A 72089-nucleotide genomic window follows, 5' to 3' on the forward strand; every position below is an offset into this window, starting at 1 on the left:
TACCATCCGGCCTAGACGCACAGTTCGGGACCCCCTACCCGAGATCCGCCGGTTTTGACACCGACATTGGTGCTTTCATTGAGAGTTCCTCTGTGTCGTCGCCTTTAGGCCCGATGGCTCCTTTGATCATCAACAATGATGCGGTCCAGGGTGAGACTTTTCTCCCCGGACAGATCTTCGTCTTCGGCGGCTTCGCTCTGCGGGCCAATTCGCTCGGCCACCCGGAGCAGATCGAAAGCTACGCCCCTGGCCATCAAGTCAGGTTTGGAAGCTTAAACTACACGGCTGACATCCGCGGAGACTTGATCTTCGACGGGCTCGAGCCACGGCGAAGCGCGCCGCACTATCTCGAGGGGCATGATCTAGCTCTGCCCCCGGACAGTGTCCTGGAGGCCGCACACGCATCGGTTCCGACCCCTAACTCGGAGCCTATTGCGCCAATCGAGGATGAGCGGTTGGACGTCACCTCGGGGGCGGCGATCCAAAAAGCGATCGAGCCAAACGCTAGCCCCGCACTCTGCACGACTCGTGACTCCGAGGATCCGGACTCCTCCCCGGACTCCGAACCCCCCGCGCCCCTGCCAATCGAATCCGATTGGGCGCCGATAATGGAGTTCACCGCCGCAAACATCTTTCAGCATTCGCCTTTTGGCGACATCCTAGATTCTCTTAAGTCTCTCTCTTTATTAGGAGAGCCCTGGCTGGACTACGGTCAGCGAGGGTGGGATACGGACGATGAGGAAATTCAAAGCCCACCCACCACCCACTTTGTAGCCAGTGTCGACGATCTAACCGACATGTTTGACTTCGGCTCCAAAGACATTGACGGCATGGACGACGATGTAGGAGACGAACAGGAACCGGCACCTGTAGGGCGCTGGAAGGCCACCTCGTCATATGACATATATATGGTGGATACTCCAAAAGATGGAGATGGCGATGGAACAGTGGGGGATGACGCCCCCAAGAAACAGCCAAAGCGCCGGCGTCAGCGGCGCCGCTCTAAATCCCGCCAAAGCAAAAACGGTGATTCCGGCACGGGAGATAATACTACCCCGGATAGCGCCGAAGAACACCCACCTCAGCAAGATTCGGCACAGGAAGATGGAGAAGCCAGCCCTCATGAGAGAGCGGCAGACCGAGAGGTCGAGGATGATAACTATACGCCTCCCTCCGAAGACGAGGCAAGCCTCGATGACGACGAATTCGTCATACCATCAGACCCCGCCGAACAAGAGTGTTTTAAACGCAGGCTTTTAGCCACGGCAAGCAGCCTCAAGAAAAAGCAGCAACAGCTTAGAGCTGCCCAAGATTTGCTAGCTGACAGATGGACTGAAGTCCTTGCGGCCAAAGAGTATGAACTCGAACGCCCCTCCAAGAGTTACCCGAAGCGCAGGCCGCTACCCCGATCAGAGGAGGAAGCACCTACATCACCAACGCATGACATGGCAAACCGGCCACCTCGCGGCGACAGAGAGGCCTCTCGGCCCTCCACCCAAGCCATGCCCCGACGCCGCTCAACTAAGACACGAGAAAATGCGCCCGACCTGCGAGACATACTGGAGGATAAGGCAAGACAAACAAGATCGATTTACGGATCGCGCAGGCGCCCTACGGCATGTGACAATGATCTTCACTCCGGATACAACAAATCCGGCCGGGCCGAACACAACAGACATAGCTCTTCCGAGCTGCGTCGTGATATAGCCCAGTACAGAGGCGCCGCACACCCGCTATGCTTCACGAATGAAGTAATGGATCATAAAATCCCAGAGGGTTTCAAACCCGTAAACATCGAATCATACGATGGCACAACAAATCCGGCGGTATGGATCGAGGATTATCTCCTTCACATCCACATGGCACGCGACGATGATCTACACGCCATCAAATACCTCCCGCTCAAACTTAAAGGACCGGCCCGACATTGGCTTAACAGCTTGCCAGCAGACTCAATCGGTTCTTGGGAGGACCTGGAAGCCGCATTCCTCGACAACTTCCAGGGCACTTACGTGCGACCACCGGATGCCGACGACTTAAGCCACATAATTCAACAGCCAGAGGAATCGGCCAGACAACTCTGGACACGGTTCCTAACAAAGAAAAACCAGATAGTCGACTGTCCGGACGTAGAGGCCCTAGCAGCCTTCAAGCATAACATCCGCGGCGAGTGGCTTGCCCGGCACCTGGGACAGGAAAAGCCGAAATCCATGTCAGCCCTCACGACACTCATGACCCGCTTTTGCGCGGGAGAAGACAGCTGGCTAGCTCGCAGTAACAACTTATCAAAGAACCCTGGTAATTCGGATACCAAGGACAAAAGTGGCAGGACACGTCGGAATAAGAAAAAACGCCGCGTTAGCAGCGACAGCAATGAAGACACGGCAGTCAATACCGGATTCAAAGGCTATAAATCCGGTCAGCGGAAAAAGCCTTTCAAAAAGAATACTCAGGGCCCGTCCAGTTTGGACTGAATACTCGATCGCTTGTGCCAGATACATGGCACCCCCGAAAGGTCAGCCAATCACACTAACAGGGAATGTTGGGTGTTCAAGAAGGCAGGCAAGTTAAGGGCCGAAAACAGAGACAAGGGGCTGCATAGCGACGGCGAGGAGCCCAAGCCGCCGAACAACAATGGACAGAAGGGCTTTCCCCCACAAGTGCGGACGGTGAACATGATATACGCAACCCACATTCCCAAGCGGGAGCGGAAGCGTGCGCTACGGGACGTATACGCGATGGAGCCAGTCGCCCCAAAGTTCAACCCATGGTCCTCCTGCCCGATCACCTTTGATCGAAGGGACCATCCCACTAGCATCCATCATGGCGGCTTCGCCGCATTGGTTCTCGACCCAATCATCGACGGATTTCATCTCACAAGAGTCCTCATGGACGGCGGCAGTAGTCTGAACCTGCTTTATCAAGATACAGTGCGGAAAATGGGCATAGATCCCTCAAGGATTAAGCCCACAAGAACGACCTTTAAAGGCGTTATACCAGGTGTAGAAGCCAACTGTACAGGCTCAGTAACACTTGACGTGGTCTTCGGATCCCCGGACAATTTCCGAAGCGAAGAGTTAATCTTTGATATAGTCCCGTTTCACAGTGGCTATCACGCCCTGCTCGGACGAACCGCATTCGCAAAATTCAATGCGGTGCCGCACTACGCATATCTCAAGCTCAAGATGCCAGGCCCTCGAGGAGTAATTACGGTCAACGGAAACACCGAACGCTCCCTCCGTACGGAGGAGCATACGGCGGCTCTCGCAGTGGAGGTACAAAGTAGCCTTCTCAGGCAATTCTCCAGTCCGTCCATTAAAAAGCCAGACACTGCCAAGCGCGCCCGGAGTAACCCACAGCAGGACCGCCTGGCACACTCTGAGCAAGCATAGCAATGCGGCCCCAACGCCAGCTTTCGCGACATAGCGAAACCAGTACCTCGCGTACATAACTACGCCCTTGAAATACCATGGGCACAGGTGAAGGGGCACAATAACGGCACGCCCAAAATACGGCTTAAAACGTACTAGGGGCCGCCGGATTCTTTTTTTTAATTTTTTCTTACTTTCAGGACTCCATACTTCGGACGACCTGTTCGGCAATTCGACTGCCGCACAAACGATGCAAAATCCAGGGAGGCAGACAAGCCATGCCGCATTATGGAACTCCCAGGTGGTCTCTGTTACGAGCGGTATACCTGTTTTAAATACAATTCCGCGGCCTGCCCCTGGTCAGGACATGCTGAATAGTCCAATATCTTTTGCTTACCGCACTATTTGTATCGTTCGGCTTTGATAAATAGCCTCTCTATAAACAATGCTTAACTCCTTGTCTATTTTTTGCATTGTCTTCTTTTCACATTTATGTTTATTAAATGACATGATTGCAACCGTACACCATGGTACGGCAAACACGCCAGGGGCTTCAGTACCCCTCATAATGGTGTGAGAAGTCCGTACACTTCCACAAGTGCGGCACCCCGAACTTATAGCACTATATGCATCGGCTCCGAATCATGATTTGGGTCAATAGTTGGGTTTGCCCGGCTCCTATGTTTTGGTGCCTTACGTTCCGCTCTATCGGCTAAGGTAGCACTAGGAGAACCACTGCGATTGTGCCCCGGTTCAGCTGGGTTAAGCACCTCAGTGGAGAAAGCTAAAACTGACTGTCATGATGTGGCGAGAGACCGGTTGCTGTTCGAGAGGTTTTTCGAGTCCCTAAAGGCTTATGCCGCTTCGAGCAAGGAGCTGGCTTTGTCCGGCCAAGGCGTGGATAGCGCCCCGAACTCGGTCTTTCGAACTAGGGGCTTCGCCGAAATTTAAAATTATAGAGTTCTATGGCTAAGTGAGAGTGTTCAAGCATTATAGTCCGATTGCCTGGTTCGTTGTGCTGAGCGCCTCCCTCGAAGGACCCAACTATGGGAAAAAGAGCGCTCAGGTTTATCCCGAACACCCCAGCACTAGTGGCACGGGGGCAGAAGCCGACGACTGGCCATCTCTCAATTTTTGATAAACGGCCGCACAGAAAGTAATATTTTAAATTCAATAAGCATTGCTTAGCGCATATGAACAAGTTTTCAGCGCACAGGATAAACACGAGCGAGTTCATTCAAATATCACATCCTTGGTACATTCATCCGCCACAAGGCGGGCACCTGCAAGAACATCCTTGTAGTAGTTCTCGGGCTTGCGATGCTCCTTCCCCGGCGGCGGCCCGTCCTTCACAAGCTTCTCACCGTCCAGCTTACCCCAGTGCACCTTTGCACGGGCAAGGGCCCGACGGGCACCTTCGATGCAGACGGAGCGCTTGATGACCTCAAGCCTCGGACAGGCCTCCACCAGCCGCCGCACCAGCCCGAAATAGCTCCCAGGCAGGGCCTCTCCGGGCCACAGCCGAACTATGAAGCCCTTCATGGCCTGCTCAGCCGCCTTGTGGACCTCGACCAGCTGTTTCAGCTGGTCGCTCAAGGGCACAGGGTGTCCGGGACCAGAACACCTTCTCCGTCGAGCTGCCCTCTTCAGCTCGGTAGAATGCGGCGGCATCGGATACGCTGCGGGGAAGATCTGCTAATGCCCCTGGAGAGCTCCGGATTCGGGTAAGTAACAGGTAGTTCACTTTTATATTTCTGCTTTGCATAAAGAATGCCTTACCCGCTGCTATCTTCCTCATCTCCTCCAACTCTTGGAGGGCCTTTTGGGCTTCGGCCTTAGCAGACTTGGCAGCCTCTAGGGCCATTGCAAACTCGGATGCTTGCGCCTTCGACTGCAGCTCCAAACTCTCATGTTTTTTCATGAGAGCCTGAAGCTCTTGCTGCACCTCGCCGACCTGAGCCCCAAGTCTGTCTCGCTCGGTGCGCTCCGCGGCCGTTTTCTTTTCGGCCTCAGACAGCGCCTGCTTAAGGGCCGCCACCTCAGTCGTGGCCCCTACAATAAGCAGTACAATCCTGTTACTCTTTTTGCAATCAAGCCTTTTTATAGGCACTTTTTCTGTAAGGTATTTCTTACCTTCTTCCTCCTCGAGCCGCCGCTTGGCAAGGCCGAGCTCTTGCTCGGTCCACTCGAGGTCCTGCTTCAGGACACCCACCTCCGCCGTCAGTGCGGCGGTGGATAGCAGCGAAGCCTGCATACTCATATTGACTCTTTTTTGTTAGACTCCTGCGATATTTAATAGATCCTCTATTCGGCTTTTCTTTCCGAACGCCAAACAGAGCATCAGGGCCTACTGTCTATGCGGTAATATTTTTACATATTTTTACTTACCTCGAAGCCTGTTAGAAGGCTAGCGCAAGCTTCAGTCAGTCCGCTCTTGGCGGACTGAACCTTCTGGATCATCGTACTCATAATAGTACGGTGCCCCTCGTCGATGGAGGCATCGTCAAGCACCTCCAGCAGATTGTCCGGCACCTCCGGTTGGACGGAGGCCGCTGGCTCAGAAGGCTTGCTCCTCTTGGAAGGAGTTCGCCTACCGCGGTCCGGAACTGTTGAAGATTCCGGCGCGGTGTCCGGCACAAAGCCGGACTGAGAGCCCTGGGGAGCCTTATCCCCTTCACTCCTGGAGTTTGGGAGGTTGCCTTGCGGCTCCTCCGGGACCACCTCCTCCTGCCCCGGAGCTTGTCGCGACGCCACTTTGGCGTCGTCTGTAGTGCGGGGGGAGACAGCGGGCGGAACTGAGTTCACGTCCGATGAGTCCAGGGAGCCACCCGACGATTCGTCGAATTCGGCCCGGGGTGGACTGCATAATTACATTCGACATTAGGGAAAGCTGTGCAACAAAGGAACATCATGAGTTACCCTGATATCCGAACTTACGATTTCGCCGGACGCTTGGCCCTGTTTGGCTACTCCTCTTTGCCCTCTTCGGCGTTGGGGGCGTAGTCCGGCGGAGGGGTCTTCCTTTTCCTAGACCCCTCGGCCTCCCCCGTCGGGGCGGCCTTCCTCTTCTCTCCTCCCTCCGTTGGGGGGAGAGTTTTCTTCTTCCTCCTCCTCGTTTTCGCGGGAGGAGGGCGTCTCGGACTCATCAGATGACAAGTCCGACACCACCATGTTGCGGGCACTCTTTCGAGTCCCCGTAGTCTTCTTCTTGGCCTTCTTCTCCTGCACCACATAAGGCGCCGGAACCAGCAGCTTCGCTAGTAGAGCTGGGGCTGGGTCTTCGGGCAGCGGAGCCGGACAGTTAATCGGTCCGGATATCGCCCGCCAAGCCTGTCAAAGGTAAGGGAGTTTAGATCCCGCATAGAGTCAAACTATGAAAAAAGCTTAACATCCTGTAAAAGGTGTAGATGGCATACCTCGCTAGCGTGACGCTGCGAGCTATATCCGCGGTCCTCGGAAGCGGATGCGGGAGCCTCGGCGCCCTTGAATAGCATCTTCCAGGCGTCTTCGTACGTCGTGTCGAAGAGCCTGCTGAGGGTTTGATGCTGCGCCGGGTCGAACTCCCACAGATTAAAATCCCGTTGTTGGCACGGGAGGATCCGGCGGACGAGCATAACCTGGATTACATTAACAAGCCGGACTGGCTTGTTCACCAGGGACTGGATGCATGTTTGCAATCCGGTCACCTCTTTTTCGTCAACCCGCGACAGGCCCGTCTTTTTCCAGGACATAAGCCGCGTGGGGGGTCCGGATCGGAACTCGGGGGCTGCGGTCCATTTCGGATCGCGCGGCTCGGTGATATAAAACCACCCGGATTGCCATCCCTTTAGGGTCTCCACGAAAGAGCCCTCGAACCATAGGACGTTGGCCATCTTGCCCGCCATGGCGCCTCCGCACTCCGCCTGGCTGCCGCGCACCACCTTGGGCTTGACGTTGAAGGTCTTGAGCCAGAGGCCGAAATGGGGGCGGACGCGGAGAAAAGCCTCGCACACGACAGTAAACGCCGAGATGTTGAGGATGAAGTTCGGAGCCAGATCGTGGAAATCCAGGCCGTAGTAGAACATGAGCCCCCGGACAAATGGGTGGAGTGGAAAACCCAGTCCGCGGAGGAAGTGGGGGAGAAATACTACCCTCTCATGGGGCCTTGGGGTGGGGAGAAGCTGCCCCTCTTCGGGAAGCCGGTGCGCGATGTCCTTGGACAGGTATCCGGCCTTCCTTAGCTTCTTGACTTTACCCTCCGTGACGGAGGAGACCATCCACTTGCCTCCCGCTCCGGACATTTCTGGAGAAGGTTTAGGTGGGAAGTGCGGGCTTGGGCACTGGAGCTCGGGTGCGCAGGAGATGGATAGGCAAAGGAGGAAGAAGGCGTAGGTAAAAAGGTGGATCCTTGTCCCCTTATATGGGCGGATGCGGTTGTGCGTCCCCACCTGCCTAGTAAAACTCGCTTGCCTCCCAAGCGCCGTGATAAGTGGCGCGGTTGGGTTACTCACGTCCGTATTGATGAGAATCCCGTAAAAGGGGGTACACGATCTCTGCTTTGACAAGTCGTGTCAAGGAAACCGCCTCGCAAAACACGCTGAGGCGGAAAAGTGAAAACGATTCGAGTGAAGGACTTGGCTGTAGTGTGATGACGCACTGCGGAATACGTCAGCAGATTTGATTTGTGTTAATATTATTCTCTCTATGGCAATATGTGGAAGCTTATTTCGCAGAGCCGGACACTACTCTTGGTGTTTACAATCTTCTATGAAGGACTTGGAGGAGGAACCCGCCTTGCAATGCCGAAGACAATTTGCGCGCCGGACTCGTCGTCATTGAAGCCTAGTTCAGGGGCTACTGAGGGAGTCCTGGATTAGGGGGTGTTCGGGTAGCCGGACTATACCTTCAGCCGGACTCCTGGACTATGAAGATACAAGATTGAAGACTTCGTCCCGTGTCCGGATGGGACTTTCCTTGGTGTGGAAGGCAAGCTTGGCGATGCAGATATTCAAGATCTCCTACCATTGTAACCGATTCTATATAACCCTAACCCTATCCGGTGTCTATATAAACCGGAGGGTTGTAGTCCGTAGGCAATCAACTCCATATACAACAATCATACTATAGGCTAGCTTCTAGGGTTTAGCCTCCTTGATCTCGTGGTAGATCTACTCTTGTACTACCCATATCATCAATATTAATCAAGCAGGACGTAGGGTTTTACCTCCATCAAGAGGGCCCGAACCTGGGTAAAACATCGTGTTCCCTGCCTCCTGTTACCATCCGGCCTAGACGCACATTTCGGGACCCCCTACCCGAGATCCGCCGGTTTTGACACCGACAGTGAGGTACTGCAGGGTCCCAACGATGCTCCGATAGGCCGAGGGGTCGTTGACGCAGGGCCCATCGGCTGAGGGGAGTTTGCTCTTCGTGTCGATGGGCGTCGGGGAAGGGTGGTAGGTGTCCATGCCGGCGCGTTTCAGGAGTTCGTCAGCATATTGTTGTTGCGACAGGAAGAAGCCAGCTCGGGTGCGGGTGACGCGGATGCCGAGGAAGAAGGCGAGCGAGCCCAGGTCCTTCATGGCGAATTCGCCTGTGAGGCGCTGGATGACATGGTGAAGCATGCGTGACGAGGACGCGGTGAGCACGATGTCGTCGACGTAGAGGAGGAGGAACGCCGTGTCGTTGCCGTGCCGGAAGGTGAACAACGACGAGTCCGAACACGTAGTTGCGAAGCCAATGGAGCAAACAAAGCCGGCGAAGCGGAGGAACCAGGCATGGGGCGCCTGCTTGAGCCCGTACAAGGACTTGAAGAGGCGGCAGACGTGCTCTGGTTTGTCGGGGTCGACGAATCCGACAAGCTGGAGGCAGTAGACTTCCTCCTCCAAGTTGCGAGGAAACCGTTGAAGATGTTGAGATGGTGCACCGGCCAGCCGCGCGACGCGGCCAGAGTGAGCACCATGCGGATCGTTGCTGGCTTGATGATAGGGGAGAACGTCTCGCCATAGTTGACGCCGGCACACTGATGAAAGCCCCGCACGACCCAGCGTGTTTTGTAGCGGGCCAGCGCGTCGTCGGCGTCGTTTTTGTGCTTGAAGATCCGCTTCTCTGTGATCAGGTTGGCGCCGGGGGGCGGGGCACCAGCTCCCACATGCGATTGCGCACGAGCGCGTCGTACTTAGCACGCATGGCACCGAGCCAGTTCGGGTCCCGACCCTCCAGTCCGACAACCGGAGCGCCGACGCCAAGAGCCCCATCGACCTGGCGCTCATACCCGTCCACATCCTCAAGGAGCGCCTTGTCACCGCCGGTGGCAACATCAAGGAAATGCTGCACAACACCAAGAATAGCACGTCGGCAACAGTGCGCCATCTCCGAACCTGTGAGATGGAATACACGGCCAGTGCGAGCCTCCTAAACTTCTGCGACGCCTTGATGGGGGACTACCATGGTGATGATGATGATAGTGTTTTGTCGTTCTACTACGAGCTGTCCGACTGTGTGAACACGGTGGACAAGGTCTCGGGCTACTGTTGGTTTGCTCTTCCTCAAATTCCGGGGGCGGAGGCGCTTGCCAAGGAAAACAAGGAACTGATGAAGCTGATGTATCTCAGCATGGCCTTGCTAGAACCATACGAATAGCACACAAGTGTTGATTCATGATATGTTTTTTCTGCCAGAAAAAAACATATTAATGTTGCAACATTAATTCTACACTAATAGAAAACGAAGCTTTAAAACCGCTTCGTAAGGGCGTTTAGTGCCGGTTCCATAACTGGCACTAAAGGGTGGGCACTAAAGGCCCCTCCCTCCCCCTCTTTAGTACCGGTTCGGCACGAACCGGCGTTAAAGTGCCACCACGTGGCGTGAGCTCGCGCCCTGGAATGGAGGACCTTTAGTATCGGTTGGTGTTACCAACCGGTACTAAAGATATTTTTTTTGAACTTTTTTTTTTGAAAATTTTGTTTGATTTTTGTTTGATTTTTAATTTTTCTAAATTATTTGATGATTTAGTCTCTAATCACCTCTCTTAACTGTTCAAGTGTGGATCACTCATTCCAAATCGCCTAACTTCCCAGCCGGTCACCCATCCTCTCACTCCCTCAGCCTGAGCACGCTTAACTTCGGAGTTCTATTCTCCCTACATTCCAAGTCTGCACTTGTTACTTTCCTGACAAATGTAAGCTGTCAATCCTATTAACTCTCAGCAGTTTAGCTTGAGCATTAAGTCACACGTTTCATCGTTTGAGTTTGAAACTATTATTCTAAAAAACAGTAATTATTTAGTAACACTAATATTTCTTAAATAAGTTTGACCATAGTTTGACCATAATTTGATCATAGTTTGACTAGATTTGACCAAAATCAAAAAATTGAAATAATTATTTAGTACCACTAATATTCTTGAATAATTATGTAGTAACATAATACTTCTTGAATAAGTAGTTTGACCAGATTTAACCAATTTTTTTAAATCTGGAATTTAACCATATCTTTTTTTCCTTTTGGAATTTAAGGATTCTAAAATATTGCAAACAGGCCGTAGGCCATTCCATCGGATGCGGATTTTCGTGCTAAGTTTTTTGATATATTATACGTTTTTTTCCGACATCGTATGCAAAAGTTATAGCCGTTTTACATTTTCTCTACACTTTTTGCAAAACATGTCTAAGTTTAAGTTTTCAAATTTTTCAAACTAGTAGATGTAGTAATATAACTACCTCTCATGGGATTTATTTTTTGAAGTTTTTATTTTTTTTTGATTTTTTCAAAACTGAAATGGCGATACATGGGTAGAGTTTGAAAATTGCCTAGTGTGGGTTTTCGTGGCATGAACCGGTATTATAGGTTAGACCGTTAGTACCGATTTGTGTCACAAACCGGTATTTGACAGCTCTTTGTAGTCGTCTTGTGCGACAAAGCGCAGAGCTTCTGTTCGGCAGCTCCCGCGTGTCATCACGAGGTCTTCAGAACAAGCGCAACAAGTTTAGCTCCCTGCGTGCCAGTACGAGGTCTTTAGAACAAGCGCAACAAGTTCATCTCCCCAGGTTCGGATCGAGGCGACGCCACTGTCAAATACAAGGAGAGCGCTCGAATCACCCACCGCTATCCTCCTGTCTCCCATACGACCACGAGGAAGAGCCACCACCACTGACATGGTGCCCGCCGGGGCCGCCTATGAGCTTTGTTTGTGCATCCATGACGGCGGTCTCCCATACGACCACGAGGGAGAGCCGCCACCACTGACATGGTGCCCGCCGGAGCCGCCTATGAGCTTTGCTTGTGCATCCATGGCGGCAGCTGTGTTGATGATCGGGGAAGAAGAAGGAAAAAAAAAACCTAGTGATGTGTGCGCGAGCTGAATCCAGTGGTTTTTAGTAGAATGGGTTTGGTACCTTAACAGGTCTCCGTTCCGTTTTTTGCTGGAAAGAAGACAAAAGAGCGCTAACAGAAGTTTTTCAGCGATGGTCAGTCAGTTCTGTTGTTGGGCTGATCGACTGACCCTAAAATTATGATCAGTTTTGTACTGTCTTCTTTTCTTTTCTTCTGTTTCAATAATCGACTGACAAGGATCAAACGGCAGGACAAGTGAAGATACGGCTCTTAGATTCAGACACCTCGCGGGACACCGCGCAAAGGGGAAAAGCAACCAACAAGGTCGCACGCATCCATCTATGCACACATACAGAGTTCTCGTCTCAACACCAAGTGCAAAATTAAAAAGCACGCGTTGTAAGTCATTACACAAACAGTACAAAGTAGAGGCTTATTAGCTATCGAGATCACATCACACAGACGCGACGCACGTGCCCATCTAGCCAGCGATCGAGCTGCCTAGCTGATCAGTAGTAGTGGCCACCGGCGGCGGGAGGAGGGTGGTACGCCCCGGCCACCGGCGGGGGCGCGGCCACGATGCCGACCCCGTGCTTGTGGTGGTGGCGGCCGCCGCCGCCGCCGTGCTTGTGGATGCGGTGCTCCATGGCCTCCTCCCGGTGGAGCGCCTTGTCCTGGTGCAGCTCCATCTTTGCCGCGGCAACCTTGGCCTTGCCGCGCTCGTGCGCCAGCTCCCGCTCCGCGTGCGACCTCGCCGTGGCCGCCTCCGCCTTCTCCGACGCCTTGGCCTGCGTGATCTTGGTCTTGGCCTTCACCGCGCTCACCCCGTCCTTCACCTTCTCCTTCGCCGCCTGCATCTTCCCCGAGCCTCTTGATTCTTCCCCGATCGAGCAGCTATTTCTTCCTCCTGCTGATTGATAGCCGATGGTACTCTGGATTGGTTTGCTGTGCTTGTTTGGAGCTTGTGATTGGAATTGGATGTGGACTGCCTGTGGGTGGGTGTATATATATGGGGCGCGACCGCTGCGCGTGGACGAATGGGTGCGGGACGCGTGGGAGGCGACGTGTTCGGCGTGCATGCGCGAGCGCCGGCGCTGCTGGCTGCATGCATGACTCATCCCTTCGGCTAGGGGTGAGGTGCCGGACGGACGAGATGCTTCTAGACGATGGAATACCACACGTACGTGAAGGAATCAATGCACATGCATGCATGGTGGGTCGAGGTAATCAATTGCGACCGCAACACTCCGGCACGAGAGAGGCAGAAGCTGTGATCGAATTAGACAGCGATTGACGGCAGGAAAAAAAAAGCATGTTGTTCGTCCCTAATACTCTCTCCGTTCCAAAATAAACGTCTCAACTTTGTAGTAACTTTAATACAAAAAATTATACTAAGCTCAAGACACTTATTTTGAGACGGAGGAAGTATTTATTTGCCGGATTACTTTCTTGTTTTTTATTTTTTATAAATATTTATAAAATTAAAAAAATCATTAAAAATGCAAAGCGTCTTAAACATAATAAAAATTACTTTATAGTCTTTAGGGCATCCAACAAATAGTGTGTATGATAGTTTGATGTCCAATACAAATTATGAACCGCACACATTAAAAAAACAATCTTAGGATGGTCCGATTGTGTAGTAAAAAAATTAATAGTGAATTATTATACGCATACCATCACTCCTCTAACTCTAATTAAATAATTTTAAGTAATTATTATGTATGCCAACTATACAATTCTCATGAAATGGTGGTATACAATTAAATTATAAAAAGAGTGCGGAAATCCAATTCGGCTCTCGGGTGCACATGCTCCTACACGTGGAAAATGATTTTTTCAAAAGTCAAAAAAATCCTAATTTTTTTATTTGCTCATAGTCACATCCAAATGCTACCTATAAATTTTTAGGTCAAAAAGTAAAGGAGTTTGGCTGGCACACAAATAACAAATTAAACACCAAATGTCACCCTCAAATGTTAGACCCAACTTTATTTATTCCACCGAGGAAACACTACTACTCTGTTTCTCATAAAAATTGTCAAGCATGTTTGCGACACAAGAAGATCTAAAAAATATCAGATTCTTTTTTCTTGCTACTTGTTTGGTTTTCTAATCTTGAGCATAAAACCAATTCAGTTATACTACCTAGAGTGGTACAACGATGAGCTCCCAAAACGTCTAGCGTGAAATTAATATCAAATCAAATATTAACACTAGCTCTAATCATATAATTAATACACAAACAATATCTTACATAATTTTTTGTTATTGATGGTGTTCAGGACCGTGAATGGTATGGGTCAAGGTGCGTGCGTGCAGTGATTACAATATTACATGGGATGAGGGATAATGTTTATGAGACTGGCATCATCAGATGATCAGAATATGACGAGGGATAATGTTTATGAGATTGACATCATCTAGATGAGTAGTGTGTGCGATTGAAAAGGTTTCACCAAGCACGTTATAAACTTCCATGGTCGGTATATATTGAAGGACGAAATTTATCCTCCACAATGCATTGTTCAAATGGTTCTTCTGGCTGGATTCTTCATGATGCAGTTCTGGTGGCGTGAGGATTTGACTTGGAGAAACTTTGGTGAGGATTTGACTATGAAAAGTTCAATTGTATAGAGGAGGTGCACATGCATGACTTTATGTTTTATTGTAACGCCACGGCTACAGCCACCGTTTCCTGGCTGTTACTCCTGGTGGGATCTAGACTGTCCCTACAAACGATCACTAGTCTTTTCTGCACAATTTGTCCTCACTCGTGCACACCCGAGACCAACTTCCCGATCAATCACCCCGTCAAATCGCTCTAAGCCAAGCACGCCTAATTTTGGAGTTGTTTTTCGATAGGGCTCCCAGATTTTTTTTCCTTATTGACATGAGTAGTCTATCATTTTTATTTATTCAGCCTCTTACATGTAGAGGATGTTCACATGTCTACAGGAGCGAAGAATAGCGCTTCAAAAATCTCTTCGGCTCATTTGCGGACAAGAAGTGTCTCTTCGATTGACGTGGAAACATAGTCTCTCCTCAACCCAAATGAAAACGATGGGGTTATAATTTTATGATTTCTAATCTGATAGTATAGATATATAATTTAGAAAAGTAATTCAAAAAATCCCGCCAGTGAGGGATTGGACTGAACGCCATGAAGATGGTGACTGGAGGAGATGATGTTTGTGTTAATTGGATGGTACAGTGACCGAAGGAGAGGAGGTTTGTGTTGGGAGGTAGGGTGGTCTACATTGCAGGGAGATTGGCTAGAGGAAAAAAAACAAACGGGAGTAAGGTTGCCTATCGTGGATAGTGTCTTTTTTTTGCGGATAGTGGATAGTGTCATAAGTTAGTATCATGCAGATTACCTCCGTAATGCATCGTATTATAGATTAGTATCTTAGATAGCCTTACTTATGCCAAGACATATGGTAGTACTTTATTTATTTCCATTATGATACTCCCATATGGTAGTACATTATTTATTTCCATTATGATACTCCCATATGGTAGTACATTATTTATTTCCATTATGATACTCCCATTAGTATCTTAGATGGCCTCAACCCCCTTTTTCTTTATTTAATTCTATGTCTAGTTGGCACGCATAATAGTATTTATGATACTCCCATTATGTGTAGTATTAGAAGACCTTATTTATTAGTATCATGCAGGACATATAGCAGTATAGTATTGGCGTGGCCAAGTCTTAGTTAACTGAGATTTAACCGTAATCCTAAACCCTATACCCTGAAATTTTATCAAGTCTCGGTCAACTGACATAACATGCAAGAAAGAAAAAGGAAAATAATTTAAAAGGAAAACTTGCACGGATCTTATTGTAAGATCTCACAAATATAGCATCAACTGAGACACAATCAAGTTTTTATCGACTAAGATTTATCAAGACTGTATAGTATTTATTATGATATGATATCATGATAAGATATGAAACACTCTTTGAGAGCGTTTTGATTTAGATTTGTCAAAACTGTATAGTATTTATTATGATACGATATCATCATAAGATACGAAACACTCTTTGAGAGCAGCGTTTTGGCTTCAAAAAATTCCATTTTTTTTCTTGGTGAAAGATGTTTGAATGTGTGATGCCTGTAACAAATTTGGAGAACTTCGAACATTCGAGGAGCTCGTGACAAAAGAAAATTCTGGTCTGAGAGAAACATTTGAAAAACAACAGGATTTATCTTTTTTGTCGCGCGCTACTCAAATGTCCAAACATCATGAAATTTTGCACGAACCTTACCCACATGCACATCTTACTTGCAAAAGAAAATCAGATTTTTTTTATTTTTTCTATTTTAAATCACGTTGTTACTGTTCGCCGGGCCTCAGCTGAGCCTGACACCGAGTTGCATTTCGGCGTGGGTATGTCAAACACAAACAGTACGAAGTAGTACATGCTTAGCTAGCGGGATCATATTGCACAGTCGGCGAATGTGCCCGTCTAGCTAGCGCTAGTAGTGGTGACGTGCAGCAGTAGAGTAGTACGCCCCTGCCCCGGGCGCCGGCGCGGGCGCGGCCACGATGCCGACGCCGTGCTTGTGGTGGTGGTGGCCGTGGCCGCCGTGCTTGTGGATGCGGTGCTCGATGGCCTCCTCCCGGTGTAGGACCTTGTCCTGGTGCAGCTCCATCTTGGCGGCGGCGACCTTGGCCTTGCCGCGCTCGTGCGCCAGCTCCCGCTCCGCGTGCGACCTCGCCGTGGCCGCCTCCGCCTTCTCCGACGCCTTGGCCTGCGCGATCTTGGTCTTGGCCTTCACCGCGCTCACCCCGTCCTTCACCTTCTCCTTCGCCGCCTGCATCTTCCCCGAGCCTCTTGATTCTTGGCTTGCTGTCGTGTTTCTATGATTGTTTAGATCTTGTGACTGGAAATTGGAAGTGTCCTGCCTGCGCGTGTGTGTATTATATATGAGGGGTCACTATGCGTGGACGAATGGGTGCCGGACGCGTGGGTTGGCAGCGTGTGCAGCATGGATGACTAGTCCCTTGGCTAGAGGTGAGGTGCGGGACGGACGGATGTTTCTAGAGGAAGGAATATCACACATACGTGAGCAACTGGACCAATACCCGTGTTCGATTCATTCTGGCCCAACTTTGAACCACGTTTGCGTGCAAATAGGCCACGCGGACAGACTGGACGCGCGCCCTTGTCCTCTGAAACCACCCGTCAGGGACACGACCTCTTTCCTCTTCCCCTGCCTCCTTTCGCCCTCCACCCCCGCCATCGCCGTGCTACCTGTGTTCCCTGCCACGTCGCCTTCCATCAAGGCCGTCCGGACCACGCCATGCCATAGCCAGCCCATGCCCGCGTTTTGGCAGAGCTTTTTGCCGGCGTTTGTGGTTCAGCGTTCGGACAACTTACGGCAGGCGATGCATTGCCGCAGGGCGCCCACCCACTAAGACCAACTTTGCTTTGCTTTCTACGAGGGGAGCTCGATGTGCTCTTTCCGGCCGGGTCTCCATCCTGTCCACAAGGTGTTCGACTCTTTGCTCATAAGGTACCATGGATAGCGGGGATGAGTATTTCTTTCACAACTTCATCTATTCATCAGATGATTCATCCTGATGAAGAACTTGTGGTGGCTGCAATGATTGTCCATGACCACATTAGTAGGAAGTGGCCTCGGTTCAAGGGATCAATCTCCGGCCATGCTCCGGCCTTGAACCGGAATAGGGAGAGAGGCCACAACCTTCTCTATGCCGATTACTTTAAGAATACCGCACTCTTCAAATCACATCAATTTCATAACCGATTCGGAATGAGGAGACATGTGTTCAATCGTATTCGGGAGGGAGTGGTAGGATATGCCCCATACTTTGAGTGCAAAGAGGACGCCCTTGGCAAGCTTGGCTTCTCTTCTTACCAGAAATGCATTGTGGCTATTCACATGCTTGCATATGAAATTCCTGGTGATCTTGCGGATGAGGATGTGCGTATGAGTGAGTCCACATGGCTCCTCTCAATGTATAGTTACTACAAGGCCGTGGTGGCATTGCTCGGCCCTGAGTACCTAAGAGAGCCAACTGCTGTTTATACAGAGAGGTTGCTGGCGATCAATGCCGATAGGGGCTTTCCAGGCTTGCTTGATAGTATAGATTGTATGCACTGAAAGTGGAAGAACTGTCAATTTGCTTGGTAGGGGCAATACAAGGGGCATGTGAAAGATGTCACTGTCATACTTGAAGCGGTGGCTTCACAAGATCTGTGGATATGGCATTCTTTCGTCGACATGGCTGGTTCTGACAATGATCTCAATGTGCTTCAGCGTTCTCCAGTGTTTGCAAGGCTTGCAGAAGGCCCCTCCCCAAGGGTCAACTTTGAGATCAATGGACACCATTACAACAAAGGATATTACCTAGCTGATGGTATCTATCCTCCATGGTCAACTCTTATGAAGATGATACCCAATCCGTAAGGACAGAAGCGACAGAGATTTGCCCAAATGCAAGAGAGTGCAAGAATGATGTGGAGCGTGTTTTTGATGTACTTCAATTTCAATGGGGTATCGCTCAAAACCCTGCATTGACATGGAGCACTCAGAAGCTTTGGGAGGCGATGACTTCTTGTGTGATCATGCACAAGATGATCATGGAGGATGAGCGTGACGATAGCATCTATGACCTAGGCTTTGATTTTTAGGTGAAAATGTTGAGCCTGAGCACCTACCTCCTGCAACCTTAACACTGTTCAATTTCATCATCAAATGCGTGATTGACATACTCATATGCAGCTCCAGGATGACTTGGTTGAGCATATGTGAGCTTACACTGGCAATCCGTAGATCTATCTGTTTAATTTCTTTTCATGCAAACAAAATTCAATTGGGTTGTAAGACTATTTGACATTGTTTTTATTTCAATTGGCTTGTAAGATTATTTCGGATGTGGAACTATTTGCTATGTTTGATTTAAACTATTTGCTATGCTTAACTTTAGTGTAAATGGTCTCCGATGGACGAGATGTGGCCGAAATGCGGCCGCTCGTGGACGCACAGCTGGCGCATACAAAATTCGGGCGAACTCTGCCCCCATTATCACCCCTATCGCATCACTCCATATTGTGGTCGAATTAGCCAGCCACGGCAAGAGGAGAAAGTACACTTTTTGAAATCGTCTTCTTACTTCAGAAGAAAGCATACTTTTCGAAATTGTTATTCGTACTTGAGGGGCTAATGTGTGCTTTGCCGTGGCGATTTTTATTTATGGAAGTGTCTTGTTTTTTCATGTCTTGATTTGATTATTATTCGGGCAACTCACGTACGTTCACAAGCTTGAGCCATTTCCAAGTTTATAGCACACCAGAAGCTTGTCCGCAACGGCACCCTTGACGCACGCTTCAACTAATTGCATTCGCTTCTAGGTCCACACTCATCTACCGCATAACTCGGCTGCTGCAACTCTATGGAGCTTTGGGCATGCTGCTAACTAACATATTTATGAAGACTACTAACCAATGTACTGGCACATACACACACGATGCCACACGACACTCATAACTTGGCGTGACTAACTGGTGGTGCTGGTGCATCCACTGCTTCAGTTTCAACTACATGCATGAGTGAACTGACGCGACAAAATAAATATGACGCCTATACACAAGCGTAGAGACACTATAAAAAAATGTCTAGAAGCATTCCTAGAGTGAATAACAGGTGATCAGTAAGCGTAATCATGGAATTCAATCAGTGTGTAGCCTGGTTAGAAGCTCTCTTGCTCCAGTCTTCTGTTCGATAGAGCTCTTTCAAGCCATGTTAATTCAGTAGCTAGATAAGGGTTTCCAAGCTTTCATCTTTGAGCGTCACTAAAAATGCAATGGTTACCAAAAATAATACTCTGTCTCAGCTATCTATCTCTCCACGTGCATTCGGAGGCAACCATTATAAATGAAGTTCTCGCAAAAAAAATGATTATAGATGAAGGACTTTCCTTGCAAAAATGTTTTGACAAATTGACTATAAATATTTCCTGGAACCAATATGAAATTAGCAGGACTAAAAAGTTTATATTCCACCATTGATCTAACTCGTTCTCTTCATTCTTGATTTTCATATAAACAACTATTTCTCATACATGAATTCTCAGGAACATGCAAAGAGTAACAGTATATATAGGACCACTAGTTGAGCATGCCCTTTGCATGTTTCAGGATCACCAAGGTTCAACACCTTCTGCTTTCACCAATTATCCTAGTAAGAACAAGACAAGAGATAAGATATGTAACTTGAGAATAGGAGACATCAGGTAGTGTCGCTGATGACAAGTCATATGGTTGATACCAAAAGTTGAGATGTCCCCCTAACACTACAAGAAATATGTCAACTAGTGACCTTCTGTCAGTGACCCTGAAAGAATTGGTTATAGATCTATGATCATTTGAGATCAATTGGTCAAAAGCTGTTCGGGGGGCTCCAAACCCTAAACCATTGCGACCATTTTGGTCAGAAAGGTCGTAATTTCCTTACACGAAATGGTCATAAAGCAAACAACGCTAGTCCGCTGCCTTATTTCTAGTTGTTAACGACCAATATAGATGGTCATAGCCTTATAAATTGTGGTGGGTTGCGATGACAAGGCGCCATCTCATCAGTTTTGCCTATGTGTCATGTCTATGTGTCAATTTTTGCCCTAGGTTGTGAAGCAACCTATATTTATGTTATTCCAAAAATTCCCAAAAAATTCTCATAAATTGTTTGGATCATATCATCATCAAATATGTCAAAAACCTTCCTTGCCTAGTTCAAAAATAGTTCAACAATATTCATTTTCCTATTCTGTTCAGAGCAACACTTTGTGAAGGAAGTACCACTTTGGCATGTCCAAATAGTATCCCTTTTCGACAGTGCTTTCCTATGCCCAAATAACCATCCTCCACCAAATGCCAGCTCAATCCATTCATTATTTTGAGCCCAGCTTCAACACTCGTATTTATGTCCAGTGTGGTACTTTGCAAAGCAAGTACCACCTAGGCTCCTCCTTTTGAGCTTAAAATTTGTGAAAACGGTCTTCTTAGTAATTGATCATCCTCAGCCGAAACTCACGCCCATTAGCCATGTACATTTCCCGTACCGCTAATCAAACACTTGGCTGCTAATTCATGTTTGAGCATCGATCGGTCTCCTCGTGAGAATCTTATATTGTAATTTTCTTCCTATCACCTACCTGGGGAGTGACCAACCCACTAGACATGCCTAGGCCGCCCATAACACATGGCAACGCCACAGTCACGCGGTGACCACGCGGTGGGCATGCGAGTTTACGCGCTCTAGAGTTGGGGCCCTCGGCCACCACCCAAACCTCGACGTATCGCCACCAAACCATGTATTTATGATTAAATAGGTACTTATATAACTAGAAATGATTTTTTGAAAAAATAAACAGCAAACTATGAGGCAGCTGCAGTTCAAATTTGACACACTTCCAACTAAATCGACGGAAATTTGTCTTTTTTACGAGAGGTGGATCAAAACTTTTTACACCAACCATTTTTTCAATTGTGAATTAAATATGTCCTAGTATTTTATAAAATTTATTTGGTCCAATTTTGCAACAATTATTTGGGAGGTCCTTCACAAAAAAAACTCCTTTTGGGCACTCGAAAAATGGAAAATGATTTTTTCGTCCAAAGAAAATGAAAACTTTCTTAGGCAACATTGTTTGCCATTCCAATATGCACCCTTGTGCACAATATAAGATCATTTGAACAAACTATGCCATGAATGTGACCATATGATTGATCATTTGGCTTGAAAGCCACTGATCTCCACACGTGATAGCTTGTTTCTAAGAACACTTTTTTAAAATAATTGCCGTATTACAAGTTTGTTATTTTTCCTGGGAACTTGGCCATATATAATGACACAATGCGAAGGTTTCCCAATTTTTTGATTTTTTTTGAATTTTTTATGCCCGTCCCTAGCTAGTGGTTGAATCTTAGAATTTTTTTGGTGTTTCTCTGATTAAATAGATACTTATGTACCTAGAAATGATTTTTGGAAAAAATAAATAGCAAACTACGAGGCAGCTGCAGTTCAAATTTGACCCGCTTCCAACTAAATCAGCGGGAATTTGTCTTTTTCACGAGAGGTCGATCAAAACTTTTTACACCCCACCATTTGGTCAATTGTGCATCACATATATCCTAGTATTTTAGAAAATTGATTTGGTACAATTTCGCAACAAATATATGGTAGGCCCTTCACAAAAAAACCTCTTTTCGGACACTCGAAAAATGGAAAATGAATTTTCCGTGCAAAGAAAATAAAAACTCCCTTAGGCAATATTATTTTGAATTCCAAGATGCACCATTGTGCACAATATGAGATCATTTAAACAAACTATGCCATGAATGTGGCCATAAAATTGATCATCTGGCTCGAAAGCCATTGATCTCCACACATGATAGCTCGTTTCTGAGAACACTTTTTTAAAAGAATTGTCGTATTACAAGTTTATTATTTTTCCTAATAACTTGGTCATATATAATGACACAATGCGAAGGTTTTCCATTTTTTTGATTTTTTTTGAAATTTTTATGCCCGTTTCAAAATGCGGTCAAAACGACGGGAATGACCGTTCCTAGCTAGTGGTCGAATCTTGGAATTTTTTTGGTATTTCTCTGATTAAATAGATACTTTTGTACCTATAAATGAATTTTGGAAAAAGTAAATAGCAAACTATGAGGCAGCCACAGTTCAAATTTGACCCGTTTCCAGCTGAAACGACAGAAATTTGTCTTTTTCACCAGAGGTGGATCAAAACTTTTGACACCCAACCATTTGGTCAATTGTGCATTAAATATGACCTAGTATTTTAGAAAATCGATTTGGTCCAATTTTACAATAAATATTTGGTAGGTTCTTCATAAAAAAACCATTTTGCCACAAGAAAATGATTAAAAATATCTAGAAAGATAAAAAATGCACGCAAATCGGTGATCATCCATAAAAATGGGGTCTAACTTGAGTGAAAATTTTAGTTGTGCCGTTTTGCAAAATATTTTGATAGTTGCTTCACAAAATTCCCCTATTTTTAGTACTTAGAAACTTATTTAAATCACTGATTTTCCAAACCAATCTGGGCTCTTCCCATGGATCGATGACATGGCGTCTATCCAACCATTCATCCATCTCACCATCCCACATCCATCAATACATCCATCTATCTACATAAAAAAGGAAACAAAAAAGAAAAAGAGATACCCCACGCACCCCCAACCCTAGATCAAACTCCTCCCTCCTCCCAATCTCCTCGCTGCCGCCGCCACCACCTCCTCCCCGTCCCCGGCCCCTCCCGATCCACCTCCTCCCCGTCCTCTCCCAACCACCGCCGACCTCGTCGTCCTCCTAACCCACCGACGCCGACCTCGTCCCTCCCTCCCCTACCCTAGCGCCGCGCCCTCCCCACGAGCCCCTCTGCAACCACACCAACCCCATACACACGGATCCGGCGTCTCCGACCTCGATTCCATTTCCCACCCCCCTTCCCCACGCTCCTCTAGAGCTCCAGATCCCTGGCCTCTACGACCCCTTCCTCAACTTTGCCAACGCGGGGGGGGGGGGGGGGGGGGGGGTCGACGACTTCCCGGCATCCCCTAACCCGTACGCCTTCCGCACGACCCCGCCACCGCACACCCTTCGGCATGCCCGACTTCAACGGGAGCAGCATGCATCACGAGGTCGATGATGGCCTCTTCACCGACTCCGGCCCCATCCTCCCCGACGCCTGGTCGTGGCCCTATGCACGGCGGACGCGGCTTGGTCGCTTCCTCCGGAAACCCTATCCCCTCGATCCGCCGGCGGATCCACCAGATCTGGTGGATCCACCAGATCCGCTGGCGGGCTTCACCAAGGAAGGGGCGAGCTGGCGCAGATGACGACGGCTGTGCTCCTCGACCTCGAGCTCCGCCCCTGTCCGCCCATGCTCCTCGACCTCGAACTCTGCCCCCGCCCGCCCCGGGCCGCTGGTACTTCCCCTGCCCCCTCTCGCCGTGCTGCTTGATGCGATCTGTGTCGTACCGCTGTATGATCCAGCTGTTGCTTATCCCATGCGTCTCATGCCACTGCTGCAGCTGTTTGCTGCCTCACGATTTTGCATGACGAGTTGAATTAGAATCTGCTTATCTATGAATCATTACTAATTCAATAATACCAGTGGCTAGCAGTATGTGCATTGATCAGTTCCTGACAGTACGCTGTTGTGTGCTTGGAAGCAACCGATGTCACTAGACCACAATATTTGTCAGTTCCGATGCTTAGAGTGATGTAGAGATGAGTGGTGTAAATGATACAGTCATCTCTTGATAGTAGACACATGAACCTGATAAAATGGTCCTTGATATGATGGAATTACTAGCATTTGTGTGGGTTTACAGTGCTGTGCCTAAACTACTATGGTTGCCAAGCCAGCATCCATTGCATCAATCATCATCAATTAATGGCCAATGTACACATAAACTCTATGGAACAATAATGATAGTGATCCAACACAATAGTTTACTTAATTTCTTTGCACTACCTTGCTGTTTGACCGCTATTTTTATGGTTTGGTTTGCATTGATCCATAGCAGTTTGTGTCAAATGCAGGTACTCTACCACTAAAAGTGTTTTTCTTTATCTGAAGACGCTGTGTTCAGTTTTTAGGTGCCTTTTGGCTGGTCGGTCATTGAGAGTATTTCACCCGGAGCAAGAAAAGGTATGCGACCATTGAGGAAGCTTAAATTCTGCACCTACTATATTCTGGTTTGAGCCTCAATTACATCCGGATGACAGTCTTGCACATTCATTTTTACATTATAAACATAAGCAACATTACTAAATCGCATGCTAAGTTGTTGATTGCAAAGATCACAAGGCAGGATTAATTGTTCATGATAGCCGAATAGTGTAGTTGATCATCACTATTGCTAAATGCTATTTTGGTTGAGTTGAGTCGATGACCTAGTGATTGATTGCTTGCAGATCATTTCGCCGTACCACCTGTACCTGAATCCCAAGCTGGCGGTGCAGCACTACGAGATCTTGTGTTGATGCCTGATAGTGATGCCCGGCCATGGCTGCTTCCTCCCCTCTCCTTCCCTTATATAACACTTGCTCATTTTGTCCTTGATACATTGAACTTGCAGAGATGTTTCTTTGTTCCATTTCTTGGTTGTCTACAGACAACGACACTGAACTAGCATTCAGTTTAGGCTACAAATGTTTGCAGAAAACATTCAGTTGCATATAGGACGTGCCCCTCTTTGTTCCTAGCATTATTGTATCTTATATCATGCTGAAATCACTAATGACTATGTAAACAAAACCAGTGTTTGATTCCTCCCTAGATTTGTGATATAGTTTTATCATGCCCGATTCTGTGATGGTTTTATTGGTTGAACGACACCATGGATGTTATCAGTTTAATATAATTTATGCGTTCCTAATTTACATCTGATTTCACTCTTTATTATGGGTGTGCATTTATCCCTGATCAGTTCCATTTGGTTAAATTCATCATATGTGGCTATCTTCTGGTGTTCTTCTTAGTGCTCCCCATGCATGGTTTGTTGCACCTATTTCGGATCTCAACATGATGATGTTCTGTGCTTGCATTGTTTCTAGTGTTGCTAGTGATAGTTACAAATCACAAATTAACTTTGTTTCTTTTGTGACCTTGCTGTGTACAGATTTGCATATTCAGAGCTTCTCCGCCTCGCGCCCCCAAGTTTGACATCGAGCCCCCTTCTCCGTCGGCCCTCGATCTACTGCTCCTCGGGTTGCCGTGCGCCCCCAAACCTCTCCTTGGCTCGTCTTCATCTTCAGGCAGGTGAGCTCCTATGGTTCTCTCCCGGTATCCCCCTCGAGCTAGTGCCTCGAGCTCACTTCTTCTCTTTTTGTGCTTTGTGCTCTGCTACTACTCGTGGTGCTCTGTTGTGTTGTTGCCTGATGGCTTGCTGCTATGGACTATGCTATTGGCCTGCTGACTGTTGCTATGTGTTGCTACTGCTACTTGTGTTGTTGGTGGGGCACTGGTGCTACTGCTAGTCTGCTACATGTGCTACTGCTAGTCTGCTGCTCGTGTGCTACTATTAGTTACTTCGGTTGCTCGTTGGCTTCTACTAGTGCTAGACTGCTAGTAGTTCTGTAGTGTAGTTGCTGCTGCTCTATTGTGTCATGTACTGTGGATCTGTAGACTGACTATATGCTGCTGCTCTTTGGCAGGAGAGAAGGAATGACTATATGCTCATATAGTCATGTGTGCTGCAGATTTATTGGATCTGTGGACTGTGGCCATCCATTTTGATTCTAACTGAACATTTTCATGTTGCTGGTTGCTGGTGCTGCTTTTCTTGCTACTAGTCTTGCTCTCCTGCTGCTGGTCATACTCTGCTTGCTGCTGGTTGCTGGTACTGCTCTACTTAGTACTTAGTAGTAGTACTTGGTACTAGTTGTTGTTGCTGCTGTTAGGTTAGTACTTTGTAGCTGTTGCTCGATGCATTGGAGGAAGAGGATCAATTTATAATTTACATTACATATATAATGCTTTGTTTCTCGTATCCGTACAATTTTGTAGGAAACGCATAATTGCGCCTAGGGCTTTCTCAAACGTTGCACGGGAGTTATTGTATACAAATCATGTGCTATTTATGGTTACTTTATGAACTGATAGCCATCTCCTTGTTTACTTAGCCGAATCATGTCTTTGTGTACAGAACATCAGTTACTAATATTTTACTTAGCAGAATCATCTCCTTGTTCTTCTATGCTTAAATGATAAAAATGTCGCATTTATATGATTGTAAACCTGATGTCATTGGAGTAGTTTTTACTTGCTGCTGATAGTTACTAGTATTCACTGATTTTGCCTCATTTTGCTTGTTTTACTCTTATTTATGCATACAGACTGCCTACAAGTTAATGTGCTGTTAGATTTGACTTTATTTTGTTCCTAACAATTTTGTTTCATAACTTGCAGATGCTGTCCTTCATTCATGTTTCGCCGTGAGCTCCAGGACAAAGAAGTCGGGAGAAACATAGAGTTCTTGCTCATTGGAGCTAGTTATACTTTGATAGGTTTTTTTTTGATTTTTTAGTTGTGTTACCTGATGTGAATATGTTTGACTGCAAAGTGTCAAGTTTGGCTCTATTTGATTATATTCATGATGTAAACTATGTTTTCATGATATTTTGTAGTGCTCTGTTTGAAGCATTGTGTAAATATTGTTTATTTATTTATTGGATCGTTGAAATATGAGGAATATAACCATGACAACTGGGACCTACTTATTAGAACCTGACAATTGGGACCCATTAGACTAGTGGACCCTTCTCTTGAAAAAAATAAAATCTGAAGCTCTAGAGCCCAAAAGCCCACGTTGTAGCAAAATAAAAGGCTGAATTGTTGGGCTTGGCCCATGTGGCTGACAAAAATTAACAGGAAAACAAATAAAAAATAGGCTGATTTATTGCGCTTGGCCAAATAATAAATGGACTGAATTAATGGGCTCGGCCCACGTAAAACACCGAATCGGACCGGGCTGAATCTTGTCAGTGACCTTTTCAATTGGTCGCAATTTTGCCATGTCAGATTGCCACGTCGGATCCGACGTGGCCTGGGCAGACATCCAGTGACCAAAACAACAGGTCATGGGTTCAACGACCTTCTGTTTTGGTCGTAAACGTCTACGACCTTCTCACAGAGAAGGTCGCTAATTTCAGTTTACGATCGTCAGCTTTTGTCCTTCTATTTTTGGTCACAAAAAGGTCGCAAATAAAAACTATGACCTTTCAACGGTCAATAGTGAGGGTCACAAGTTGACATATTTCTTGTAGTGTAAACATCTCGCTATTGATGGCTATAACACCTATCAGCTACCACTAAATAAATGATTCGTCCTAGCATGGATATTTTTTTTGAATTGGAACACTGAGGTTCCAGTACTTAAACAGGCTCAGCAGACTCATTGGCCATCATCACGCGTACATTGTCCGGTACAGCATACACCACAGCCGGTGGTGCTCCGAACCACTAGAACCCAATGCAGCGAGAGCATAGGCAACTTTATTACCGTCGCGAGGAGCAAATTAAAAAAGCCAAAGTCCAAACCACCTATGGAATCATCCAGTATGTCACATTCTATATAATATGTGTATACCGCCTCAGCCCTTACCCTAGCTCTTCACCCAATTACATGTGTTTGAGATAGTCATTATCACGTGAGAGCATGAGAAAAACATTCATGACGATTTTTTTTGCGTTAAAAGAAAAAAAAACGCTTGTTCTTTTGAGAATAGGAGATGTCAGGAAGGAAATGGTTAGGATGACCGAAAGACAAGGTACCTCACGTGCGATGGTCCGGGGAAAATTTGTGATGCTTGTGAAAGGGACGTGGCAGTGCTTTGACATGCCTAGTGCGCTTGCTGCCTTTGCAAGTATGTCTTCCTTTCAGTCGACCTATGCCGGGCTGCATTTGGTCCAGCTCGTCTTCACCTCCTTCTTGAACTTTGAACGAGGTCCACATATAGTTCACTGGCACATGTGCTCACTGCAAAACCTCGGGCCGTCATGGCACTCCCTGCTGAGGTGCATTGCTGGAGACAGATCTACAGGCAGACGAAGTGACACGAAACAAAAATGCCTCATTTCCTACACACAACTTGATTGTATAAGTTTCTATGTTTGAATGTTTAAATTTTATTCTAAATAATTTGTAATACACACAGCAATTCCCCTCAGTCATCAGTTTGGTCATCTTCCCTTCACTTTCATCTCTCTCTCTCTCTGTCTCTCTCTCTCTCTCCAAGAAAAACAATGACACAACGGCCTGTTCATGCTTCACCTCGCGCCCGTTCTACCCGGAGGTTCCCCGGCAGACAAGGACATGTATGTGAGGGTCGGCCTGATTTAATGGGGCGGTCCTAGTGTTCCTCATGTGACAAGACAAAGATCTGCCTGACGCATGTACTTCTTGATCTGGTCGGAGTGTTGGGTTCTGGAAGGCTCCGCCGGCGAACTCCCATGAGCGCGATATGCCTAGAGTTTGCTGGATCGGGTGGGATTCGGTTGTGCCCACCGGTTCTCCGTTAAGGACGGAGCGATGCGAAGCTCTGCTATCTGTTGCCATCATGGGATATGTTTAGTTTCGTGGTGAAGTCAGAGGCGGAGAATGTCATGGAAGCCGAGATCAGAGGACTAGTAATGATGATTGGAGCCTTTGTGGCGATGAGGAACTTGCTTGGAGTTTTGGATATTGTAGTGCAGTTCAAAGTCTTACCTCTCAGGGTGAAAATCCAAGGTCTGACTTTAATTGGTTGTGCCTGACAATGGCCTTGTTGAAGGCATTGTTTTGAGAGCAGAGACTATCTTTGGGGTGAAAACCCAAGATCTACGATCGGGTGACGACGGCGCTTGTGCACTGTTTTCTTCTTTGAGGCGTCGCTTTTTGAGAACTTGGACTTCAGGTGTTGTTTTGGCGGTGGTTGTACTGCTGCTGCAAGGACTGGAACTCTGTAGCCGGGCTTTTCTTTTCTTTAGCTTCTTCTTGTTCTTTTTTTGGCTGTGTTCATCCGTAATACTATTAGGGTATTGCGTTGTTGCAGAGGCTGGATGTAATTGGTATCTTCGCGATATTAATATGTTCTCTTTATCGAAAATGTATGTGAGGGTCGCCTTTGATGAGCTGCACTTTATCCCGGACCAGATGCTATAGTGGCGGCTGCAGCGGATGCAGTCCAGCATCGACGGAGGCATCACCAGCTACCTGCCGGACGGCTCTCCTTGCTGTACTCCGCGACCTGGAGCATCGCCAGGCTGCTGCATCGTCAGCCCCGGCCACGCCATCGCCATGGGCCTCTTCCCAGCTCCCGGAACTATCGATGTTGTTATTAGTGGTGTGGGATGGGAGCGCCACTACTGACCACATATCAGTGACGCCATACTAGTGTGCGCCTAGTGTGCCACAAATGACGATTTTCAAATGCCACTAGTGACAAGAGCGCCACTGTTGAAGACCACATCGTTTCACACCTTGTAGATATGCCAGAGGAGAACAAATAGACTGCCTTTCAAGCAGGAAGTGGAAACCATGGCCGGGTGAGCAGCGGAGAGAACCTCGTTGATGGAGACGAACAAATGGACGGAAGTTTCGTCCTCAGTGCAGGACGCGTAGGTGCAAGAAGGGAAGAAATTCTTCACGAAGCGGTTCACCTGGGTGCCCAGACGATCAGAAACCAAGAGACACATAGATCCTGATCGTTATAGGGAGGTGCGTAGAACTCAAGACAAAATACTATTCCCTCCGTTCCATAATATAAGAATGTTTTTCAAACTATCTTACCTTGAAAATGTTCTTATATTCTTGGACAGCCTGAAAAACGTTTTTATATTATGGGACAGGGGAAGTATGCCATATCCTATAATGATCGAATGAAAATACCAATAAATTCTATAATTTTATTTTTTTAATATCCTATAGTTAAGCATATCAAGCTAACTTTATCTTTAAGAAGTTTTAGTATTTTTTTATTTTTATAAGTATAACTTCAAATTTAGAACTAGTTAATAGCTAAGATTAATAACTAATATCTGAGATTTTACAGATTTCCTATACTACACCTATTTCTATTTGTTACACTATTTCTGTTATGTAAGCCCACTTAGCTCAGAGGTTAGAGCATCGCATTTGTAATGCGAGGGTCATCGGTTCAAATCCGATAGTCGGCTTTTTTTCTCTATCAATATTCTACGAACAAGAATCTCTTTTTTTTTCTGAATTAAATGGAGAATCCAGGATCTTTTATGTTTTTTACCTTACAATTTTGCTAGATACAAAACAATAAAATAAATAATATATATACAAAAAAAATATTTTGATGAAATTCCATTTTTTGGGGTACTTTAGTTGATTTTACTCTGTTTACCCTGTAGTTTAATTCAGTTTTAATTTTGATGTATTCTGTAATGTAAATACAATGAAATTAATTGTGTAAAATGAAATTTCAATAAAATAAAAAAAGGAGTCTTCATGTCCCGTTATCGAGGACCTCGTTTAAAAAAATACGCCGTCTGGGAGCTTTACCAGGACTCACTAGAAAAACACCTAAATCCAGAAGTAATCTTAAAAAAAATTCAATTCTGGGAAAAAGGAGCAATATCGTATTCGTCTTCAAGAAAAACAGAAATTGCGTTTTCATTATGGTCTGACAGAACGACAATTATTAGATATGTACATATCGCTGGAAAAGCAAAAAGGTCAACAGGCCAGGTTTTACTACAATTACTTGAAATGCGTTTGGATAATATCCTTTTTCGATTGGGTATGGCTCCAACCATTCCTGGGGCCCGCCAATTAGTCAACCATAGACATATTTTAGTTAATGGTCGTATAGTCAATATACCAAGTTTTCGTTGCAAACCCCGAGATATTATTACTATGAAAGATAACCAAAGATCAAAAGGTCTGGTTCAAAATTATATTGCTTCATCGGACCCGGGGAAATTGCCAAAGCATTTGGCGATTGACACGTTGGAATATAAAGGACTAGTAAATAAAATCCTAGATAGGAAGTGGGTCGGTCTCAAAATAAATGAGTTGTTAGTTGTAGAATATTACTCTCGTCAAACTTGAACTTAACGAAAAAAAGGAAAGGTTCATAGAATTTTCTTCCCCTTCCCCTTTCCCCGAACTAAATCGCCCTAAGACCATTACCATTAATTTGTAATTTCCCATCAACTAGCTAAAATTGATTAACCCTAGGATTAGGATCCTTTTTTCTTTTTTCCTCTATGTGTATTTTACATACCACAGTAATTTGCTATAGAGAATTTCTAATTTCTATTAAATCAAAATAAGATAATATAAGATATTATATTATTGCTGGAAAAAATTGTTATTTGATTTGATACATTGTGATCCTTAACGTTGATGAATTAAGAAAAATGGAAAGAGAGGGATTCGAACCCTCGGTAAACAAAAGTCTACATAGCAGTTCCAATGCTACGCCTTGAACCGCTCGGCCATCTCTCCTACATAACTTATTATGGAAAATAAACTGAGTGAATAGCGAGTTTTCTTATTCCTACAGTACAGGTACAACCGCAACCACTCGGGGGTTCCATAGTTCTATTGGAAAAATTCCTTTTGATCTAAGTGGAAGGATACAGGATTTTTTACTAGAAATTGCGCTTGCTATAAAATAAAAGTTTTAATTTGGGTTTTCCCGCAACTAAAGAAAAATAAAATGGAAGAATTATTCTTATTGCATAATAAAATAAAGAAACCTTAGAATTCCGTTTGCATAAGATACGCTACACCATACTATCGAAATCAAAAATAGGGTATGAGACAATTAATAACTTTGAAAACACGAAATAGTTGATAACATAAGTTGTTGTTCAGAAATAGGAAAGTGGAATGAAATCTAGTCTTAGTCAAATATTTCATATCTCTTCGTGTCCAAGAAGAAGGAAAAGGATACAATTTGAGCTGAGCGGAAAATCCATATCTCTCTTATCCATTTAAAGCATATGGATTTAGAGTAGAGCATATGGATCAATCTATTTAGAATTATAAGAATCGAATGTGTTTGTTTTTATGTTATTTTGTGAAGGAATGAAAACAATTCTATATAGAATGGGTTGGGAATTATGCCTAGATCCCGTGTAAATGGAAATTTCATTGATAAGACCTCCTCAATTGTAGCCAATATTTTATTGCGAATAATTCCGACAACCTCAGGAGAAAAAAAGGCATTTACTTATTATAGAGATGGTGCGATTTGACTCTTTTTTTGCTTTTTTTAGCCCTACCTATACCCCGGTCTTACGAAAAAGAGAGGGGGTTGGCATAGAGAGAACCAAATTTGTAAAGCAAACAAACCCACGCTTCGGGAAGGTGAGGCGAACTAACAATTCCTTCCGTCGTGTATCCTCGATTGATGCGGCTTCAGATACTTCAATTGTAGATTTGAGTATTGAGCGAAAGGTTACACCTATAGGATATGGTATGGTATGGATGACAGGCCAATCCTACTCTATTAGTATCCGTAGGCAGCATAGGGGAGAAAAGCACTACACCTAGAAATAGGAATCAACAAGAGAAAAACTTTGTTAGAAATTACCCCTTTCCTGATCGGTATCAGGGCTGGGAAGAATGGTTGGGATAACAAACAACCATCAGGTTTGTACTTTGGATACCCCTATAACCATCAAAGATCGTTGAAGTAGCTAATTCCTCTAAATAGGAGGCGTTGAGAACAAAGAAATTATTGGAGCTATCGTTTTCCTCTAGCATTAATAGAATTCATTGGTGTTAAGAAAAACCTCTTGTGGGAAGATTGGCTAGAGATTTCTTGGAAAAATACCAGCCCCTTTCGGTTCATCATGAGACGGGACTAATTCTATTTTGATTCTATAGATTATTTCGCTTAGTACTATTATGTACAGAAGGGAGGAGCCGTATGAGATGAAAACCTCATGTACGATTTTGGAACGGAGATTTTTTGAATAGAATGAACGACCGTAATGGATGTTGGCTCAATCCGAAGGAAATTATGCGGAAGCTTTGCAAAATTATTATGAAGCTACGCGACTAGAAATCGATCCCTATGATCGAAGTTATATACTCTATAACATAGGCCTTATACACACAAGCAATGGAGAGCATACAAAGGCTTTGGAATATTATTTCCGGGCACTAGAACGAAACCCCTTCTTACCGCAAGCTTTTAATAATATGGCCGTGATCTGTCATTACGTGCGACTATCTCCACTATAGAAAAAAAAGAGAGGATCAAATTTTCTAGTAAATACTAGAAAAAAGGGCTTTCTACATAGGGATCGTAAAAACAACGATTTTTCCCTATCAGCTGTAGGAAGGAAGGACACTTCACGAGAATCAAAAACCGAAGAAAGTATGGCCTATACTACTACTTTATGGATAAAGTTTCTCAAATTGATAGAGAAAGCACCGTAAAGATCAATTAGTGAGCGACTGGGTCGATACAACTAAAAAAAACTGCTTACTTTATTATAGACTTTATGGGACAGGGGAAGTATGCCATATATAGACAAAGCAATTTTTAAACTGGATTACGCATTGTAAAGTTCATGCGCTAGGTCATTCCCTCGCTCATGCGCTCTCCCCTCACTCCCGCGACTCCCCCCCTCCCCACCGCTACCGCCGCCGCCACAGATCTGGCCCTGCACCATGCCTCCACGCCGGCAAGGAGTGCTCGCGCTAGCTGCACCCACAGCCCCCCACCCCAGCGACTGGCGCCGACCATGCGAGAGAAATTCCCAGAGATCCTGCGGCTGATCTCCCCAGTGCCGCAGGCGGTACTCATGGCGTCGGGGGCTGCGGGGTGGGCGGAGCGCGCGACCAGGATCCGAGACTCTACCTTCGAGTGGATCCGGTGCGTGCAGGAGTGGAAGATGGTGGACCGGGCGGTGGCGGAGGAAACTTCATCGGAGATGAGATCTGCGGCCGTGAAGATCGTCGAGGTCCAACGGAGAAGGGCGGATGTGGAACAAAGGAAACTAGCACGAAGGATCTTCGAGGAGGCCACGCTGGAAGAAAGGGCGAGGATGCCTCCGTTCCCATCCTCCCCGCCGGCCGAATTCGTGATATGGGCGAGGGTGGAGGCAAAATCAATGGAGCCGCGGCGAGCCCTCCGATGGTAGTGCATCCTCGGCGTCATTCCGTCAATCAACTGAAGCTTGCTACGAGTGGGGTGAATCTCCTACCTCACCATAGATCACTGGAACCGCCATGGTTTGGAGATCGCGGCGTGGTTCCACCTGGAAATCGATCTCGTGTTGACAAAGGGATTTGTATCCTAGAAGAGAAGGTTAGTCATCCGATTCCCGATTCAATAGTGTTATTAGACCCAGTGGGGAGTGATTTGAGCTTGTGCTCGGAAAACTATAAATCGCCATTGGCAGAGAGATCCAATTTGGTAGAGATTGGGGATTTTCCCCAAAACAGAGCGAGGCTGCCGTTGGGCGGGATAATACGGGCCCCATCATCACCTCTCTCCCGCTGATCCGCTGCAAAAAAGTGAAAAGGCCTTTACCTTTTACGTCTCCTCCACAAGGCAGCGCGGATGAATCTATATCTAGGGTTTTTGGGCAGCTCTGGGTCATTCCCTCCCCCCGCCGTCGCCAGCCTCACCCTCTACCTGGCAAAACCAAATCGGCCTCCACTTTGGGATGGCTCAGAAAAGACCTAGCCCGTTCGGGATGTTTTTCTCCCTCTGATCTTTATCCAATCAAACACCTTCGCCCGTTTGATCCACCACCGACGCAACTCAAGATCATCCGGGAAGGAATTGGAGTAGGTTCCAAATCCTTTGCTCAGGTTGTCATGGCGGACAAGAATGCGCCGCCGATGGGACAGAAGCAGCGTGGTCCGGTCCCTCCGAAAAACCCCGGACGTCGTCAACCTCCAGGAGGTGCGCGTGCTGCGCCGACTGGTAAAGGTACGGCCCCCTGCTCAGACCACTGCCGCTGTGCCTCCGGCTCCAATCCCACCGGCCCCTTTGGTGCAAGTTCTTGACGAGCGATACAAGGATATGGTGTGCTTCACTTGCGGAGGCCCTGGCCACTACGTTGGCAACTGCATACAGAAGAAAACCTGTTTTATCTGTGGATTGGAAGGCCACAACGTCAACAATTGTGCTGCCTGGGCACAGCCCCATCCGGTTGCCACCTTCTTTGGGAGTTCTGCGCTGGGACTAGGGTTTTATCACATCGACGCCCCTGTGGGAAGAGAAGCAAGCTGGCTGAATTTTAGGAACTGTGGAGAAGTCTGGATTATGAAAGGAGAGATCAGCAAGACAGACCTGATGAAAAACCTTTCTGGTATCTTCTGCAAAAACAAACAATGGACGTGGCAAATCAGGCCACTATCAGAAAAGAAGTTCCTGGTTAGATTCCCCCCCCCCCTGGAAAGATGTTGATGAATTGATTGAGTTCCCTGCTTTTGATCTACCCATTGATGGTGTCTCTGTGTCTGTGGAAAAATGGACTGGCTCAATTGACCCATTCAGTGAACTTACTGAAGCCTGGGTGATTGTTGAGGGGCTGTCCTCTAAATGGTGTACATGGAAAGTGCTATCTCAAATAGCCTCATGCTTTGGAATTCTTGTAGATGTCGACTGGAATGGCCTGATGAAGAGCTTCTATGAGAAAGTGAGGATCAAAATTGCCTGCAGAGACCCAATAAAAATCCCCTTTGAAAGAATTATGGAGATGAGGAAAAAACTGTATATCCTATCCTTCACTGTGGAGGGCTTTGACCAGGTGGGTGCTGATGACCCCAATGATGATGATGGCCCCACTGATATAACAATAGATGAGGACAACAAGACAACAGAGGAGGAGGAACTGGATAAAGACTTGCTGGATGATGGAGAGGAACCCATTGATGCTCTAGACCTTGCCAACAGAGCCCCCACAAAAACTCCAACTGGGAAGAAAACAGTTAATGATGGTGCTTCATTTCATCCCCATGCTCTTTTGGAGGCATGCTTCTCTCCTGTGAGAGTCAACAGGAAACCTGACCAAGATGATATGGGCCCAAACAGACCCTCAATACCTTTTGCTGAAGCGATCAAATCTCTCAGCAGCCCACTCAACAGACCTGATGAAAACACCATGGTTACTGCGTCACCAAGTGGGATTGATGCTACCACTTCCCATGTGTCTGCCCAAAAGATGTATTGCTCTGGTCTGCTAAAAGAACTGGAAGATTCTTCTTCTGACACTGACAGTGAATCTGCTGAACCTGAGGAGGATATGATTACTGTTGAGACACACATAGCTACTGGCCTGAAGATGATGGAGCTCATGGATAAAACCAAAGGGAAGGCTTCACCAAAAACCAAGTGGGGACCAGTGATTGCTCCAAGACTGAGTTCCAGAGCCCACAACAGGCAAAACATCATGGAAAAAGCTGCAGCCTACAAAATGAAGAAAAACCTGGAGATCCCACCTACCTTTAAAAGTAAGTCTTTTACTGATGATGCTATTTCTAATTTAGAGGCTTATGCTTCTGCAGTTAATCTCAAAATTGGTGATGATGAGAGAGACAAGAACCACATCATTAACCAGATTATTAGAGATGAATCTGAAAAATGTCTTGTGTTTGCTTCCCAAAATCCTGAAGTTTCCTTGCCTGATAGTTTAGATATTGGACCAGACATTGATAATGGAGTTTATACTCCAGAAAAAGACATTCCCAACACTCACACATCAGGGGGCACTGCTGATGATGTGGGTGGAAGTGGGAATAATGTGAGAGGAGGACTTTTTAGTCTGACACACCCTTTCAAAATTCCATGATTGATATCTTTTGGAATATTAGAGGTTTGGGCCAAAAAGGGAAACTACAGTGCCTGTTTGACTTGGTTGGTAAATATAAACCTGATTTTTTAGGATTTCAAGAAATCAAGAGAGAAACTTTATCTGACTCCTTCCTTAATGCCTTAGCTGGTTCTAGTGTGTATGACTGGCACATTCTACCTGCTGTAGGCTCTGCTGGGGGTATCCTTGTGGGTACCAAAACCAATCTTTTTGAGGTACTTAGTGTTAGCTGTAAAAAATACTGCATTATCATTACCCTGAAAAATAAGACTGATGGGTTTTGTTGGCATCTGATTGTGGTTTATGGCACAGCTTATGCTGTAGACAAGATTGATTTTATTGCGGAATTGCATGAGAATATGGATGATTTATGTTATCCTGTTTTACTGGGAGGTGACTTTAATCTGATTAGAGAAGCTAAGGATAAATCCTCAGGCAATATAAATGCTTCCTGGACATTATTGTTCAATGACTGGATAAATAAATGGGGCCTTATGGAATATAGATTAGCTAACAGGGTATATACTTGGAGCAACAACCAAGACAACCCTATCTTTGCCACTATTGACAGGGTTTTCTCTACCACCAGTTGGGATAGTCACTTCCCTCTCACTACCTTATGTGCCCTTCCTAGGGTGGGGAGTGACCATGCCCCAATACTTCTTGATTCTGGAATGAGTAGCAGTAACCCTACTAAACCTTTTAGATTTGAGAAATGGTGGTTAGACCAACCAGATTTTAGACCCTTAGTGAAGAAAATTTGGACCACACCATCACCGTGTACAACTGCTATTGGGACCTGGCAATTTAAAACTAAACTATTTAGGAAAAGTGGTAAAGGATGGAGCATTAATCTGGAAGCAGCTATGAAGAAGAAAAAGAAAGAGCTCCTTCTGGAGTTTGATATCCTAGATATCTTTGCTGAACAAAACAGGACAAATGCTGGGGATGTCCTCAGAATGAAACAAATTAAAGAGGAACTTGAGGGGATCTGGAAGAAAGAAGAGACTGCCATGTGGCAGAGATCTAGAGATAGGAAGATCAAAGAAGGGGACAGAAACACAGCCTACTTCCATGCTGTTGCTAATCAACGCAGAAGGAAGAATCAATTGACTGTCCTGGAGGGGCCTAATGGGCCTGTATACTCCACTAAGGACATGCTGGAGGTGGCCACTAACTTTTATAAAAACCTCTTTGGGTTTGAGCCTAAACCTAATATACACTTGGATGACTAGTTTTGGTCTGATGAAGAAATGGTGACAGAAGCAGAAAATACTTCCCTGGAGAGACCTTTTTCAGAAGAAGAAATTAAAGAGGCCATTATGGGATCTTATGCTAATGGAGCCCCTGGTCCTGATGGTTTGTCTTTTCTTTTTATCAACAATTCTGGGAGGTGATCAAGGGTGACTTTATGGCCCTGGTTAAAGATTTTGAAAATGGGATTCTGGATGTCCAGAGACTAAACTATTCTATTGTTACTTTGATCCCTAAAGAGCCAGATGCCAAGAACATGAGGAAATTCAGACCCATCTGTTTGAGCAATTTTTCTGTTAAGATATTCAGTAAAGCTATGACAAACAGAGTTGGCCCTGTTGGTCATAGGCTCCTATCCCCATGCCAATCTGCCTTTGTGAGAGGCAGGTTCATTTTGGAAAATGTAGTTACTGCTCATGTGGCCATCCATGAGGGCCATAAATCAAAAGAATCCGGGATTGTTCTCAAAATAGATTATGAAAAAGCCTATGATAGAGTGAACTGGGATTTCCTAGTAGAAATGCTTACATCTAGGGGTTTTGGGGCTAAGTGGATTAGATGGAACTTATCCATTTTGCAACAAAGCTCTTTCTGTGTTAAGATCAATGATACCCTGGGTCCATACTTTGTGGGTGGAAAAGGTTTAAAACAAGGGGATCCATGTTCCCCCATGCTTTTTAATTTGGTAGCTGATGTGTTTTCTCGCATGTTAACTAAAGCTGTTAATAACAATATCATATCTGGGATTGTTCCCCATATCATCCCTCAAGGACTCATATGCCTGCAATATGCTGATGATACAATTCTCTTTCTTAACCCTAAACCTGAATATGTTAGGAACTTGAAATGGCTACTTGCCTGCTTTGAAAACCTTTCTGGGTTAAAAATCAATTATGACAAATGTGGAGTAGTACCTATCAATATGAATGAGGATGATGCTAAACTCCTGTCTCAGATTTTCTGTTGTAAATTGGGGGATTTCCCTCTAAAATATCTTGGAGTTCCCCTTCACTACCTCAAATTGAGGAGAGAAGACATCCAATACATCATAGATAAGATCATCAAAAGGATATGTGGATGGAAGGGGAGATTGCTTAGCTATGAGGCAAAACTAGTCCTCCTTAAGGCGTGCATTGCCAGTATCCCCATGTACCTCATGTCAGTTATTAAGTTCCCCAAGTGGGCGATCAAAGCCATCACTTCTCAGATGGCTCATTTTTTCTGGGGGAATGTGGGGGATGAACATAAGTACCATCTTGCTAACTGGGGTTTGATCTCCCAGAAAAAAGACTTTGGTGGTCTGGGGGTATCTAACCTGAGAGAATTCAACATGGCCTTACTAGCCTCTTGGGCTAAAAGGTATTTTATGGACAGTAACAAAAACTGGGTGAAGCTGATCGACCACAAGTATAAAACAGCTAAGCCGAATATACTGTGGTCTAGGCAGGGGGTGGGTTCTCCCTTCTAGAAAGGTGTCACCTGGGCTTTGGAGGGGGTTAGACCCTTCTATAAATGGAAACTAGGGAATGGCAATAAAATAAGTTTTTGGGATGACGTTTGGGTGGGGGATTCTTCCCTCAAAACCCAATTCTGGGACGTATATGAAATCTGCCAACAGCAATGCTGCGCAGTTTCTGAGGTATGGGATGGTTCTACTCTCAAACTTACCTTTAACAGATGTGTGGAGCCTGGATTTTTAGATAGATGGCATGAATTGATCCGAATCATCTCTGACATGCCAATAACTGACGAGACGGACCAACCCATTTGGAGATTGGAACCGTCGGGGGTCTATTCAGTTAAGTCATTTTATAACATGATTAATTGGGGAGGGGTGTCTACCCCCATTTGGAGAAAATTCTGGAAGATTGTTGTACCTCACAGATATTTAATCTTTCTCTGGCTAGTTTTTCATAACAAAATTCTTACCAGGGATAACCTGAATAAGAGGAGAGAGGTGGAAAATCTAAAATGCTTATTTTGTAATGAGGATGAAACTGTCTGTCACCTGTTCTTTGAGTGTGTGGTTGCTAAACAAGTTTGGAGTGATATATCTGACTCTTTTGAGTTTAGTATTCCAAATGACATGAATGAACTATCTTCCTTCTAGAATCTAAATAACAAAAAGTCTGTTACTAATATTGCTTGTGTTGCTACCATTTGGAGCATTTGGACGATGCGTAATGATATGTGCTTTCAGGGCGTACAGTGGACAAGCACGCGTACAATCTTGGCAAGGATCAGCTCGTCACTACATCAATGGAAGGTGCTATGTGTGGGCGACCAATCGGTGCTGCTGAGAAGATGCATCCAACTCCTAGATCGGCGAAGAGGCGAGGTGCTCAGGATTGCATGGGAGTCGGCCTGAGAGCTTGCAAGAGAAAGATCGAAGAGGAGATGCTGAAGATTCACCCAGAGTGAAGAGAAGAGATAAAAAATAGCAGAGTGATCTGTTTTCAGTTCCCCTGTCATGGTAGATGTATGTCCGTCTTTGCACTTCCTTAGAATGCTGAAAATTGTCTTTTGACTCCGTTGTCTCTGGTCCTGCCATTCAGGCAGGTCCCGAATGCTTGTAACGGTCTACTGTGACTCGCTTTGCTTCGTTTTTATAAAATGGAGCGGGGGGAACCCCTTTCGATTAAAAAAAAAGTATGCCATATATAAACATGTATGTATTAACAAATACAAATAGAATGAAAAATAACTAATTTGTCTTGATAAAGCACATAGTTAATTTGATCCTTAGTACTAGAATAGTACAAACTCTTTCTCTCTGCATTCATTCAATCCAATCATATGCCATTAATCATTAATATCTAATAGTGTGAAAATATCTTGTTGCGTTGATATGATATGAATGCCCTCAGCAACCGCACCCTCCAGGAGACCAGGACTACCATTTTATATATCACCACCAACTGTGTTCATTCTTATCATTCTTCATGAACCATTCAGCACCTTCTGTCTCCTACATGAATCTTGAGCACAAACAACGTGAACAAAGAAGTTGACTGCCAATCGAGTGTGTTCTGTCCATGTTTCAGAACCAGCGAGATTTACCATCGTTCTCTTGTATACACCTATCACCAAGAAAACGCACACGTATAAATAAAAGGAAAGATGTTAGCTTGAGAATAGGAAACGTCGGTAAGAGAACAATCTGTAGTATCCGAAGAACATGTACCGCTGGGGAGTGAAAGGCTCCAGGCCCATACGGGTGTGCAACTGTCCACACCAGGCCCTCAACAGAAAGGAGCCCCCAAATCACACAGGCGCGTACTTTAATTGGAGAGAAAAAGTCCAGTCTGCTGCCCCATTTCTAAGCTCGTCCATGTTCATGTCCTGACCTGTTCATCTGCGTGCAGTGTGCCTGCTTGCTCGGCCGTTCCCCAGAGAGGTTGAGCATCCTGAGTTCCCAGAATAAATACATTCAGTGTAATTTATTTTTATTTTTATTGATTTTCGTAACTGTGTGTTCAATCGCGTCCGCTTTGCTAGAAGGCCAGTCACCTTTTTTTTGCAATAAGGAATTTGTATCACATTATAATTACTCAAGAGACAGAATTACAGTCAGTGCGACATAGCTGCTCCAAATCCCCTGATCCATAGTGCAGTCAGATAGCCTACGTTTTGACAGCAACCAAAGTTCAGCCACTTACATGGATCATCTGGGAAAACCTGTGCGATTTACATGGATTTTTTTTTTGAAGCCTTCTGACCTCCATGAACAATCCTTTATACCGGTTAAACATCCACTCTAGTTTACCACTCATAGTGTAATCTTTTCCAATCCACCTAGGGTGTTCTTTGCTTAGGGCTCAATTGATATGGATCGCCCGGGTCCACAGCCTGATCCACGTGGTCTGTCCTGGCCAGAAACTGTCTCTCCTGGACACCAATTTGGGTGTTGGTTTGGGCAAAGGAGGGAAAGTTGCCAGCCATCAAACCACGAGGGGACACGTGGTGACACCCGACGGAGGCGTGTTGCAGCCTGTGCCAAGTCCTAGGAAGACCTTGACCATTACAGACTTCTCCGACAATCCTCCTCCTCCTGCCCCCCGCCTCCCCGCACTTCAGTTCATCATTCATGCCCTTCATCCCAAGATTGGAATCCTTAGAGTTGTTTCCTATTTAGTTTGGGGTTTGCTAAAAATCAGTCGACTGAGACTTCGCGACTGGCCAGCCGTCCGATCTGCGTTCGCGTGAAGATTCGCGTTGGGGCGCTTTTTCCCTTTTCGGCCCCTGTAAGGCGCGGATCGGCCCGTTTAATTTTTGCCGTCGATGCGTGGCCGCGCGTGAGCGTTTTGTGGGCTGAGGCACTTTGTTCAGGGTGGGCTTGTTTGTTTGTTTGTTTGTTCTATCTTTGTTTTTTCTTTCTCGGGCCGCTGACGGGGAAGGGGAAGAGGCCACCGTGGTAAATAAGGGATAAGAGGAGGGGAGGGGCAGTTAGCTGCAGTCATTTCATCTCTATCCTTTCCACTCTCTTCATTCTCCCTCTCCCAAATCCAAAGAAGTGCTCGGTGCTCCTGCAGGTGTTCTCCAACGGAAAAGATGGCCGATGCTGCTGGCCAAGTGAGTCATCCACAAGCTTGCTTCCTTTTTGTTTTGTTTGCGAGCAACACCATAGATCTGAGTGGGGTTGTGTGGATTGGTTTTTTTGTTTGCACGCCACACCGTAGATCTGAATGAGTTCCAGGTTTTTTGTTTTGTATCAAGTACATTGGTTTAGTAGTTTCAAGCAGAGAATCGCCCCCAGTGTTTAGCTTTTTTTAATCAGATTTTCATTTTTCTGTGTTCGTCTGTATCAACATGTATGCTGAATTTTAGTGGTATATATAGGTCTGCATGTATCCATATAATGTAGATTCGTTTTTTTTCCATGGACAGATGTCTGATTACAGTAATCTATAGGCATTTTTGTTTTTTTATAGCTTTTTATTGTGCACGTGTTGGTGTGGTTACTGAAACTATTTTTTCCACTAGGAGTTTCAGTTTTTGTTACTGAATCTTTTTTGTGTCCCAGTAGAATGTTGGAAATCATCACCTGGGATAGTAGAGCATGATGTGTTCTTTTTCACTGGACCCATTTTTTACTAGCAGTGTATGTGGTGTTGCCTTTCTCAGATTCTTTTTCCAGATTTTTAATCGCAACCCATTTACCAGTGTGGCACTTTTTTATTTTTTATTTTGTTTTTAATAACTTTCTTCTTAGGAGGCTATATTGAGTTAATAATTTTTTTTCTTAGAACTAGTCCTAAAGCCAAGTAGCTATAATAGAGTGACATGAAGGTTTCCTCCTTTGTATTTTACTAGAAGTAGTACTAGCAGCACCACCAATTTTTATGCTTGTAGGTACTTTATCGAGAAGTTGTTCTGTTTTTTTAGGATTCTTTAGCTGAGAATATTTCTGGTTTAGCATTCAGCAAAAGTACTAGTCAGCACTTGTTTGTTCATGCTATGACTTTTTTCCTGAACACTTTAGTGGGAACAGTACACTTTGCTAGCATGATAGCAAAAATTAATCAAGTTATGTTAAACAGAGACAAGAAAGAGTGTTTTTATAGGATATACCATCTGCTAGTTTTTTTAGACAACCTTTTGATATGCTGCTTTGTGTTTTCTGTTGAGTATTGAGACACCAGGGAGATTTTGGTGGCACATGCCCTTTAGTACATTGTCACCATTTGCGATATTAAATTAATTTTAGGGGGCAGCAGTAGTACTTTTCTTGTATATGTAAGTAAATGTGCTTGTACCATCTGGTAAGCAGAGTCTTTGGGCTTCACACAGTCATAAAGCTACATGAATACATGCTGAAATCTATATGTTTTTTATATTATTCTTTCCTTAGTTATTTTTAGCGATTTATACATTCTAATTTTTAGTGTTTTTTTTGCTTCTTTTTTTATGTGCACGAAGGTTTGTGGAGTTTGTTTGAACCATTGCAACTATGAGACCAAGGAAAGCGGTTTCAGCATGTTTGCATGGGAGAAGTTCAAAAATGGAGGGGTAACTCACTCCTAACTTTTTTGTTTTTTGTCATGACTCCACTCCTAACTTTTGTCATGACACCACTCCTGACTTTATTATTATTATTTTTTGTGTTCAAACCAAAACAGGTTGTGCCATGTAATGAAAGGGTCCGTTTCAACAACATGACGGGAGAGAAGGTGACATTTGTGGCAAACCAACGGGCGTACACCATAAAGTGTTAGAAGGGTCATACAAAGAGCACAATGTATGGGAGAGGTTGGACGAATTTCTATGAAGACAATAAGCTGGGGTCAGATGGTGGTGTTCTTCCTGGATGAATCTTCGCCTAGGGCAGTTATTTGTGTGATCCAGGTGGGCAACGGCTCCGAAGATGGACAACCTATGGAAGAGGGTGATCCCATTGAAGATTTAGATTCAGATGATGAGGATGGAGAAGCTTCAAGTGACGATGGTGAAGAGATTGTTCACAGTACGGGGCTTCAGCTTAATGAGATAGAGGATTTTCAGCTATAAGGGTTGCTACCTCTCAGTGATGACTTCATCGGGTTTCCTTTCGTTCACCGCCTCACAAGGACAGATGTTCGTTTGCACACGATGGTATGTATATATTTTTTCTTATTTTTGTATGGGTATGCTACAAGCAAGTTCTTTGAACACATAATGCAAATCTGGTTCTTAAAAAGAGGGGGGTGGTAATATGGATTGTGAACTGAAAATTACATAAGTAAAAATATAAGATTATTTGCAGGGTTTTTAGTTTGTGCAAGTATGTTTGTACATGTATTTGTATTCATCTTCTTCCTTTCATTTTTGTTTTTTCAGTATGCTTTAAGTGGAAAATCCGAAATTTGTTTTTACTTTATTTTTGTAAGTTTTCCCTACTATGTTTTTTGATATGATTCAAAGACCAAAAAAAGTTTGACGTTTTTGATAAAAACACTCATAGTTGTCTCTGTTTTGTTTTTTTCTGTGCCGCACAAAAAATACCCAAGAAAGACTGCATGTCTGTCTTCTAACTTGGTCGCAATTATGAGCCGTTGTTTTGTCGGAGGGGGCGGCGGCGAGACAGAAGGGGGCCAGTTGCATGCTCAACTATAGTCATGCAACCGCATGTCTTCCAACATGGTCGCAACTGCATGTCTTCTAACTTGGTCGCAACTAGGGTCTTTGTTTTGTCAGACGAGGAGAGGGGCCAGTTGCATGTTCCACACTAGCCACGCAAACTGCATGTCTTCTAACTTGGTCGCAACTAGGAGCCTTTGCTTTGTTGGAGGAGGAAAGGCACCAATTTGCATGTCCCACACTAGCCACGCAACTGCATGTCTTCTAACTTGGTCGCAACTAGGAGCCTTTGTTTTGTTGGACGAGGAGAGGTGCCAGTTGCATGTCCCACACTAGCCCCGCAACTGCATGTCTTCTAACTTGGTCGCAACTAGGAGCTTTTGCTTTGTCGGAGGAGGAAAGGCGCCAGTTGCATGTGCCACACTAGCCACACAACTGCATGTCTTATAACTTGCTTGCAACTAGGGCCTTTTGTTTTGTTGGAGGGGGTGGCGACTAGAGAGAAGGGGGACAGTTGCATGCTCAACTATAGTCATGCAACTGCATGTCTTCCAACATGGTCTCAACTGCATGTCTTCTAATCTGGTTGCAACTAGGGCCTATGTTTTGTAGGAGGAGAGGGGCCAGTTGCATGTCCCACACTAACCACGCAACTACATGTCTTCTAACTTGGTTGCAACTAGGGACTTTGTTTTGTCGGGCGAGGAGAGGGGCAATTGCATGTCCCACACTAGCCACGCAACTGCATATCTTCTAACTTTGTCGCAACTAGGAGCGTCTCTTTGTCGGAGGGGGCGGCGGCAAGAGAGAAGGGAGCCAGTTTCATGCTCAACTATAGTCATGCAACTGCGTGTCTTCCAACATGCTCGCAACTGCATGTGCTCTAACCTAGTTGCAGCTAGCGCCTTTGTTTTGTCGGACGAGGAGAGGGACAGTTGCATGCCCCACACTAGCCATACAATTGCATGTCTTCTAACTTGTTTGCAATTAGGGTCTTTGTTTTGTCGGATGAGGAGAGGGGCCAGTTGCATGTCCCACACTAGCCACGCAACTGCATGTCTTCTAACTTGGTCGCAAATAGGAGCCTTTGCTTTGCCGGAGGAGGAAAAGCACCAATTTGCATGTCCCACACTAGACACACAACTACATGTCTTCTAACTTGGTTGCAACAAGGAGCTTTTGTTTTGTTGGCCGAGGAGAGGAGCTAGTTGCATGTCCCACACTAGCCCCGCAATTGCATGTCTTCTAACTTGGTCACAACTAGGAGCTTTTACTTTGTCGAAGGAGGAAAGGCGCCAGTTGCATGTGCCACACTAGCCACGCAAACTGCATGTCTTCTAACTTGCTTGCAACTAGGGCCTTTTTTGTGTTGGAGAGGGCGGCGACTAGAGAGAAGGGGCCAATTGCATGCTCAACTATAGTCATGCAACTGCATGTCTTCCAACATGGTCGCAACCGCATGTCTTCTAACTTGGTTGCAAATAGGGCCTATGTTTTGTCAGAGGAGGAGAGGGGCCAGTTGCATGTCACACACTAGCCACACAATTGCATGTCTTCTAACTTGGTTGCAACTAGAGCCTTTGTTTTGTCAGACAAGGAGAGGGGCAGTTGCATGTCCCACACTAGCCACGCAATTGCATGTCTTCTAACTTGCTTGCAACTAGGGCCTTTGTTTGGTCGGACGAGGAGACGGGCAGTTACATGTCCCACACTAGCCACGCAACTGCATATCTTCTAACTTGGTCGCAAGTAGGAGCCTTTGTTTGTCGGAGGGGGCGGTGGCACGAGAGAAGGGAGCCAGTTGCATGGTCAACTATAGTCATGCAACTGCGTGTCTTCCAACATGCTCGCAACTGCATGTGCTCTAACTTAGTTGCAACTAGCACCTTTGTTTTGTCGGACGAGGAGAAGGACAGTTGCATGCCCCACACTAGCCATACAATTGCATGTCTTCCAACTTGGTTGCAGCTGGGGCCTTTGTTTTGCTAGAGCCGGAGGCGGCAAGAGAGATAGGGGGCTAGTTGCATGCTCAACCGTAGTCATGCAACTACATGTCTTCTAGCATGGTCGCAACTTCATGTCTTCTAATTTGCTTGCAACTGTGCTTTGATGCTTTTTTTGAAGGGACCGATGAGGGGTGGGGGGGCGGGGGGCATTTGCATGTCCCACACTAGCCACATAGTTGGACGAGGAGACAACCCTTTGCTTTGTCGAAGGAGCCGGCGGGAAGAGAGAGGGATCCAATTGCATGTCCCACACATAGGCACACAACTCACATGCCTTCTCAACTTAGTTTGCAACTGAGGGCCATTGTTTTGTCAGAGGGGCGGCGACAAGAGATAGCGGGGCTAGTTCTCCCAATTCTGAGAGGTAATTGCAAGTGGAGATGTGGGATTTTTAGGTGCGGTTTCTTTTTGTGCGAAACACGAATCTGAGAGAAGTGAATTAGTGTAGATGGCTCAGAACATGTACTTTTTTGAACGCAATGGGAGAGAACGAGTCGAATAGCCGATGTTGAATGGAGCTAGGTGGCTAGGATCGGAGGGATATCTTCTGTGGGGTGATTTTGGGGACAAGTTTTCGTGGCGTCCATGCTTAGAGCTCGAGGTAAATTTGTTTCTTCAAGCATCCGTTTAGGAAGAGAAACAACATCCTCTTTCGCGTGCGGGCATGTATGATGTAGCTAGAGAACTCATGCCAGATTTGAGGCATATATGATGGCCGGTCCATTTCCCTGTTGTATGTAGGTTCTGGTGGCATGAGGATGCCACTGCTGCTTTTTCAATGTTTGAGTTAACTGATGCAAACTGTTGACTATCTTTGTGATAGTCAGAACAAGGCTGTGTTTGATTGATTCAGGTTGGTTTAGTGAGGAGGGTTGATGTTTTTTGTATAGGAATACTTGAAACAGAGGTGATGAAACTGGTGCTTTCTGTGAAAAAGAGTTTGTTTATGTATGTACTTTTGTGTATGGATTATTCATCACTGGTGGATACGTTTTGCTCTTGTGTGAAACAAATTTAAGCTGGTTTTAAAGCAGAGTACACTTTTGTTAGAGCCTCACATTTCTTTTTGTTTGCTTGACAGCGTCTGTTCATCACGACGCTTTTGCTTGGGCTTAGGCTCTTGTGAACATATTTTAAATTATTATCATGCCAAAGCCGCTTTGCTTGGGCTTAGTACGTCTCACTTGGCAGGAGCTTTTCAAGCCTGTCGCAGTCACTGAAATCATGTTTGTACGTGTTTTTTGTCAGAACATTTTTTTTGCTTTGTTGAAATTGGGCCTGTTGAAATGCATGGAGTATGGTCATTAGTAAGATCAAACACTGTTATTTGATGTAAATTGGGCAGGAGGATTGGTGAATCTTGTTTGAGTGTGGCCTGCCAAAAAGCGTGCCTCCACTACACTCTCACAGCTTCAACTTCAGTAGCGCTTATGCATAATGGTGCATGTGAATTCAGTTTTTTCTAAAACTACAGATGTACTGTTTGGCATTATCTTTTACTACTAGCAGTTCTGTTTTGAAAATGGGCCCGCTGAAATGCATGGAGCATGGTCTGATTTTTTTTGTACTGTGTTAAATCCATTTGTGGTATATATTTGACATAGGTTAAATCCATTTATGAGCAGGCTCTCATGGATGCCCGCAAGCAGATTGAACGCCAGATCGAAACTAAAACCAAGGCATCCTTGAAAGAAGGGTTAGGTCAACAGCCTAAAACTGTACGCACTCGGTCTTTTTCTGTGTTTGATTTAACCACCTTTTTTGCGAAGTTTGTTATGAATCTCATCATCAATTCTTTTTCTCACACAGGATCATATGGAGAAGACTAAAGCTGAAACAAAAGATTGCTTGAACAGTGTGGTACGTTAAATGCAATCACCTTGTATGCTTACAATGTCTGCTGCTTGGCTTTCCGTAAGCATGAGAAAACAAGGAAGTATACCCGCAACATATATGTCGTGTATTGCTGTTTATCTTTTTTGGCCTAGAATATGTTCCAAGAGATACAAGTTTCTTGCAACACTAATGTATCATATACATTTTTATGAATACAGCCGCACACATGTACAGATATTGAAGACAGAGAAAGCAACCCTGGGAGTAACATAAATGAAGAAGGCAGAGACCAGTTTGTTGAAGATACTGATTTAGAATAGAGAGGCCATGATGTTGAGATCGCTGACACTGAAGCATCAGAGGGTTTGTTGTACGAAGAAGTTGTGACACTACTTTTTCTTTTTTTTCATCAATTGGGGTTCCATTTTTTTTGTAGTTCCGGTTCAAACAAATTCACACACCTTTTTACTTTCTATATTTTTGTGCAGCAGGACCCAACTACAATAAAAGCCATCATTGATGAGATTACAACTAATGCTTACAGCCGGTGCAGGGTTGGGGCATGGTTTTTTTTCCTGGGTTCTAGTAAAAAGGTAGAGCTCACAAAGCATAGCGGGAAGCATTTTTTGTCTCTTTCTATGTTTGTAGGGGCCCACAAACAAACAAATTGATGGTCCAAACCAACCACAACCAAAAAGTGAGTAGCCCAGCCCAAAAGTAACAAACAAACAAACAGAAAAAAGGAAATAAGCCCAACTGCTAAGCTGAATTCAACCCAGCAGAAATAGAACTAGTTAACAGGCCTAATCTACATGTGATGATGTCAGCCGACTGAGACTTCGCGAAGTCTCAGTCGACTGATACTTAGACAGACCCATTTAGTTTTGTTGATTTACGAACTCGATTCTATATTGAATTTCCAGTGCGGACACTACATTTCTGTAAAAAACAATTTCGTCCAATCTAACCTCCAAGAAAAGACCCTTGGTTTTCTCAATAATGTCATCACACAAATTTTGATACAACTTCAATCTTCAAGGGTTCAACTGGGCATTACATTGCAGCCCTGCAATTTTAATATTCATGTGTATTTTCATTATTTTGAATCACAGAAGCCAGATCAGGACAAGTGTCACATGGCCTCTACTTCAAAACTGACAGAAAATTCATAAGAATAGGATTACAAATGAATATTGATACTCCATCCATTTTTATATACAAAGCCACAAACTCAGATAACAGGTACCGGTGTAAAATTTAATGCCTGCTTTGCAAGTCAGATTTTGTTTAACACGCCGCATGCATGCAAGGAAACTAAGCGGAGGAAGTATCTGACTGTCATTATGACTGCATGCATGCAAGTATTAAGCAGGTTGCTAATACAAGAAAATATCATTAATTTTGCCTCGATTAATGTTGGTGGCCTTGTATAGATGCAAAATGTATATTCCATAGTGGCCTTGTATAGTAAATGGAGTATACCACTATAAAATAGAGTTTCATCTTTGGGGTACAAGTAGGTTTGTACCTGCCAACTAGCCATACATCTCTCTCTCTCTCCACAGTCACATTCATGGAAGAAAAATGTGAACTTTTTTAGCGAAATTCTCACGAAATTAATCTGGGACAAATGTTCTCATTAACCACACCTTGCGTGACTAACTACTTATACTTCAACTAGGTCACTCCATGCTTCAGAGTCACTGAGCTTTAACATTTCTTATACATCCACTATTAGAAAAACTGGGGGAGGTATCTTGGAATAGGAGATGCGGAAGGGAATGCCTAATATCAAATGAAGAGATGGTGCTAAGTGCATGATCCGCCGACACAGCTCCACGTCCCTACTTATCTCTACAGATGCGTTTCAGACAATTGAAATGCACTTCGACCTGTCTGTCTTTCTCGACCTTGCTACGGCACCAAAGAGGATCTGGGCTTCTACATGCTTCGGTAAACGGTCTTATATACCTAAGCACTCTCGTAGAATATGGTGTGGATAGAATTAATCATTTGTGTGCTCCTGTAAACCTTCAAAAAAATCTGCACTTTGTAGGTAGTCGTTGTTGTATCGCATCAGACGACTACAATTTTATTGAAATAGTTTTTTTGCTAACCATTGTAGTTCTTTCTAGATCATTAGATTACACAAGACACGAACGTAGTGAAGTTCAATTTGAGTATTGATTACTTGATATCTTTCCATCCACTAGTATGACTAATGATCCCGATAAAAGAAATGTCTCCTGACCTTATCTTGTCTTTCCATATGTAGTTCACAAAGTTATAATGGAGGTCGAGGTCCATGGCACCCCATGAATAGTAAAATCAAAATAATTATTCAAAGAATAAAAAATTTGTGAAACTATGTGGCATTGATTATTACCAAATGTCTTAGGTGTTTCCATAATTTGGTACCATATTGCATCCAACGAACTGCAGACAAAAAAAAGCTCTGCTCAACAGTGCACTCAAGTTTGAGCACCAATTCTGTTATTTTCTCTATGGAGCTCCTAGAATGTTATTTGGCTATCAAAATTTGCAATCAACTGCCACATTTGGCCATAATCGAAGCCACAAAGTATCAGAATTTTTCATTTTTTCATTTAATTTTTTCCATTTTTACTATTCGAGGGGGGGGGGGGGGGGGGGGTACCATGCATCTCGATCTCTGAAAAAACACAATCTAGTCCAGTCTATCCCACCGCTCAACTAGCTAGGAGCCTAGGATTCATATGTTTGTAACATTAGTACCTTACAAGCTTCTGCCTTGTGTACTAGTTCTGCAAGGAGTGTACGTGGCTAATGACGTTTAAGCAATAGACGTTGGATGGCGGACTGGGTTTGCACACTAAAAGAGAGACCATGTTATAATTATCCCCTATTCCATGTTACTCACTAGTTTGCACAAAGAAGGCAAGAGAAGGGCAGCGGGCTAGATAGCAACTAGCAATGCACAGGCATATGCACCATCCATGTAAAGGTAGATATAGATAACTTGAGAATAGGAGACATCAGGAAGGAGGGACGTGGGAAGGTGGAAGCACATAGTGTTCTCTACATTTCGTTGCTTGGGTGCATAAGCTTTCGCAGCTGAGCTCTGCAGTGTAAGGAACAACGTTGGTCCCATGTTGCGACCCCTTGTTGACAGCGCTCAGTAGGAGTAAAAAAATTTTTTAGAAAAGGAGGATCACCTCCGGCCTCTGCATCTGCGCGATGCATACGGCCACTTTATTAATTATTCTCACAAGATCTTACAAAGTAATACAACAGTAAGACTAAAGCCGCCGTCTAAGCCACTCTATCCAGTTGATGAAGAGGCGCAGATAGCCTGGGCCTAATACCAAATAGGCATCGCAGCCAAACCTAACATCTAAGACCTGAGATCCCATCCAGGACGCCTGCCGGGCATGGGTCTCACCGGTCCGGCGTGCACTCAGAGGCCGCCGCCACCAACTTCCACCGCTCCATCTTCAGAACTGTACTAATGCATCAACCTTGCTCGGTCCAGCTATCGTCGACGCCACCACGGCGCCCAACGGCACCTCCTCCCTGCGCGCAAACATCTGAGGACGTCGCGGTCGCTGCTGATACACCTCAGCACCATGCTGCCAAGTACCACCAGCCGACACAGCTTGAAGTCTTTGGAAGATCTGTCGTGCGTAGCACCTGCTGACCAGGCATGACAAAGCGTAGCACCTGTCGGTCAGGCATGACTTGACATCTCCACCGAAGCTCCGTGCAAGATGAAGCCGCTCCACCTTCAGCCTCTTTGAATGGGACGGGAGCACCCCAGGAAGACACGGCGAAGAGTTGGGCACCACAATCACCACGAGAGCCGGACCAGCCGACCGCCATGGCGAAGCGACACCACTAAAGAGAACCGCCGCCATCAGGAACGCCAAGAACGCGCTGCAGCTGTCCCATCTCCCCGTGGACCCAAAGCGGCGCCTTCAAGAAGGTGACGGAGCCGGGCACTGCCGCCGCCCAACCAAAGTTGTGGGTTTTCACCCAGGTGCAGGGGGAGGACGAGGGGGAGGGAGCTGGATCTCGAAGCCGCCTTCAAGAAGGAAACAGCGCCTGGGGCGCCGCCGGCGTCGTGGCCGCCGCAGCCGGCCAAGAAATTACTCCGATCCAGAGATCCCAACCCCACATCCGCGCAGTCCGCCACCGAATCCGGCCGGATTGACGAGGAGGAAGCAGCAGCACGGGGGCGCCGTCTTCAAATCTGGCGAAGGAGAGCAGCAGGGGATCCCTCCACATGGCGCCCGCATCCACCGCCAACTCGCCGCCCGCGCGGCCGAGAAGACGCGGTCCACAACTCCGGCGAGCGTCGCCCGCCTCCCGGACGACGCCACCCTCACCAGCAGAGGCCGCCGCCTCAAACCTAGGCCCGGGCAGGACGGATCTGGCGGATCCGATCCATGCGCCTGCCCGAGCGCGAGAAGCTCCCCGCCGCCACCTTCCTTGGCTGCGCCCAGGGCCTGCCCGGCGCTAGCCTCTGGCAGCGGCGAGGACAGGAGGAACGTGGTGACGACGAGGGGCGGCGGCGCGAGATCGCCCCCGTGTCGCCCTAGCGGGGCGACGCGGGGGTACGGGGGTACCCAGTAGGAGTAATGTACGTGTCCATTTGGATTTGGGACACATTCTGTGGTAGCTGTGTATGGAATCCTATGAAAAAATAACTGTTTTCACTAAGACAGTTTGAGATGCTGCTCTAGCTTTGTTTTTTTCCTTTTGCAAGTCGATATGTTCAGCCTTGGTGTACGATATCTTGTTAATAAAACTATGGTTGTGCGCATCCGATGATGCAGGGGCCAAGAGATATTTGCCTTCCTTTTGCAAAAAACACAAACAAGCTGTGGCATGGCAGGAGATTAATTTATTTCGGGACATCAGCATGTCCTAAGTAGTTTTGATCATGCCTAGTCTACTGAATGGAGTTAGCTACTCCATCATCACTACTAGGGAAAAAGCCTACTAGTAGCGTGGGTTTCATGCCTATTAGTAGCGCGGGGAACCGCGCTACTAGTAAGGCGCTACAGATATTACTTAACAGTAGCGCGCGCGGCATATGCTACTGCTAAGACATATAGCTGCAGGCATGTTTACCTCGGTACTACTATAATCTAACTAGTAGTAGCGTGTTTCCTGTCCATCGCTATTAGTATTATTTTTTTATTTTTTTTATTTTTAGTGTATTTATACGTCGTTATATAAATTTTGGTATAATACCAATTATGAGGTTGTTATATCAATATGTCTATAACATTGTGTCAAATGAAGATGGATTAGCTTCAAGTGAAGGCAACATGTGGTGCATGTCAAAAATATACTACTAATCCAAACTTGATCTAGTTTGGACTAATAGTACTTTCGATGTGCACCACATGTTGCCTCCACTTGAATCTAATCCGCCAACACAAGCTATTTAATCATCATCATAGTCATTACCATCAACAATAACTATTTAATCATCATAGTCATAGTGTAGCACACATCATCATCTTCAAACTCATTCTAGCTAGCTAATCACCACCAACACTAGCTGCGGTAGCTATATCTAATCACCACCAACACTAGCTAATAATAATCATCATAGTCATTACCACCAACACTAGCTATTTGATCATCATAACTCATTTCTAGCTAGCTAATCACTCCTGCTGCTCTCTCTCTCTCGGGTAAAATAGCATAAAACATGTGTAACACTCCTGCTTCATCAAGTTGGAGCATGCAGATGAACATGTCTCCTAATCGTGGGTTGCGCTTTTGATTGCTGCCCCCTAGTACTTCTCTGTGATCGTTCACAATTTTGTTCCAGTCTTTCACTATTAAGCATTCCCCGCTATTAGAAATCCTGAATGCAGTAATGTGCATTGTAGGATGTCTTGGCCGTAAGCTAACAATTCTCATGCGACCTTTAGTCTCGATCCAATGAGGCACAACATTCATCGGGAGTCCCTGTTGAAGAACATCGTATAGTAACATACTTACAATGAAGTTTAGCTTAAAAATAATGTATGCAAAAGATGCACTGAGGACAAATAGTAAAAATATTACCATCTTTCCTAAATATATGTGACCGTAGTTCAGTACGAACACTATTGGTCGCACATTTTGAGTACTAAGATTTTTAAGTCCAGAAAAAATAATTTATCTTGACAGTATGAAGATCCTCAAGCCAAGAAACATAATGACTTATCTCCTCGCAGTTTAGTTCAGCCCCGGGACAGTAGTAGGTCCTGTCTACCAAGCGCTGGACATGTTTGCTTGAACGGAAATAAGCTGTCAATAGAAATTAGTTGTCAACTATTTTTGAATAAACAATATCGAAGACATAAATATGGTTGAGAAACTCACATAATGGTATAACTGGAGGTGTCTGCACATCGACCCAGATGTCGATATTACCTTTAATATCATCTTCCGGACGAATATCAAAGGTGATAACCATATCAGGCTCAAATGCATAAGTCTTGCATAGTGCTTGCCAAGTTTTGCATTCAAAATAGGTGTAGGTGTCTGCATTGTATAATTTTGTATGGAAAATATAATCATGCTCGGTTTTCAAGGAAACTCCCTTTACCTCCATAGTAGTTTTCATAGGACTGAAAGCTATGTTATCCAAGACAAAAACTCTTGCATGGTAGGGGATACTCTAGTAAAATAGTAAAAAAAATTAAATTATAAATCGAAGCAAATGAAGCAGATGTCATGCTTAATTACGAAAAAAGAATTGTTGTTGTGACTTACTATATCCACTTCAAAGTTCTCGTTCAGCTTGATGCTGAAACGCCTATCATCATCTAGGAAGATTCTGTCGCACGGACCGTGCTCGTCTTCGCAGTATTCGCAAATACCAAAATCCTTTTCGTTGTCAGGCATTTCCTATGTTCATAGTTGAAATATTAATTGAAAATCAATCGAAGGCAACTACCAGGATATTCAACACACAAATCCGGGGCACTTGATATTTCCTACATATTCTGGCACAAGTCATGCTAAAATTCACGGAAAAATCCGGCATGACCTTTGCTAAAATAGGACATATCGAGCGCCTGAAATTTGCCAAAACGGAAATGAATCAACACTCCGGCAAAACATAGGCCACTCAAAGGTATAACCTGCAAACATGACCGGCCACTTGGGCAAGCACATATCCTATTTGAGCAACACAAGATATACATTTCAAAATATCTTACAGGACTCATATTGACATGAGCATTCAATAAGCAAAACCAAATCGTAAAATAAATAAGTATTCAAATTAGCATACATTCAATAAGCAAAAGTAAATCATCTCATGCGTCCGTACATCGTCAAATATTATCACTAATACATCCCGAGTAGTATCATACATATAACATCACTAATACAACTAAAACCCTAGCGCACGACAGGTATCGGTGCGGGCGGTGGACACCCAAAAAGAAGGAACCTTCACAGGATCATAGCTCCAGTGAGATCCCTGGAGAACCCGCCAGGTATTGGAGAACCTGTGCTCCAATGCAAACAAGTAGCGATGGACATGCGCGTCCTCCTCGCTGACACGATGACGTACCACCTCCGTGGGGTCCTCAAGCCTCTGCACCGTCACTAGCCCACGCGGCCGCCACCAAAGAAGGTTCGGGTCAACGACGGGCTGACTCCTCACCAAGCTGCGCCCCCGGTAGGTAGCGCCTCCCGGTACCAGCCTGGCGGAGCCCAGTCCCGGATATGGCCCATCTGGTCAAGCAGGTGTCCTCCGCCGAGTCGACGACGAGGATGCGGGATAGGCATAGTCGACGTCGATACGGGAATAATTGCTTTAACTGAAAAAATAACAACAATGTGACATGTTCAACTAGTTCTTACTAAAAATAAACTTACTATAAATAAAATTAAACTAGTACCTAATTAGTACCTAGTTCTTACTAACTAATTAGTACCTAGGAACTACTGCCCTAATTAACATCTAATTTGATGAACCTAGGGGTGGAAAGTGGTAGCGGATAATCCGAAATATATGATATTCATATTCGAACGGATATTCCAATTATCCAACTTAAAAGTCAAATAAGTTGTCAAATTTTACTCGTTTTATGATTAATCTTAGAAATTATTATGCATTACAATAGTTTTATTCATAAACCTATTTATCATTGACTTATTGTATGTCACAAGTTGAATACTTCATGTCACATAGCTATTGACTAATACACTTAAGCAATATGTCGCTATTATTCGTATCCGTTCCGAATCAAGAAAACATCCAATTCGTTTCCACCCCTAGATGAACCCTAACTAATTTGATGCAATTAAAATTTGAAGAACCCTAGGCAGAGGTAGGGGAGGGGGAGGAGCAGGCGTGCTCACCTCGGGTGCCTGCGGCGAGGGAGGGGGAGGAGCAGGTGTGCTCACCTCGGGTGCCTACGGCGAGGGAGGGGCAGGCGGCGTCGAGGTCGGGGTCGGGGCTCGGGCGCGCGGCGGAGGGCGGCATCGAGGTCGAGGTCGGGGCGGGGGCGGCGTCGAGGTCGAGGGCGGCGTCGAGGTCGGGGTCGGGGGCGGCGTCGAGGGTGTGCAGCGCGCGGCGGCCGACGGGCGACGACGGCGGTGACAGCGCGGAGGAGTTTGGATTTGGGCGAAGTGGCCGTGGGGAGGAACGAACCCCGCGGTTAAGTCAAAAGTAGCAGTAGCGTGTTCTGGGAAGTGCGCTACTGCTAAGAAGCAAAACATAATGGGACTGAAGATGAACATCAGGTTATAAGACAAAATCAAGGTCGGTGCTTTCATACGACCAGAGACAAAACACAGGACCAATATATTACTTTTTACGACAGAGAGATAGGAATTAAAATCTGAAGTCTATACATGCCTTGTTCAGAACAAAGTGAAAATAGCAACATACCACCAAGTGGTACCTTTCACTCCAAAGACAACAACGAGAATCTAAAGGCAGATATCGAGGTTGGAACAAGTAAACCATCTTAAATGTAACCGCCATAGGAGACTTGCTGCCCGGACATGTCTTGTGATAGTAAACTGCAGGCAGCTTTAGAGCTTGCAACATGAAGGCAAAAAATGTGGGAATATGGAATCACCATTAGATAGTCATCATCCTGTAGAGGAAAGGATAAAATAATTTTTTTTTACAAAAGGATATGTAGGCAAGAGTACTGCTGTTGTAAAATTACTGAAACTACTCTATAGAATTAATAGAATTAACATGATCTCCTGGAGTAGTTCAAGCAATACTGGAGTAGTTCAAGATACTAATCTTGGTGCAGCACTAAGCATGAAATACAATACTCCACAAAATTAAAACAATCAAGAAAGCATCAGCAAGTTAACAATCTAACAAGACAAGTTTCAGTACAGCACCAAGTCAAAATCCACTGCAATCTTTCTCTTAAATCTAGTCATGCATCTGTGGAACTTGGCAGCATTCATTTAAGAATGGAGTAAATTAACTTGGCAGTATACAAACTTTAAGTAAGTTGACTTAGCATTCTACTGAAATTCCACTGCAATCTTTAAACTACTATAACCTGTTGGAAATATATTGGAAACCCCCACAAAAAGTTCATATTTTGTACTGAGTACCTTGAAGATGGCGTCGTAGCCGGCGAGGACCTCCTCGATCTACGTGCACTTCCTCTCCGGCTTATTCTTGTAATCCTCACTGGCTTCCTCAAGCTTGGTCTTGGCCTTGCCGGCGGCACCGGGCTTGGACTTGGGCTCCCACTTCTACTTGTGATCGAAGCGGTCATCGTTGGGAGAGGCGAGCTCCGCCTCCCACTTGAGAGCCCGGCCCCACCGTGCGGCTTCTCCTTGGCTGTCCACTTCACCTTGCAGCCCCCTGGGGAGGCGGCGGCGTAGCTGTACTTGGGGCGAGCCGGCTGGGCGCCTTGGTGCGAGGGTGCCGGTCCAAATGTTGTAATTAAGCAGATAATGGTCAAGTTAGTAGGAAGGTTTGAGAAACTGTTTACGTCTAAAAAATCAAAGTAACCATCCATGATAGATGAGTTTACTATAGGCCACAAATAGCAAAATAAACCAATGCAAGGTAAGCAAGGCATAGTCAATCCACAGGATAATTGATTTGCATGGTCACGACAAAAGCAGTAAGAGAATTGGCAGTGAACTGGACACTAAAACTAAACATTTTTCTGATATTCTAAAAACTTTCATACACATAAACGATTCATTTCACAAGGGACTGGAATATACCAGGCAAGGAAATGTGAATACTGATCGAAGATGTATTAGTTATAACCTTTCATAGCAAACATTGGAGCAGAAAGTTCCTACTTCAGCTAGATGATATCAGATATAACCTTTCATCTCAATGTGAATACCGATCGAAGATGTATTAGTTAGTTATGTCACATGTAGAATGAGATACAAAAAGAGCATGTAGTATGCAAAAAAGGGAATGCAGCAACAACGGAAAGAAACGCTAAACCAACCCAAAATGCAAGCAAGAATCTTTAAAAGGGAACATAGAGCAGCATGTGCATGAGGCATAGAAAAATGGGGTCACCTTAAGATCAAGAATCAGTGGCCCTCTCTCAGTTCAAATCAGAAGGAAAGAACCACGATTATTGATTAGAGTTATTTTTAGTTAGGCAAAGCATTACAGCACTGGATCCTAAGCTACAGTTGAGGCATACGAAACTACAAGTGTCTACAATTTTCATATATAAACAATCTTTAGTATCTCAACCAGAACCAAAGCAAAAAAATCATGGTTAAGTAACCAGCAAATGAAGAATGAACCTTTTTGGAATTTTAAAGTAGCAAGACATGAAAAGTTCTCTTTTGCCTCCAATACTACACACATTAGGGGAGGTAGCTGCAGTTTTATTGCATAGTGGGCTCTGTTCGCCTTTCCTCGATCATATAACCTACCCCCGTCATCTCTTATCACCAGATCAATCTGTTTATACAGTAGAGCTGCCCTGGTTATCACTCAACAAGAATGACCATCCAAGGACAACAAGTATCACATGACCAAAAAGGATTCTAGAGACAAGAGGGAGGATCCAACTTGATACCCACAGGTGCCTCGGTTGCTCAAAGGCACACTAATTCCAGCCAAGGTAATCATCATCGCCCTAGCACGAACACCACTTGAGCATAAATAAGCAACACCTTTAAATACAAATAAAAATGGTTCAGGGTTCATTGCATAGCCGCCACGGAGCCATCACCGGCGCCGCTGATATGCCTCCCTCCTCCGTGGCCGTTGCCGCCGCCGCCGTGGTTGGTGGAGCCACCTGCGCGGGAGGGAGGGAGGCAGCTGCAGGAACGAGTGAGAGAGGAGGCAGCAGCTAGGTCTCCCACGGTAGCGGCCCCCCTTATACCCCCCCCCCTAAGCGAAATGACCGAAATGCCCTGGTGGGGGTATGGTATTTACATTCTGATGCAATTGGAATTTTGTCCGACGGCTGATGTTGATCGGGTAAATATCTAATGACCCACTGCGATTTGGATCGAGATCCGACGGTCTGTGTCACGAGGAGATTCCGATCAGACGGCCAGAATGCCCAAATCGCTGAGGAGCCTCAGGTTTCGACTCGTCTCGTGTTTCTGAATTCAGGGTTCATTGCATAGCGGGCTCAGATTCACCTTTCCTCAATCATATAACCTACCCCCGTCATCTCTTATCACCAGATCAATCTGTTCATACAATGGAGCTGCCCTAGTTATCACTCAACAAGAATGACCATCCAAGGACAACAACAAGTATCACAGGATCAAGAAGGATTCTAGAGACAAGAGGGAAGATCCAACCTGATACACACAGGTGCCACGATTGCTCAAAGGCACACTTATTTCATCCACGATTAATCATCATCGCCCTAGCACGAACGCCACTGATCAATCTAGCAAATCCAGGCGCATAACTATAGGACCAGGGCATCCACATGTAAACCAGAGGATCACATGAGCTCCTATGATAGCAACTAAACATGAACAACAGCCTGCAAACCCTAAAATGGCATGGATCCACAACTACAGAGCTCAAGTAGGAAGCGATGCATGAGTAGGGCATAGAGCATCAACCAGACGAGCACCACATCAATATAGCCATGGCCATGTCCCATACAGTAGCCAAAGCCGAGGAGTGGGAGGAAGATGGACCTCACCGAGGGAGGTTGTAGCCGAGGTAGTACTCAGTGCGCGTCGGGGTTGCGCCTGAACCGCGTCGGAGTTGCGCCTTGCACCGTCCCGCCGACGAGCACGAACGAATCAAACAACATGTGTAAGAAAGGCATCGTTGTTTATCAGAAACAATTACTTAGGAATTAATATTTAACAGAAATGCATTTTTTAGCACACAGATATACACAGGAAAAATACATGAGCAGATCCTTCTATCAAAGGTCACAAAAAAAACAATATGAAATCAATATGTTAGTTAGAAAATGTTTTGGTAGAACATATTCAAAACATCCATGTGCAGTAAAAAAGGAACTTGACCTTGCTGCAATCATCTCTGAACCTGACACTACAGTCTAAACCAGGCAAAAGGAATAACAATGCAGCTTTCTAGTCCTGACTGCTTTTCTTGTGAGCAAATGCATAATAATTTAGACTCAGGTGGAACTATACAGAACAAAAACAAAATGGCTCCAATGAAGCAAGTATTAACCAAATAAACATATAAAGAGTTAGATAAACAACTGAACGCCACCAAGGCGTATAAAATTAAGAGGACGCCAGATATGCAATAACCCACCCGCACTGGAGGTCAGCGAAAAATCTATTTATACAATCATGTAAGCATCATAGCACTCCTAACCAAACCCACACATATTTTCCATTTCCCTCTTCTAAATCATGTCGGGTCAAAACAGATATACAGCTAGAAGCAAAGACTGGATAAAAGGGAACAAACCTTGAGGCTGAACCCACTTGAGTGGTCCGATAAGGAGCAAATAATCAAAAACATCTAAACTGGCATCAGAGTGGTCCGGTAAGGCCCAAATCCTCAGGCTCGGCGGAAGCATCCAGATAGGAAGTGCGGCTTGCCGCACCCCACCCGCACCAGCCATAGCCAGCCCGGTAAGGCATGATTATATTTTATAAGTTAAGAAAAACAAAAATGTCCAGAGTACCAAAGTCTATTACATACCAGTAGTGTGTTTTCATAGGAAATGCAACATGATATACCAAAAGGTACAGAAAAGAAGTGAAGCAACATGATAAAAGAGCAAGTGGTACAGAAAAGAAGTGAAGCAACATGATAAAAGAGAGCAAAGTGTTATGGCAGACCTTTTATTTTCAAAGAGTTGATGAGCTGGTGACCATATAATTTTGATGGTCTGACCAACTGTGCATACCATGGTTTCATGCTTGGAATTCTCTAAGCATTAGAAGTGCGGTGAATATAAAATTGTAGAGCACTTGCAACCAAGAAAAACAAAAACATGCAAACACAATCCAAACAATATAAAAGTAAATCCGACCTCACTTATTTGAATATATCATTCACAAGAAATAGTATTGCTCGTCTTATGCAGTGTAAATTACTACATAACAGTTTTTTTTCTTTCGAACGGCTTTTTAGTGGAATATCTCATTCGTACTATTTCAAAACCAAAATGTATGAAATAAAAACCTAAAACTCGACTGACTAAAACCACTCAGACATATGCTATCGCCAATTTGTGCATAAAGAAATATTCAAATCACATGATGGATTCAGAGTACAAAGCACATATATAGATCGTTCGTACCGTAAGAGTGTAACTAAAGAAGTTTGATAATAATAATAATAATAATAATAATAATAATAATAATAATAATAATAATAATAATAATAATAATAATAATAACAACAACAATAATAACAACATAGGTCTATGCCATCGTTCCATCATAAAAACATACCTCGCTCTCTCTCTCCCTCAATGGGAAACTTGAAAAGTAAGTTACTATAAAGTAAGCTCACATGGCAATTAGCCCCCAATGGCAAGCATAAACCCGCGCAAGTATACTATGCTACGAGAAATGCCTCGTCCTTAAACTGGAAATATAAATATACTGCATTGTAAAAATCTGTCTTCCTAAAACTGGAAATACAATCTTAGCAATAGTCTAAGCAATATTGTTACTACTTCAAGTACCGGTTGGATCAGTTAGCTATTCACTTCACTTAAGGTCGACTTGATTCTATCATAGACTAATTTTATATAATTTCAGAACAAGAGAATTAGAGGGAGTAGCAAAGCTCAGGTGCACATGGATCCACAACACCATATCGCAAATCAACCAGAGTAATAAACATCATTACTTTGGATAACGGCCTTGTACTTTACTTAGCTCCGACAACCTAGCTGTAGAAGCTTAACAGATCTTGGAAGAGAGCAAGAGAAAAGAATCGGATGGGAATGTATATCTTACCTACCTCGGTCGAAGATCGGCACGGAGGAGCGCTTGCCAGTCTTGTCCCTCGATAAATCTGACTGATTCAGGCGTGCCATGGCCGAGAGCGGCGGATCGAGTCGCCGTGATGTGGAAACAGGGACAGTAAAATATGATTTGTCGCTCTATATCCCTTCATGTTGCGCTTATCCTGTAGATGCGCCGGGCCAAGTTAAAGCTCGGTGAGCTTGGAAATAAAAGCATATATCTTCCTGATGATAGGATTGTCCGAAAACAGGAAAGGCAAACCGCATAATACCACAATCCAGCAAGAAAAAAATTAGATACACGAGCAAACCGCTGTATGCATATCAATGAGTAGGAGAATAATATGGCTATATGAGAACATAGAGATTTCCATGAATGAGCATTTCTGGACTGTTGAATAAAAACGGATGTAAATATAATTTACTATATATATATAAGATTTGGGAGCTTTGTAGGCAAGCACAAAAAGACCAGATTCTTCAACAACTTGGCAATTCAGATGCAATAGCACTGTCCTCATGAGCATATAAAGAGAAGAAACAAGGTGCATTTCATCTCCATTAGAATTTGAAAATATAGAGAGAAGAAATAATGAAAATCCATAAGAAAGGCCAACAAAATTAATGGTTAAAGGGGTGGAAAACTAAAGAGTGGATGAGCTCTCCGGAGGGTCCTGGCCACAACGACACATATGGCCATACTAATGAACAAACGCTTCCTAGTATACATCAGGGGTTCACATACGTTACAGTTTGCTATCTAGAACAGTCTGAACATGAACCTAATTCTATTGGATAATTCAAAATGTGGTGTTGCATATACAGTAGCTAGCATATACTATACTTTAAATAAAAACTAAACCTACAGTTGTCTGCTCTATGATTTCAAAGTAGCATTCATGTAAGGCAAGAAACACATCAGTTAGAAACTATTAGGAACATGGGCACAAGCGTAGCTTAGAAGTGGAATAAGTAATGTACTCCTCTCTCTCTCTCTCTCTCTCTCTCTCTCTCTCTCTCTCTCTCTCTCTCTCTCTCTCTCTCTCTCTCTCTCTCTCTCTCTCTCTCTCTCTCTCTCTCTCGCTCGCTCGCTCGCTCAAAATTACAGCACTGCAATTGTTCCTAACTCATGTTGTGATGATCAAGTTATATGAGAGTGCATGTGTTTTTGTGTGTATGTATAAGTTGATCTAAGTTCACTATACGGTAACATAACACGTCCGAATAAATTCAAATGCCCAGATAAAATATTTCGTATCCAAGTCCCAAATGTTTACTACAATGAAAAGAAATTTGAGATCAGAGAGTAGTAGAAGACATACAACACAATTTCGGCATCCAGTCCAGGAGTGCATATACTTGTAAAGAACATGACTTAGTTTATTTATGTAGCATGGACCCTTTCATTTGAAGTAGGGAAGCACATGAATTTTGGCTACTGCACATGAGAATAGGCGCTGGGCTTGGGGCGCAAGGTAAGGATCCAAATACCTCAAGGTGGTGTGGAAACGGCAGGGTCGCCGGCATCAAGTCCGTGCCGTGGAGAAAACTGTAGCAGTACAATAAGCCTCCGAAGCAAATAAGCTTATAGGTAAAATTACGTATCTGATCTGTCAAAAGGGGGAAATATGTCAAGAACTCTTACTATTTAAAAATCTTGTGCATTTATATGCTTGTAAGCCTAACTGAATTAGCATCTAGGCATATAGGCATATGTAATAGTTTTCCCTTTTCTCTCTTGGCTCTCTTAAAAAGCTTGTGCATTCATATGTTTGTAAGCCTAACTGAATTAGCATGCTAGTTAGAAATTAGAACAATGAAAAGCTCAAATCAAAACAGCAAGAGCACATTTAATTGGTATAGGAGCTGTAACCATGTGCATATCAATGAGCAGAAAAATAACATGGGCACATTTATGTGTTCCGATATCAAACAAAAATCACATATCACATGGCAGTTATAAGAGCATGCATCAAGCTTAAACAGGAAGTTTGATATGACATCGCCGCTACACATTGCATATACACATACCTTCATCGTCGACTGATGTATGTCAGATTGTTGTTGCTCGGCCATTTCACAACGTGGATAGCTCGAACGGTTGGCTCTTTGGAATAGGTTAAAATCTGATCATACAAAAAGTCACAAAATTCACAAATCACATCACTGACATAAGAACATGCACAGAGGTTAAATTAAGAAGTCCAAGACAAATTCAATGTAGAATCCATATTTTTAGAACGGCCAACAATTACGTGCAAGACAGTGCATGATATTTTGTACCACAAAGTAAAACATTTTTACTAACCTTAATTCAGGCATATATATATCGGGTTCCTGGTTGCAAGCACAGTCAACTTGTGTGATTTATCCAACCTGAACTTGAGCTGCAGCAGATAAGAATGCAGAGCATGTGTAAAAACAAGGAAGCATCAAGATAAACACAGAGTTTGCTATTGTTTTCTTCACGTGTGATGAACCCAAACGTCATGCCATCCAAAAGGAAGGTACAAACTAAACCAACACAAGGTACAAAGTGTAGATGATGTTCAGATGTGGGGGTAGATGGGGGGGAGAGGAAATTCACCACGTTGGTTCTGGGTGCCTGCTCCTCCACCTCCTCAGGCTGATTTGCTGCAGATGGGATTGATTTGCTGGTTAAGGTTGTACCCACAACCTACAGAGACGAATCGAGCGTTAGAGAGAGAGAGGGAGAGAGAGGGCAGGACAGAGGAGAGGGGAGAGGAAGCGGTGGCTTACCACCTACACCTGACCTACGCAAGGGAGGGGAGCTAGAAGAGCCGCAACAGCTTCTCCATGGCATGGCCCCCTTCCTTGACACAATCAGATGAGATGAGATGGGCCTGCACACAGTCACGCATCAGAGGAAGATGAAACCCAAAGGAAGAAGAAGAAAAGGTAAGGAAGGATGCATACCCGAGGCTCTTGAGGGGATCCTGCGGATCCGAGCTACGGGCTCGAGCTCGGCCACGGCCGCCGCCGCGCTCACCAACGCGCCGACGGGGGACGCGCCGCTCCCGTCCGGCCCTGAAGACCCCGCCGGCTCGGAGGAATCGATCTCGCGAGGGGCGAATCCACCGGCCACGGGAGAGAAGGTGAGGGGATTGGGAAAAGGTGGGGGCCGGCAGCAATGGGGAGAGGGTGGGGCGCGGTGGGGGTGGTGGTGGACGACGGCGACAATGCCGGGGAAGTGGGTGGCGGGGAAGGGGGCTAGGGTTGGGGAGAGGGTGGGTGTCGGTGTCAAAACCGACGGATCTCGGGTAGGGGGTCCCGAACTGTGCATCTAGGCCGGATGGTAACAGGAGGCAAGGGACACGAAGCTTTACCCAGGTTCGGGCCCTCTCGATGGAGGTAAAACCCTACGTCCTGCTTGATTAATATTGATGATATTGGTAGAACAAGAGTAGATCTACCACGAGATCAGAGAGGCTAAACCCTAAAAGCTAGCCTATGGTATGATTGTCGATGTGTATGTTGTCCTACGGACTAAAACCCTCCGGTTTATATAGACACCGGCGAGGGTTAGGGTTACATAGAGTCAGTTACAATGGTAGGAGATCTGAATATCCGTATCGCCAAGATTGCCTTCCACGCCAAGGGAAGTCCCTTCCAGACACGGGACGAAATCTTCAATCTTGTATCTTCATAGTCCAGGAGTCCGGCTATCCGAACACCCCCTAATCTAGGACTCCCTCAGTAGCCCCTGAACCAGGCTTCAATGACGGCGAGTCCGGCGCGCAGATTGTCTTCGGCATTGCAAGGCGGGTTCCTCCTCCAAGTACTTCATAGAAGATTTTAAACACAAGGATAGTGTCCGGCTCTGCAAAATAAGGTTTCCACATATTGCCATAGAGAGAATAATATTTACACAAATCTAATCTGCTGACGTATTCCGTAGTGTGACACACCACGGCCAAGCCTTTATCCGAGTCGTTTCATTATCCCACCTCAGCGCGTCATGCGAGGCGGTTTCCTTGGCACGTCTTGTCAAAGCAGAGATCGTGTCCCCTTATTCCGGGATTCTCATCAATACGAGCGTGGGTAACCCAACCGCGCCTTTGATTACGGCGCTTGGAGATAAGCGAGTTTTACCAGGCTGGTGGGGACATGTAGTTGCGTCCACCCATATAAGGGGATAAGGATCCACCTTTTCACCCACGCCTTCTTCCTCCTTTGCCTATCCATTCTTGCGCACTCGAGCTCCAGCGCCCAAGTCCGGACTCCCACCTCAACCTTCTCCAGTCATGTCCGGAGCGGGAGGCAAGTGGATGGTCTCCTCCGTCACGAAGGGACACATCAAAAAGCTGAGGAAGGCCGGATACCTGTCTAGCGACATCGCGCACCGGCTTCCCAAAAAGGGGCAGCTCATCCCCACCCCTAGGCCCCATGAGAGGGTGGTATTCCTCCCCCATTTCCTCCGCGGACTGGGCTTCCCTCTGCATCCATTTGTCCGGGGGCTCATGTTCTACTATGGCCTAGATTTCCACGATCTAGCCCCGAACTTCGTCCTCAACATCTCGGCGTTTATCATCGTGTGTGAGGCTTTCCTCCGCATCCGCCCCCATTTCGGCCTATGGCTCAAGACTTCCAACGTCAAGCCGAAGGTGGTGCGCGGCAGCCATGCGGAGTGCAGCGGTGCCATGGTGGGCAAGATGGCCAACGTCCTGTGGCTCGAGGGCTCCTTTGTGGAGACCCTGAAGGGGTGGCAATCATGGTGGTTTTACATCACCGAGCCGCGCGACGCCGAATGGGTCGCACCCCCTGAGTTTCGATCCGGCCCCCCTACGCGGCTCACCTCCTGGAAGGAGACGAGCTGTCTTGGGGTAAAAAAGGAGAGCTGACTGGACTCCAAACATGCATCCAAACCCTGGCGGACAAGAAGCTCAAGCTTGTCAATGTAGTCCAGGTTATACTCATCCGCCTGATCCTCCCGTGTCAACAACGGGCCTTCAACCTGTGGGAGTTCGACCCGGCGCAACACCAAACTCTAAACAGGCTCTTCGACATGACGTACGAAGATGCCTGGAGGATGCTTTTCAAGGGCGCCGAGGCTCCCGCATCCGCTACCGAGGATCGCGGATTCAGTGCGCAGCGCCACGCTCTCGCGGTAAGCTGTTTTTGTCCTTTTACAGGGTATCAGTTTTTCATAGTTTGACTCCATGCGGGATCTAAGCTCCCTTACCTTTGACAGGATTGGCAGGTGATGTCCGGACAGATCAACTGTCCGGCTCCTTTGCCCGAAGGCCCAGCGGACGCTCGCTTGGCGAAGCTGCTGGTTCCGACACCCTATGTGGTGCCGGAGAAGAAGGCCACGAAAAGGGCCACGGGGACTCGAAAGAGTGCCCGGCGCCAGGAGGTGTCGGATTCATCACCCGACGGTTCCGAAGCGCATTCCTCTCGTGAAGACGAGGAGGAAGAAGAAGAAACCTCTCCCCTCCAGCGGGAGGAGAGAAGAAAAGGAAGGCCGCCCTCTCTGGGGAGGCCGGAGGGTCCAAGAAGGGGAAAACCCTTCCTCCAGACTAGTCCACCGACGCCGACGACGGCAGAGAGGAGTGGCAGCCTAGGGCCAAGCCCCTGGCGAAATCGTGAGTATCCGGATACCGGAGTAATTCATAGTATTCGTTTATTGCACAGCTTTCCCTTATGTCGAATATGTTTATGCAGCCCACCCAAGGACCGGCTCGACGCGTCGTCGAGCGGCTCACTGGACTCGTCGGATGTGAACTCGCTTCCGACGGCTTCCTCCCCCCGCCCTGCGGACGACACCGAAGTGTTGTCTCAACAGGTTCCAAGCAGGGAGGAGGTGGTCCTGGAGGCGCCGCAAGGCGACCTCCCAGACTCCAGGAGTAAAGGGGATGAAACCCCCCAGGGCTCCAAGTCCGGTTCTAGGCCGGACACTGCTCCGGAACCTTCAAAGGTTCTAGAGTCCGGCGGAGGACCTCCTTCCAAGAGGAGCAAGTCCACCGTGCCGGTGGCCCCCGTCCAACCAGAGGCGCCGGACAGTATGTTGGAGGCGCTCCAAGGCGCCTCCATCGACGAGGAGCACCGCACTATTATGAGTGTGGTGGTCCAGAAGGTTCAGTCCGCCAAGAGCGGACTGACTGAAGCTTGTACTAGCCTTTTGACAGGCTTTGAGGTAAGTAAATAATGTGTAAATAATATTACCGCATAGACAGTAGCCCCTTATGCTCTGTTGGGCGTTCGGGAAGAAAAGACGAATAGAGGATCAAAGAATTCGCAGGAGTCTAACAAAAGGAGTCAATATGCGTATGCAGGCTTCTCTGCTGGTGTCCGCCGCACTGACTGCGGAAGTGGACACGCTGAAGCAGAGCCTCGAGAAGTCCGAGCAAGAGCTTGGGCGTGCCAAGAAGCAGCTCGAGGAGAAGGAAGGTAAGAAATACCTTTTTTGAATATACATATATATATATATATAAAGGTGCAATTGCAAAAAAAATGACAGGATTAACATGGCTATTGTAGGGGCCACGTCTGAGGTGGCGACCCTTAAGCAAGCGCTGCTCGAGGCCGAGAAGAGTGCGGCCGCGGAGCGCACTGAGCGGGAGAAGTATGAGGCCGAGGTTGGCAAGGTGCGGCAAGAGCTCCAGGTTCTCATGAAGAAACATGAGAGTTTGGAGCTTGACTCGAAGGCGCGAGCGTCCGAGCTCGCGGCGGCTATTGAAAATGCCAAGTCTGCCAAGACCAAATCCCAGAAGACCCTCCAGGAGTTGGATGAGGTGAAGAAAATAGCGGCGGGTAAGGCATTCTTTATGCAAAGTAAACACATAAACGTGAGCTACTTGATACTTACCCGAATCCGGAGCTCTCCAGGAGCATTTGCAGATCTCCCCGGAGTGTATCCGATGCCGCCGCATTCTATCGAGCCGCGGAGGGTAGCTCGACAGAGAAGGTGTTCTGGTCTCAGTATGCTGAGGCCGGACACCCCGTGCCCCTGAGTGACCAGCTGAAGCAACTGGTCGAGCTCCACAAGGCGGCCGAACAGGCCATGAAAGGCCTCCTAGTTCGGCTGTGGCCTGGAGAGGCTCTTCCTAGGAGCTATTTTGGGCTGGTGCGGCGGCTGGTGGAGGCCTGTCCAAGGCTCGAAGTCATCAAGCGCTCCATCTGCATTGAAGGTGCCTATAGGGCCTTTGCCCGTGCGAAGGTGCACTGGGGCAGGCTGGATGCTGAGAAGCTTGTGAAGGATGGCCACCGCCGGGGAAAGAGCATCGCAGGCCCGAATTACTATAAGGATGTTCCGAAGGGTGCCCGCCTTGTGGCGGATGAATGTTCTAGGGATGTAATTTTTGAGTAAAACTCGCTCGTTTTTGTCCTGTGCGTTGAAAACTTGTTCATATACGCTGAGCAATGCTGCTTGAATTTAAAATATTACCTTCTGTGCGGCTGTTTATCGATACTGAGAGATGGCGAGTCGTCGGCTTCTGCCCCCGTGCCGCTAGTGCTGGGGTGTTCGGGGATAAACCTGGGCGCTCTTTTTCCCATATTTGGGTCCTTCGAGGGAGGCGCTCAGCCCAACGAACAAGGCAATCGGACTATAATGCGTGAACACTCTCACTTAGCCATAGAATTCTATAATTTTAAATTTTGGCGAAGCCCCTAGTATTCGGAAGACCGAGTTCGGGGCGCTATCCACGCCTTGGCCGGACAGAGCCGACTCCTCACCCTAAGCGGCATAAGTCTTTAGGGACTCAAAAAAACCTCTCGAACAGCGACCAGCTCTCGCTTCATCATGACAGTCAGTTTTATCTTTCTCCACTGAGGTGCTCGGCCCAGCTCAACTGGGGCACAATCATAATGGTTCTCCTAGTGCTACCTTAGCCGATATAGCGGAACATAAGGCACCAAAACATAGGAGTCGGGCAAACCCAACTATTGACCCAAGACATGATTCGGAGCCGATGCATATAATGCTATAAGTTCGGGGTGCCGCACTTGTGAAAGTGTTCGGACTTCTCACACCATATTGAGGGGTGCTAAAAGCCCCTGGCGTATTTTGGCCGTACCGAATTGTACGGGTGCAAAATGTCGTTAAGGAACATTTATTTATAAAAAGGTAATGCAAAAATAGACAAAAGCTATGCATTGTTTATTAAAAATAGCTGCGATCAAAGCAGAACGATACAAGTAATGCGATAAACAAAAAGTTGGACTATTTAACATGTCTGCTCCAGGGGCAAGCTGCGGAATAGTATGCGAAACAGGTATACTGATCGTGATAGAGACCACCTGGGAGTTCCGTAATGCGGCATGGCTTGTCTGCTTCCCTGGTTCTTGCATCGTTTGTGCGGTAATTGAACTGCCGAACAGGCCTTCCGAAGAGTAGAGTCCTGAAAGTAAGAGAAAATTAAAAAATCGGCAGCCCCTGGTGCGGTTTAAGCCGTGTTTTAGGCGTGCCATGATGGTGCCCCTCCCCCTATGCCCATGGTATTTCTAGAGCGTAGTTATGT

At 45.6% G+C, this 72089-nt stretch overlaps 3 protein-coding genes and 1 non-coding gene across 4 annotated transcripts; 1 reads left to right on the plus strand and 3 right to left on the minus strand.

Annotated features, from left to right (window-relative positions):
- Positions 1–12060: 12060 nt before the first annotated feature.
- Positions 12061–12685, minus strand: LOC147957073 (uncharacterized). The gene has a single exon (XM_087536375.1). The coding sequence runs from the start codon at positions 12539–12541 to the stop codon at positions 12194–12196; it is 348 nt and encodes a 115-aa protein (XP_087392501.1). The 5' UTR covers positions 12542–12685; the 3' UTR covers positions 12061–12193.
- Positions 12686–15849: 3164 nt separating this feature from the next.
- Positions 15850–16819, minus strand: LOC125529769 (uncharacterized). The gene has a single exon (XM_048694186.2). The coding sequence runs from the start codon at positions 16514–16516 to the stop codon at positions 16172–16174; it is 345 nt and encodes a 114-aa protein (XP_048550143.2). The 5' UTR covers positions 16517–16819; the 3' UTR covers positions 15850–16171.
- A 654-nt stretch (positions 16820–17473) lies between these two features.
- Positions 17474–17824, plus strand: LOC147957074 (uncharacterized). Its single transcript, XM_087531567.1, has one exon. It carries the CDS (start codon positions 17474–17476, stop codon positions 17822–17824), a length of 351 nt encoding a protein of 116 aa, XP_087387693.1.
- A 13805-nt stretch (positions 17825–31629) lies between these two features.
- Positions 31630–31716, minus strand: TRNAS-GGA (transfer RNA serine (anticodon GGA)). The gene has a single exon. It is a non-coding gene; the product is annotated as a tRNA-Ser (tRNA).
- Between the last annotated feature and the right edge of the window lie 40373 nt (positions 31717–72089).

This window comes from Triticum urartu, chromosome 7A, assembly GCF_056163025.1.
Source record: "Triticum urartu cultivar PI428250 chromosome 7A, HENAU_Tu73, whole genome shotgun sequence".
Lineage (NCBI taxonomy): Eukaryota > Viridiplantae > Streptophyta > Magnoliopsida > Poales > Poaceae > Triticum > Triticum urartu.

Bases quoted from the DNA above. Each gene is read 5' to 3' on its own strand.
- LOC147957073 (XM_087536375.1), bottom strand. From the start codon at position 12,541: ATGCAGGCGGCGAAGGAGAAGGTGAAGGACGGGGTGAGCGCGGTGAAG.
- LOC147957074 (XM_087531567.1), top strand. From the start codon at position 17,474: ATGAGGAGACATGTGTTCAATCGTATTCGGGAGGGAGTGGTAGGATAT.
- LOC125529769 (XM_048694186.2), bottom strand. From the start codon at position 16,516: ATGCAGGCGGCGAAGGAGAAGGTGAAGGACGGGGTGAGCGCGGTGAAG.